The sequence below is a fragment of the Cetorhinus maximus genome, chromosome 31 (genome assembly GCF_964194155.1).
Source record: "Cetorhinus maximus chromosome 31, sCetMax3.hap1.1, whole genome shotgun sequence".
Lineage (NCBI taxonomy): Eukaryota > Metazoa > Chordata > Chondrichthyes > Lamniformes > Cetorhinidae > Cetorhinus > Cetorhinus maximus.
This window is the reverse complement of record NC_135909.1, coordinates 10,716,364-10,779,093: the sequence shown is the minus strand read 5'-3', so window position 1 is coordinate 10,779,093 and position 62,730 is coordinate 10,716,364. Positions and strand designations below refer to the sequence as shown.

Here is a 62,730-nt window from a genome sequence, read left to right as displayed (position 1 = left end):
TTGCTGAGTAAGTGCCACTTCATCGCACTGTCGAAGACATTTTCCCTCACCTTCTTGATAAACTAGAGAAGACTGATGGGGCGGTTTTTGCCGGTTGGATTTTCCTGGGTTTTTTTGTGGACAAGACAGACCTGAGCAATTTCCCACATTGCCGGGTAGATGCCAGTCTTGTGGCTTCACTGGAACAACTTGGCGAGGGGCGAGGCTATTTCTGGAGCACAGGTTTTCAGTACTGCTGCAGGAATGGTGTCAGGGCCCGAAGTTTTTGCAGTTACCCGTGCCTTCAGTCATTTCTTGATTTCACTTGGAGTGAATGGAGCTGGCTGAAGACTGACATCTGTGATGCATTTCCCCAGCTTTGTGCAAAAGCAGAACTGAGGGAATCACATACGTGGCCCTAGGAAACTCATCAGCTAAGTGGTGAAAGGCGACAGTGTTTATCCCAAACGGGTTCCATTCATTCAGACACAGATTTAGTGCAAAAGTAGCCATGATCATGTGCGACACACACACATTTTTCTGATCTGCAGTTAGATGTTGGATATTAGGGTGAAGTGTTGAAGTGATTCACATCAGTCGGTTTACAACAGTCCCTGATCTGACGTGAGGCACATTTATTTTAATGACATAAACTACATTTCCATCTTTACACATCTGGCCGAATATTTAGGGCCTGTACCAAAGAGGATCATTTATTTCAAAGGCTTGCTCATGCAAAAAGTATAACCGAGAGGTTAAGGCGATGGACTGCTAATTCATTGTGCTTTATACGTGTGGGTTCGAATCCCATCTTCGTCGTTACTTTATCAACTGTTTCCCACTTATTGCGGTGATTTTGCAGAAGCTCTGCCTGGAATCACTGATGTGATTCTCCAAACCAAGTTATGAGGCCGTTTTGCTTCGACTTTTCTTGTAAGATCTTGGATTCAATACTTTTGTTCACAATAACATGGGCATCCGACTTAGAGTCCATTCGACATGATATTTCAATCTCTCTCGAAGGAAGTGGAAATATTCCGGGGACATGGTTTCATTTCCCACCATAGTTGCTGATGGAAATTAAACCAACAATTAAAACCTGCAATTTAACGCTAATCTCAGCGCTGGTTCACTGATGTCTTCCCTGGCCTGGCCTACATATAAGGTTGATTCCTAACTGCCCGCTGAGAAAGACACTGAGTTCAAGGACAGTTTGGGATGTGTAACAAAGACTGGCCTTGCGAGCGACGCTCACAGCCCCTGAAATAATGTTTTAAAAGGGTGAATGCGCACCTCACTGATTGGATCTTCCATCAGCCCCTGTAATGGACAGACGTGTTGAATAATAAAGCGCTTTGTGACGTCAAGAAAAAGATCAATTCAGAACATCTCAGTGAAACCGAGGCTCAAACCCGCATCTGCGAACAGAAGGGAATCAGAATGTTGGCAGTTTTTACAGAGCGATATTGTTGAGCTGAATGTTCACACTGGAAAGGCTGTAAAGTTCCTCATTGAAGGATCAGCCGCTGTTTCACTTCCCTCCAGGTTTCCAGTTTTTCTTGATAAAGCCAATTGCTCCCTGACGTCACTATTAAATGGCTTCACTCTAAGCTTAAGGTTTTATACATTTGTTCTGTATTCCCCGACAAGAGGAAATCGTTTCTCTGCATTAAAACCTATTAATCATCTCAATTACCTCAACCAGATAGCGCCTACACCTTCTCAACTCACGAGTATGTAAGCGTCACAGCGGGAGCACATCTAACTGCAGATCAGAAAAATGTGTGTGTGTCGCACTTGGTCATGGCTACTTTTGCACCAAATCTGTGTCTGAATTAATGGAACCCGCTTGTGATAAATACTGTCATCTTTCACCGCTTAGCAGATGAGTTTCATACAGCCACGTATGTGATTTCCTCAGTTTTGCTTTTGCACAAAGTTGGGGAAATGCATCACAGATGCCAGTCTTCAGCCAGCTCCATTCACTCCAAGTGAAATCAACAAATGGCTGAAGACACGGGTAACTGCAAAGGCTTTGGGCCCTGACACCATTCCTGCAGCAGTACTGAAAACCTGTGCTCCAGAAATAGTCTCGCTCCTTGCCAAGTTGTTCCATTACAGCTACAAGACTGGCATCTACCCGGCAATGTGGGAAATTGCTCAGGTCTGTCTTGTCCACGAAAAAAACAGGAAAATCCAGGCAAAAACCGCCCCATCCGTCTTCTCTAGTTTCTCAAGAAGGTGAGGAAAAATGTCTTCGACGGTGCGATGAAGTGGCACTTACTCAGCAATAACCCGCTCACTGAAGCTCAGTTTGTTTCCTGCCAGGGTCACTCAGCTCCTGACCTCATTGCAGCCTTGGTCCAAACCTGAAGAAAACAGCCGAACTCAAGACATGAGGTGCAAGTGACTGCACTTGAGTTCAAAGAAGCATTTGACCCAAAGAACTCCAGCAAAACTGAAGTGAAAGGAAATAAGGCGGGAAACTCTCCACTGGTTGGAGTCGTCCCCGGGGTTTGTAAAACATTGGAAAATATTTCCAGCATGAACTGTAATTCGCTTTTGTTTGATGCACTTTGTGTGACAATGAAAGGATTCCTTATTTGGGTTTGGTTATACAGGTGGCTCGTTGGTCTAGGGGCATGATTCTCGCTTTGGGACTTTCGTTGAGTTAATATGCGAGAGGTCCCGGGTTCAATTCCCGGACGAGCCCATCTTAATGCAGCTTTTTTATTTCGCGCTCGAGGTGGTGGCAGTTCCGGAAATCAGGACCAGGTTTGAACACCCGGGAAGTCATTGCAGGGAATGTATCTCTTCAACACACGCGATTTAAATGAATGCCAAGTTTAAACAACGTTTCTCCGTGCCATGAGACTCTGAATTTATTCTAATGCATCAAATGAGGGAACTGTCTACTTGTGGATTCACGTGGGAGGCTGATAGCACTCGGTTTGAAATGTTGATTGAAATGACAAGCAGATGTGGGAGTCCCGTGTTTCATGTGGCCCAGAGGTTAAGGCGATGAACTGTTTATCGCTTGGTCTTTGTGCGCAGTATTTCGAATCCCACCTTCGTCCTAACTTCATAAACTGTTTCTGCCTTTGTGCGGTGATTTTGCAGAAGCTTTGCCTGGAATCACGAATGTGATACTGCAATCCTAATAATGAGCCCAGGTTGCATAGACTTTTCTTGTAACGTCTCGGGTTCGATCTTTTTGTTAACATTAACATGGCGAACCATTCGACTTGATATTTCCAGCTCTCTCTAAGGGGAGACAGTGGAGCAGTGGAAATATTCCGGGGAATTGGGTTCATTTCCCACCAGAGTTGCTGGTGGAAATTAAACTCAATAATTAAAACCTGCAATTAAACGCTAATCTCAGTGCTGGTTCACTGATGTCTTCCCTGGTCTGGCCTACATATGAGTTTGATTCCTAACTGCCCGCTGAGAAAGACACTGAGTTCAAGGACAGTTTGGGATGTGTAACAAAGACGGGCCTTGCGAGCGACTCTCACATCCCCTGAAATAATGTTTTAAAAGGGTGAATGCGCACCTCACTGATTGGATCTTTCATCAGCCCCTGTAATGGACAGACGTGTTGAATAATAAAGCATTTTGTGACTTAAAGAAAAAGATCAATTCAGAATATCTCAGTGAAACAGAAGGAATTCTCTTTAAGCTGCTCTAGAGACACTTTCACGGTTCAGTGGAAGAATATAATTTCTATGCCTTCACGGAATGAAGCCAGACAGGAGCAGATACATGTGTCTCAATGATCAGACAATGTAGGTCAGGAAGCGTGTGTTTCGATGGTCTATGGATTCCCCTGTGAGGAATCTCCTGGAGGGGTTTTTTTTTTGCTGCGGAATGTTTGTCTGTTTCAGGCTTTCCACAGTAGGTTTTCACACTGTGGAGATACATGCTGGACATGGTGTTGAAATGTTTCGCATCAGTCCATTCACACCAGTCCCTGAACTGATGCGATGGAAATTTCGTCGGCTAACAGAAACTCCATTTCCATTTTGATCATCTGGCTGAATGTTCAGGACCTGTGCCAAAGAGGATCATTTAGTTCAACAGCACATGGATGCCAAAGCTACATGACGTTGTTAGATAAGTGTCATGCATGTGGCGAGGTGGTCCAGAGTTTAAAGCTGTGAATCCATTATGTTTCCCACGCGTGAGTTTGAATCCAGTTTTTGTATGGGACAGCGTTATGCAGAATGGAAATCTGAAATTATCATTGTGATATCAAACCCAAGTTATGAGGGCAGACGGATTGTCTCGACATTTCTTGTAATTCCTTGAATAACTATATTGAAGGTTTGATCTGATGGCGATGCGCACGATGATTAAATGACTCGCTAGCTTCGTTATTTAACCTGGTGGACAGTCTGCAAACCAAGCGGGAATTTACCTTGTTCAGGGGCGTTGACAAGAAGAACGTCTTCACGCGAAGAGTATTGGAAATCAAGAAGTCTCCCCCACAGAAGCTACTGCGGCTGAGAGACAATGGAAACATTACAAAAAGATTATTCATATTGTTTATTATTATTTATTCCTTCACCGGAATTGGCTCTCGCTGACTAAGTCATCAGTTATTGCCCATCCCTGACTATCATCGAGAACTTGAAACCGCTGCAGTCCATGTGGTGTAGGTACACTCACAATGATGTTAGGAACCGAGTTCCACAATGTTGTGCCAGTGACAGTGAAGGAACGGCGATATAGCTCCAAGTCAGGATGGTGTGTGGCTTGAAGAAGAACTTGCAGGTGGTTGTGTTCCCACGCATCTGCTGCCATTGGCCTCCTAGGCGGTAGATTTCACGGGTTTGTAAGTTGTTGTGGACGGAGACTTGGTGAGTTACAGCAGTGCATCTTGTAGATGGTATACACGGCCGCCACTGTGCGTCGATGTTGGAGGGATTGGATGTAAAAGGTGGTGTATTAGGTGCCAAGCAAGCGGGCTGCTTTGTCCCGTATGTTGTCGTGCTTCTTGAGTGCTCTTGGAGTTTCAAGCATTCAAGCAAATGGAAAGTATTCATAAGGCGTCTGACCTGTGCCTTGTGGATGTGAGAAAGGTTTTGGGCTGGGGGGAGCGGAGTCCCTCTCTGCAGAATTCCCAACACCTGAACTGCTTTTGTAAGCACCGTATTTGTATGTCTAGTCCAATATAGTGTCTGCTCAATCATAACACCCAGGATGTGAATGGTGCTTTATTCAGCGATGTTAATTCCATTGAGCTTCAGGGGAGATAATTGGATTCTCTCTGGCTGGAGATGGTCACTGCCTGGCCACTGATGAGGCGCAATTCTTACTTGCCACCTATCAGCCCATGTCTGAATATTGTTCCGGCCTCACTGTTCATGCAACGGACAACTTCAGAACCTCATGACTCGCAAATGGTGCTAAACATTGCGCAAATCATCTGCGAACATCCCGAATTCTGAATCTACTTTGCCGGGAAGGTCATTGATGAAGCAGCTGAAGTTGCATGGACATACATCTGTAACGTAGAGGCTGCAGTGCAGCTTCGCCAGAATGATAGTCGGATGAACTAGACTGGCAGGGGGATGGGGGCCTGAGAGGGGAGACACGAGACAGGGAAACAAAGATAGAAATGAAAGACAGAAAAGCAAAAACATCAGAAGTAGAAGGCAGAGGAAACGGAGGCTGCAGCAAATAGGGCCAGAGTACAAAGAAAGATGTGTAAAAAGAAAAGCCTAAAGACACTGTAGCTGAATGAATGGAGCATTTGCAATAAGGTGGGCGAATTAACAATGCAAATAGATGTCAACGCATAGGATCTGATTGTGATTACACAGACATGGCTGCAGGGTGACCAATGCTGGGAGCTGAATATCCAATGGTGTTCGATATTTAGGAAGAACAGGCAAAAAGGAAAAGTAGGTGGCGTGGCATTTTTAGTTAACGATGACATCAATACAATATTGAGAGAAAATCTAGATGCAGAATCAATCTAGGTGGAGCTGTGACGCAATCAGGTGCGGGAAACATTCGCGGGAGGTGTATACAGGCTTCCAAACAGAAGTGGTAAGGTAGGTGGCGGCATTAGACAGGAAATTAGAAATGCATGTAACAAGTGTGCTACAGTTGTCATGGGTGACTTTAATTTACATATAGAGTGGACAAATCAAATTATCAATAACACTGTGGTAAATGATGGATTGTGCTTGAAATAGCTTTTTTGACAAGTACATCGAAGAACTAACTAGGGAACAGGCTATAATAGATTTGTTTATTTTTTTCAATGAGACGGGGTTAATGAATAATCTTGTTGTGCGAAGTCCGTGAGGGAACAGTGGCCATAATATGAAAGAACTCTTTCTTAGGTTATAAAATGAAGTAATCCAATCCAAAACTATGGTCCAAAATCAAAACAAAGGAAACTGCGGAGGCATGAGGAGTGATTTGGCTAAAATCGATTGGGGAACTTCATTAAAAGGCATGATGGTGGGTAGGCAATGATTACTACTTAAGGAATGAATTCATGCATTGCTACATGTGTATATTCCTTTTTGTCGCAAAAAGACAACAGGAAAAGTGGTCCAGCCATGGTGTACAAAATAAATTAAGGATAGTATTAGTTCCAAAGAGCAGTCATATAAATTTGCTGGAAAAAGTAGCAAGCCTGAGGATTGGAAGCAGTTTAGAATTCAATAAAGGAGAACCAAGAGGTTAATTAAAAGAGGAAAAATAGAGAATGAGAGTAAACTTGAAAGATACATAAAGAGTATTGTAAAAGCTTATATAAGTACGCAGAAGAAAAAGATTAATGAAGACAAATGTAGGGCCCTTACATTTCGAAACAACAAAATTTACAATAGAGAACAAGGATGTAGCAGGGCAATTCAACAACTACTTTAGTTCTATCCTCACGGAGGAAGACACAAGTAGATTCCCATAAATTCCAGCGAACCAAAGGTCAAGTGAGAAGGAGGAATTGAAGAGAATTAGTATTCCTAAAAAAGCAGAGCTGAAGAAATTAATGGCACTGAAAGCCGATAAATCCCAAGGGCCTGAAAATCTACATTCCACGGTACTAAAGAACGTGGTCATGGAAATAATGGATGCGCTGGTTACCATCTTCCAAATTTCTGTAGATTCTGGAATAGTCCCAGCAGACTGTAGGGTGTCAAATGTAACCCCACAACTTAAAAAAGGGGGAGGGGAAAAAACAGGGTATTACAGTTCGGTTAGCCTGACATGAGGGAAAATGCTAGAGTCTTTCATAAAGGATGTGATAACAAGAAACTTAGAAAACATCAACGGGATTAGACAAAATGAACAGGCATTTATGAAAGGGAAATCATGTTTGACAATGCTGCTGGAGTTTATTTGAGGACGAAAGTAACAGAATAAATACGGGAGTGCCAGTGGATGTGGTGTATTTTTTAATTTCAGGAAGCTGTTGATAAAGCCCCATGTAAGAGGTCTGCGTGCAAAATTTAAGCACATGGGATTGGGGGTGATATTTTGGTGTGGATTGAGAATTGGTTGGCAGACAGGAAACAGAGAGTAGCATTAAATGGGTATTTTTCAGAATGGCAGACGGTGACCAGTAGGGTACCACAGGGATCAGTGCTTGGGCCCCAGTTTTTCACAATACATATCATTGACTTGGATGAGGGAATCAAATGTAATATTTCCATGTTATCAGACGACAAGGAACTTCATCGAAGTGTGAATGGTGAGGACAATGTAAAGAGGCTTCAAGGCGATTAAGGGAAGTTGAGTGAGTGACAAAATATATGGTAGATGCAGTTTTAGGTGGATAAGTGTTGAATTTATCCACTTTTGTAGGATAAACACAATGGCAGAATATTATTTCAATGTTGATACATTGGGAAATGTTGATGTTCAAATGGACCTGGGTGTCCTTGTACATCAAACACTGAAAACAAGCACGCAGATGCAGCAAGCAGTTAAGAAGGCAAATGGTTTTTTGGCCTTCATTGCAAGGCCTCTTGAGCACAGCAGAAAGGGTGTCTTGCTGCAGCAGTGCAGGGCCTTGGTGCGGCCACTCCTGGAGTGTTGTGTGCAGTTTTGGTCTCCTTCCCGAGGAAAGGATATACTTGTCAAAGTGGAAGTGCATCGAAAGTTCACCAGAATGATTCCAGGGATGGCAGGATTGTCGTTTGAGGAAAGATTGGGCCGACTAGGCCTGTATTCACTGGAGTTTCGAAGAATAAGAGAGGTTCTCATTGAAACCTATACAATTCCGGCAGGGCTGGACAGACTGGATGTATAGTGGATATTTCTCCTTGCTGGGAGGTCCAGAACAAGGGGTAAGAATCTCATGATTCGGGGTTGGCCATTTAGGACTGAGATGAGGAGAAACGTCTTCACTCAGACGGTGGTAAAGTTGTGGAATTCTCTACCACAGAGGCCACGTCACTGAATATATTCAAGAAAGAAATGGATTTCTGAACTCGAAAGGCATCAAGGGGCATGGGGAAAGAGCGAGAGTGTGGCGTTGAGATAGAGAATCAGCCATGACGATATTGAATGGCGGAGCTGGTTCAAAAGACCGAATGGCCTACTACTTCTTCTATGTTTCTAAAAGGATTAAAGAATGTGGGTAGGTTGGAATCAGAGCATCATAGAATGGTTATAGCACAGGATGAGGCCATTCATCCAACATTGTCCACGTCTGTCGCCTCCAGTTTCTTTCTATTTCAGTGTTTATAAAAATTCTCCATTGCCGCCTTGCTTTTGTACTCGTTTCTTCAATTTTCAAACCCAGGTTCCCGCATGTGTTTTGTTCAGGTTGTCGAATTGAGGCTTATGAGGTGATTAAGGGACTTGATAGTTTAGATAGAGAGAAACAATTTTCCCTGTTTTGGGGAATCCAAAACAAGAGGACATAACATTCAATTTCAGCTAAGCCGTTCAAGGGTGACGTCAGGAAACACTTCTTCACACAAAAGTTCGTAAAAATGTGGAACCTTCTGAAAATTGTTACTGAAGCTTAGGATCAGCTGAAAGTTTTCGATACTGAAACTGGGTACAAGTTTTTATTGTTATTAAGATGTAGGATATTTAAGGATTATGAAACCACAGTGGATAGATGAAGTGAAAATAGGGAACAGTCACGAGTTGAACACGATTGATGTTGACCTGTCTCCTTATATTCCTATATTCCCAAATTCCTCATCCTGCAGCAAATAGGCTTTCAGATGATCACCACTCTGTACATTCCTCTCAGCATCACCTTCTTAAGGGGAACAGCCCCAGCTTCTCCAATGTACCCATCAAACTGAGGTTTCTCAGTGAAATCATTTTCCCACCAATGTTTCCTGTGCACTCCCTAATGTCGCCACATCTTTCTAAAGTGTGCTGATCATTGTTCGACACAAGGTTCTGCTCATGGCCCAACCATTATTTTATAAAACTGTAGCTGCACTGGAACAGTTTGGCGAGGAACAAGACTATTTCTGGAGCACAGGTTTTCAGTACTGCTGCAGGAATGGTGTCAGGGCCCAAAGCCTTTGCAGTTACCCATACCTTCAGCCATTTCTTGATTTCACTTGGAGTGAATGGAGCTAGCTGAAGACTGACATCTGTGATGCCTTTCCCCAGCTTTGTGCAAAAGCGGAACTGAGGGAATCACATACGTGGCTCTATGAAACTCATCTGCTAAACAGTGAAAGGTGACAGTGTTTATCACAAGCGGGTTCCAATAATCCAGATACAGAATTGGTGCAAAAGTAGCCATGACCACGTGCGCTACACACTCAGTTTTCTTATCTGCTGTTAGATGTGCTCGCGCTGTGTTGCATACATAGTCCTGAGTTGAGAAGCTGTAGGCGCTATCTGGTTGAGGTAATTGAGATGATTAATAGGTTTTAATGCAGAGAAACGATTTCCTCTGGTGGGGGAGTGCAGAATAAATAGATGTTACCTTAAACTTAGAGTGAAGCCATTAAATAGTGACCTCAGGGAGCAATTCACTCAAAGGATGAAGAAAGCTGTTTGTAGGACAATCCCTGTGTAGCGATTGGCCGAGTGATTATGGCAATGAACTGATGCTTCATTGGGCTTTGCGCCCCCACTTTATCAAGAAAAACTGGAAACCTGGAGGAAACTGAAACGAGGTGATGGCTGTCCTTTGTCATTATACGATCATGTTCTCTAATATAAGCGGAGGATTGTAGGTGCCTGTAAAACTAACACCCTTAGGTCTCTGGTTCAATTTTGGCTCGAAGAAAGCACTTCTGTCAGCCGAAATAGCTCAGTTGGGGGAACGTTAGACTGAAGCTCTAAAGGTCCCTGGTTCAGTCCTCGGTTTCGGCAAGTCCGCTCCCTTGATCGTCTCCCGTGTCTGCATGTGTTGTCCACTAGTTGATGTTGCGAATAATTTTTGTGGAGACTCAGTCCCGCTTCTGAGGGTAGGGGAGAGTTGCCCTCCTCCAAAGCACGTGTGCAGCTCTGTACCCGCTGGTCCATGTTACTGGAATAGCGATCGGTTCACCTTATTTTTCTTTGAAAAACATGTGAACAAGCGCTGGTCAACTCAGCTCCTATTAAACTATGCTAACAACCATGTAACTCTCATATGTTCCCAGCTTCTGATTCCTCGGTCAGTCATTGAGAATAGAAATCCTGAAAAATCCGTCTGTTGATCCATTTCAGTGGTGCTTTTGGGGAACGGAATTGGAATCCAATTAACCTATTTGTTTATTATTTTTTCTGTGTGTCTGTACCTCTCTGTGATTAGATCGAGAAATGAGCTCGCCTCAGTCATCTGGCGGACGGATCTCATGAATATTACAAATATTTACCCTTTCCTTTTAAATTCAGATCAGAATTTCTCATTGAAACACAGGAAATGCTGCTTAACCTGCTCCAAGGTCACTTCTATGACTCACTGAAACAACATAATTTGACCTTTCAGTAAGCTCTTTGTGTGCAGCCGTTTCTGGGGGTCTTCCTCAGTCACGAATATTGGAATCGGATCTTAGTTTTCTACATGTTTAGTGGGAAGCCCAATATGTCATCTGCTTTACAGAAGGAATCGACAGAGACCTGGAGCTAAGTTTCTGAGTGAGCACACTGTTACGTGCGGGATGGGAGGAGTGCACCGTGGGTCTAGTGCCACTACTCCACAGGTCACAACATTGGATTGAATGTTCAATTCACTCATCAAAATGGCCAATTATTTACCTTCACCACTGTTACCGAAAAGAAAAGGGAATTTAATGTGGATTATTTCGATAAACAACAAATACATTTGTTTATTATAAAAAAGCTCTTCCCGAATAGAAAAGTAAAGCTTATCAACATACAGTATGGAATATGAAATTATGTGAATTAATTTTTCAAGATACCATAAGTCTCACACACATACACACATGCGCTGTCCCTCTCTCACAAACACACACACAGACACACACACACACAGACACACACTCATAATAGAAAACCATGACATAAAAAAGAGAAATAGGGGAAATTAAAGCAAAACACAGCGGATGCTGGAAAACAAACAAAAAGAGGAAATGCTGGAAAAATTCAGCAGGTCTAACAGCATCTGTGGGGAGAAAAAAAAGAGTCAACATTTCGAGTCCTTATGACCCTTCTTCAGAAAGGGGGGAATTTGGCCAATCTTTAAATGTCAATGTATCAAGGCAAAGGACAGGGTGTGGAGTCTTGAGATGGGGTCAGTGTTATACAATCGCTCCCCCAGCACTGATACGTGAAAACATCAATGATTCTGGCACTGCTTTTCAGGCGGTCTCATCGAATAAACAAGAGCACTGTATTCCAGCGTGTAGAGCATCTCAGGAGTAGTTAATTCTAACTTCTAGCTGTGGACTGACTCTGGAGTGCAAAAGGCTCCTGTCTTCCTGCTCAAGCAGTTGGTCCTTCTCTTCTCAAAGGAAAGAAAAAAGCCCACTTTTTAAAACACAGTCTTCGAGGCAAGTTTTCTTTCAGAGCCATAAAAACCATGTGACCCCGTTTGTACACAACCCAATTGGGTCAAAATATTCACAACCTGATTTCAACATGGAGTTGTAATCTTGTCTGAAAGAACATTCAGACTGGCAGAGCTGGTGGGGTGGCCGGGGGCAGTGGGGGGTGGGGGGGGGGGGGGGGGGGTGGCAGTTGTGGGGATGCAGTGAGGGGAGGGGCGCGTTGTGAGGGCAGATGTTGGTGGGTTGGGCAGGAGGGTTACTGCTTCATATTACTTGACCATATTTTAACTGCGTTATAGGAGTTGCAGAAAGTCAACTTTAATTCGACTCAGCAAAGATGCTCAGAGGGAATTAACGGTCAGGGAAGTTAGGCAGCGCTCACTTCAATTGCTGGTCATCACATGTCGAAGTGGCAGTTTCTCAGGGCAGTCAGAGTTGGGATGGGGTTACTTTTGACAAAGTGTTGAAGTGGCATTTTCCTGCGACAGAACTGATAGCCAAGAATGTGCGGGAAATTAACAGAAAGTCCAAACAAGTCATCCACACAGTCAAGCTGGTGAAACGAAATGACTGGCGACCTGGCTCTCACCCTGATCACTCGGTTCTCCGACTCCTGCAATGTTCCGATGAAGCTCAAGGTTCGCTCGAGGAACAGTGGCTCATCCTTCAATTAGGAACTTTACAGCCTTCCAGTGTGAACATTCAGCTCAACAATATCGCTCTGTAAAAACTGCCAACATTCTGATTCCATTCTGTTCGCAGATGTGGGTTTTAGCCTCGGCAGTTGTTAATCACTCCGTGATTTACATCTCCGCCAGATGCATCTTTTTAAATCTTTACTGTTCCCCATATGGAATCGAGTGCCCTCATTCTGTGCTGTTTCAACTCTAATCGGGGAAATTGGGGTTACAATAAACCGTTCAGCTCAGGAGGCCTCTCTGTCCATCGAGCCTGTGTCGGTCTTTGATAGCGCTGTCAATCTGGTCCCAGAATCCAGCTGTTCCCCATCACCCTGTAAATTGGAATCTTCAAGTCCAGATCCAATTGCCTTTTGAAAGTTCCTACAGAATCTCATCGCACCAGCCTTTCAGAGAGTGCATTCCAGATCTTAACAACCCTCTGTCCGAAGACATTTCTCCTCATTAACCCTCTGCTTCTTTGGCCAATTATTTTCAACCAACGATTCTGGCAATCGAGCCACTTGCTCAAGGGACGGTTTCGCTGTTTGTTAATTCATAGCCCCTCATTATTGTACATACTTCTATTAGGTTTGTTCTTGAAGGTGTTTCCATGTATTGTATTCTATGTCTCTACTTATGAAGTTAAACATCCAACACACTTTCTTATCCATCTAATGGACTTACACGACCATCCTCAACATCTCCGTGTGTTTCTCCAAAAGTTCACTTCACAATTATCAAAATTTTTTAAAAATTCAAACTATTTGCCTGTGTCATCATGTTTATGTCCTGCTGAAGGCTGCATTACACTGCTCTCTATTTAATACGTCGCCAAGTTTTTCATCATTGCAAATTTGCCAGCTGTGTCCCCTATATCCAAGGCCAGGTCATGTATATAACAAGAAAAGTAATAGTTCGGATGCCGCCCCTTGGGGAATTCCACTGTTTTCCAATTTCACCTCCGGAAAGCTCAGCATTTTTGACTGGTCCCACTGCCGCCATCTACCCCTCCACCTCCCCCACCCCCTAGTCACCCACCTACCATCCCACACCCGACCGCCACTCAATTCCTGGATTCCCAAACATCGGAAATAGTTCCTCTCTCTAACACGATCATTTTAACATCTCTGAACCTTCGATCGAATTGCTCGTTAAATGGGGAAGAAGGACTTCATTTCGAAGTGGTTTATATGAAGGGGCTGTTCTGTGTTTTAATTTCTGGAATTCAGCAGCGATTGAGGGGAGGTCAGGAGGCAAAGAGTTAGAGAGGACAAAAACATTGCAGGAACATTTTGAGGAGAGGTGCGGGCAATAGGAACTGAGTTCATGATCCAAAACCAAGCTCAGATCCCGAGACCAACCATCTGGGAATCAGCGGATCATTCAAAATATTGTCCGGATAAAGCATTCTTTTAAGAACAGGATTTATTGAACTTAGTGGAATTGATACATTTTTGCAGAACAAATAAGTTACTTTGTGATAAAGAAAGTGGTACAATTAGATTGCAAACAAGAAATTGAGTGACCTGTGAGTTCAAACACAGAGAGAGTGAAATGCAGAGTGAAGACTTGAAAACATGGATTTGTTGAGAGTGGGGATTAGGTGCATCCTATGCTCTGTAAAAATTCCAAAGCAGGCTGATGATAAATGCCAGATTCATAAAACATTAGAGAAACAAGTACAATAAATGAAGTACAGCACAGAACTGATAAAAAGAAAATTAGATCAGCAGAGAGTGAGTGCATGAGGAAGGATTGGAAGGTAACACAAGAGAAAACAACGCAGACCTTTAACAAAAAACGGAGAGTCACTGAAAGGGTCAGCTGGTTAGGAGATCCTGTGGACACATAGGGCTGAGGTACTAAATGAGAACATTACATCTGTCAGCACAAAACAAGAGGATTCTGCTAATGTCACAGTAACGGAGGAGCTGGTGGAGAAACTGGATAGGATGAAAATAGATAAAGAGGCAATTAAAAGGTTGGCAGCACTCACAGCAGAAAAGTCACCCGATCCAGATGCCATACATCCTGGATTACTGAGGGAAAAGTGGAAATAGTGGAGACTTAAGCCACAATCTTTTCATCTTTCCTTGGATATGGGAGTGAAGCCAGAGAACTGAAGGTTGTTAATGTTACATCTGTGTTTAAAACAGAGAGAAATAAACCCAGAAAACACCAGTTAGTCTAATGCTGGTGATGGGGAAATGTTTAGAGACAATAATCCAGTATAAAATTCATTGTCACTTCGTAGAACATGGGTTGATAAATGTCAAGCAGTACAGATTGGTGAACAGAAAATCATGACTGAAATACTTAATGGTGTTTGATGAAGTTTCAGAGAACATTGACCAGGGGAGTGAGTTTGATGATGTGAGCCTGGACTTCCAAAGTGGGATTAAATGGGCAGTGGCAGCATGGATATAAAATTGAATAAGGGGCAGAAAGGATAATGTAGAGGTGAGCGGTTGTTTTCAGAGTGGAGGGATTTAGGCAGAACCAATGCTCTCTCACGTCAGGCGGCTGTTCTATTCCCATTCCCAGAGCTCTTTTAAATTTGAATAAATTCCAGCCTATATCCAAGTTTGCTGATGACGCTAGGTTAGGTGACATGGTTAGTAGTGTAGGTGGGAGCAGCAAGTTTCAAAGGATCATTGACAGATTCAGTGTGAACAAAACTGTGGCTGATGCTGTTCAATATGGGGAGTCCATCTTGGAGTAAAGAAAGATCAAAGAATTTCCTAAACAGTCAGAAACTTGGGACTGTGGAGGAGCTGAGGGTGAGTGAGAGTGAGAGCTGAGTGAGACTGGAGGGTGGATAAAGAGCAGCGGCAGAGCAGCCCGAGAGCAGCAGTGAGAGAGAGGAGAGAAGAGTGAGAGCGGTGGGGGGGATAAAGAGCTGTGAGGGAGGGGTTGGAGCAAACCGGCCATGTTTATAATAAATAGTCAAAGCATGATATCAGGGGAAAGAAGGGAGCTGGTTGGTTTCTGCAGATTTCTCGAAATTAGGCTTTGATTTAAACTAGGAGCTGGAAAATTAAACATTTCAATCAGGGTAAGTGTGACAGTCAGTGTAAGTGTAATAAGAGTATTAGTGCAGAGCAGGTCTAGAGATATTAAATACATTTGAGAGTTTAAACAAGGTACCCATTCGATTCTATAAGAAGGAATAGAGGTTTGTTTTCGATCACGGATGGGCAGCTGAGACCTGTTGCTTGCAGTTCCTGACCCATTTGGGAACCTCAGGCCTTGGGGGCCACATGTGTAGGAAGTCCCTGCAGCTGCTCGAGTTCCAGCTCAGGATTTCCGAAGTTGAGGGGCAGCTGGAGTCACTGAGGAGCATCGGGGAGGATGAGAGTTTCCTGGATCGTACGCTCCAGGTGGTAAACACCCCAAAGGGAGTGTGTTCAGGGTAGTAGATGGGCGGCCATCGCAAGAGTAGGAAGAGGCAGGAAATGCAGGAGACTTTGGGGTCTGTGCCACTCATTGACTCAGAGACGTTTACAGCACAGAAGGACGCCAGTCGGCCTATCGTGTAAGCGCGGGTAAACAAAGATCCGACGACACTAATTTCATTTTCCAGCACTTGGCCCATATCCCTAGAGGCTACGACAACGCAAATGAATATCTAAATACTTCTTAAATTTATGAGAGTTTCTGACTCAACCACCTTTCAGGCAGTGAGTTCCAGACTCCCATCACCCTCTGGGTGAAAAATATTCTCAACTCCCCTCTTAGCCTTCTACCTCTTACCTTAAATCTATGCCACTTGGTTATTGACCCCTCTACTAATGGAAAAAGGGCCTTCCTACCGACCCTATCTATGCCCCTCATAATCTTATTTACCTCTATCAGGTCCCCTCTCAGCTTTTGCTGCTCGAAGGAAAACAACCTCAGCCGATCCAATCTTTCCTCATAGATCAGACCCTCCAGCCCAGGCAGCATCCTGGTAAATCTCCTCTGACCCTCTCCAGTGCAATGACATCCTTCCTATAATGTGGTGACCAGAACTGCATGCAGTTGAGGCCGAAACAGTGTTTTATACAGTTCCAGCATAACCTCTTGTATTCTATGCCTCAGCTAATAATGGCATGTAGGCAGTGGCGCAGTGGTAATGCTTTAGGGACCCGGGTTCGAATCCCATCATGGCAAGTCTAATGATGACCTTGAAACCATTGTCGATCGTCGTAAAAACCCATCTGGTTCACTAATGCCCTTTAGGGAAGGAAACCTGCCATCCTTACCTGGTCCAGACCCACAGCAATGTGGGTGACTCTGAAATGCCCTGTAAGCAAGAGCAATTAGGAATGGGTAATAAATACCCTGCACTGTGACCTTCAGGGATCTGTGGATTTGCACACTAAGGTTCCTCTCATCTTCAGTACTTTCCAAGGTCCAACAGTTCAGTGTCATCCCTTGCCTTGTTAGCCCTCCCCAAGTGCATTACCTCACACTTTTTCAGGTTGAATTCCATTTGGCACTGCTCTGTCCACCTGACCAGTCCATTGATATCCTCCTGCAGATTATGGCTATCCTCCTCACTATTTACCACTAGGCCAATTTTCGTGTCATCAGCTAACTTCTTGATTGTACCCACTACATTTAAGTTCAAATCATTTAAGTACACCACAAACAGAAAGGGCCCCAGCACTGAGCCCTGCGGAACCCCACTGGAAACAAACTTCCAGTCACAGAAACATCCCTCTACCATCACCCTCTGCTGCCTGCCTCTCAGCCAATTTTGGATCCAATGTGTGCCACTCTGCCATGGATCCCATGGGCACTTATCCTCTTGGCCATTCTGTCACGAGGGACCTTAAAAAAAAGCCTAGCTAAAGTCCATGTAGACCACATCAAATGCATAATCCTCATCAGCACTCCTGGTTACCTCCTCAAAAAATTCAATCAAACACGACCTTCCCTTAACAAATCCATGCTGACTATCCCTGATTAATCCGAGTCTCTCTAAGTGCAGATATATTCTGTCCCTCAGAGTTCTTTCTCAGGACTTCCCCACCACCGAGGTTAGACTGACAGGCCTGTAATTTCCTGATCTATCCCTTCCTCCCTTTTTAAATAATGGGACAACGTTACCAATCCCCCAGTCCTCTGGCACCTCCCCTGTGGCCAGGGCAGATTTGAAAATAACTGACAAGGCCCCTGACATCGCTTCCCTCACCTCCTTCCACAGCCTGGTATACATTTCATGTGGGCATGCTGAGTATCCATTTTTAAGGCCATTAAACTCTCGAGTACCTCCTCTCTCTCTGTGCGCTAATTTCCTCCAATATTTCACAGTCCTTCACCCTGATGTCTTTATCTGCGTTGTCCTTTTCCATTGTGAAGATCGATGCAAAGTACTCTTTGAGGACTGTACCCACGTCTTCTGGGTCCACACACAGGTCACCTCTATGGTCCCTAATTGGGCCTATTCTTTCCCTACTTATTCTCTTACTGTTTATGTTTTTAAAAAAACCCTTTGGGTTTTCCTTCATTCTACCCACCAATTTTTCTCATGCACTTTCTTAGCTTTCCTAATTTCCTTATTAAGTTCCCCATGAACTTTTTATACTCCTCTAGGACTCAGCCGTATTGAGCCCTCGGTATCTGTCATAACCTTCTCTTTTTCCCTTAATCCTAACATTTATGTCCCTTAACATCCAGGGTCCTCTGGACTTGGTCCCCCTCTTTGTCTTTACAGGAACATACTTGCCCTGTACTCTCGCTATTTCCTCCTTGAATGCCTCCCACTGCTCTGACACAGTTTTATCTGCAAGTAGCTGCTCCCAGTCCACTTGGGCCAAATCGTATCTCATCTTCGCAAAATTAGCCCTTCCCCAGTTTACAACTTTTATTCTCGGCCCAACCTTATCCTTTTCCATAACTATCCTGAATCTAACTGAGTTATGGTCACTATCTCCAAAATGTTCCCCTACTGATGTGCCTTCCACCAGCCCTGGCGCATTCCAACTATTAGGTCCAGAACTGCCTGCTCCCTTGTTGGGCTTTCTATGCAATGGCTAAAAATGCTCTCCTGGATGCAACATAAGAATTTTGCTCCCTCCCTACCTTGCATATTGAAAATATCCCAGTTATATTTGGGTAGTTAAAATCCCCGACTATTGCTGCCTTATTATTCTTACACATCTCTGAAATTTGATTACATATTTAATCCTCTAACTCTCCCTATCTCACCCAACAGCTTGTTTGCCCTTTCTGTGTTTTTTACTTCTACCCATATGGCTTCATTTGATCCCTCCTCACTGCTATAATTGATTCCTTGATCAATATTGCTACCCCCTTCCTCTTCTATTCACCCGCACCCCGCTATCATGTCTGATTACCCTATAACCAGGAATGTTGAGCTGCCAATCCTGCACATCTTTTAGCTCAGTCTCGGTCATAGCTATATCATACTCTCACATGCCAATTTGTGCCCTCAGCTCGTCTGTCTTATTCCTCAGGTTCCATGCATGAAAATGCATTCCACTTAGCCTTGCTAAACTCACATCTTTCTTAACCAGCCTATGTTTCCTCTGCCTTCCAGACTCACTTACTAGTGTTTTAACTTCTAATTCCATTTCAGCTTCTCTCCCCTCTGAACCACTTTTCAGGATCCCACCCCCTGACAATTTAGTTTAATCCACCCCAACAGCATTAGCAAACCTCCCCGTGAGGATGCTGCTCCTGCTCCTGTTCAGATGTAACCTGTCCAACTTGTACAGGTCCCAACTACCCCAGAAACAGTCCCAATGCCCCAGGAATCTAAAGCCCTCCCACCTGCACCATCTCTCCAGCCACACATTCATCTGCTCTATCCTTCTGCTCCTATACTCACTCCTGTGTGGCACTGGGAGTAATCTGCAGATTACCACCTTTGAAGTCTTGCTTTTCAATTTCCTACCTAATTCCCTAAAGTCTGCTTGAAGGCCCTCATTTCTCTTTCTTCCTATGTTATTGGTCCCAACATGGACCACGACCTCTGGCTGTTAACCCTCCCCCTTCAGAATGCCCTGCAGCTGTTCCGTGACATCCTTAACCCTGTTACCTGGGATGCAACATACCAACCAGGAGTTACGCCTATTGCCACAGAAGCGCCTGTTTATTCCCCTCACTAATGACTCCCTTCCCACTATTGCCTCTGTCCTCCCCCACTGAGCAGCTAGATCACCCACAGTTCCATGGCCTTGGCCCTGGTTGGCCTCCTCAGAGGAACCGTCACTCTCACCGTTTTCCATGACCGAAAAACAGTTTGCAAGTGTGGTGCACTCGGGGATTCCCTCACTACCTGCCTGGTCCCCTTCTTCCGTCTGGTGGTCACCCATTCCCTCTCTGCCTGCACCTCCTTCAGCTGCAGGGTGACCACGTCCTGAAACGTGCTATTCACGAGCCTCTGAGCCTCATGGATGCACCGTAATGCCCCCATCTGCCGCTCAAGCTGCAAAACCAGGAGCTCGAGTTCCTCCAGTCGGAGGCACCTCCTGCACACATGGTCATCCAGACCGCCGGGAGAGTCTAGGATTTCCCACATAGCACAGGATGTGCAAATCACAGCACTGAGCTCCCCAGGCATAACTTAACTAAATAGAATATGGACTCTTGCTTTTATTTTACCCTTAATCCCACTTGAGTCTCGCTGCTTTCACCCTCTCTCTCCCGAAGTCTTGCTTGTTTAACCTCTCCCTCCGGAAGGGTCTGTGTTTTAACCTCTCTGTCCCAAAGTTTGCCATTTTAACCTCTCTGTCCCGAATCCTCACTGTTTTAACCTCTGTCCCGAATCCTCACTGTTTTAACCTCTGTCCCGAATCCTCATTGTTTTAACCTCTCCCTCCCAAAGTCTGTCTGTGTTAAGCTCTCTCTCCCGAAGTCTCGCTGTTTTAACCTCACTCTCCCGTAGTCACTGTTCTCACTGTCAAACCGGTATTCAGCATTGGAGACTGCTGGGAATGGTGACACCCTGAAGGAGTGCAGTCCAGACCATGGCATCAATGGGCAAGAAACTGCACAGGAGGGAACAGCAAAGAGTAGAAATGCAGTCATTATTGGAGATTTCATAGTCAGGGGGACAGACAGACATTTCTGTAACCATCATTGTGAGTCCCGCATGATGTGTTCGCTCCTTGGTGCCAGAGTAAAGGACATCACGGGGAGGGTGCAGATTATTCTGCAGGGGGAAGGGAGTGAGCCAGAGGTTGTTGTACACGTCAGTGTCAATAATACAGGGGGGTCAGGTATTGAGGTCCCTCAGTCAGAATTTCAGCAGCTGGGGAGGGAGTTAAAATGTAGCACTAGAAGGGGGTAATCTCAGGATTACTGCCAGTGCCACGTGATAACGAGAGTAGAAATAAATAGGCAGCATCAATACATGGCTTCAGGCCAGTGCAGGAGGTGGTGGGGGGAGCTTCAGATTCTTGGGACATTGGGACCAGATCTGGGACAGGAAACACCTATTCCAAAGGAACAGGTTGCACCATGACAAGGCTGGGACCAATGCCCTCGTGAGGAGGGTCACTTGTGAGGTTGGGGAGGGTTTGAACTGAACTGGCAGGGGGTGGGCACCACTATAAAGAAGTAGAAAAGAGCAATAACTAGAGAAGGAAGTAGAACCATATAAGATAGGAGTAGATGAAGAAGGAATCTAAGAGGAATACAAGGACAGGTTTACAATGTATATGCGTGATCGCACAAAGTCTGGTGAATAAAGCTGGTGAGCTAGAAGCACAAAGAGCCATGTGGGAAAATGATGTGGGGGCAATGATGAAAACGTGGTTTAAAAATGGTGAGGATCAGGTTCATATTCAAGCCTACAAAGTGCTCAGAAAAGAGAGAGAAGGAAAAAAATGGAGGTGTGGCGAGATAGAGAAGCAAATACGCAGGGAAATCACAGAGATGTATAAGAACTATAGAGCGGTGATATCTGGGGATTTCGGAAATGTGTTTAGGAGAACTTCCTCGACCAGAATGTTCTCAGTCCAGTTAGGAAGGAGGCATTGCTGGATCTGGTGCTGGGGAAGGAGGTGGGCCAAGGTTGGCCGCGTGAACCAAGTGTCTGTGGGTGAACCCTTGGGTAAGAGTGATTGGAAGGGAGCGAATTTCAATGGGAGGAGAGGGGATTTAGCCAGGGTAAAATGGAACCAGAGACTGACAGGAAAAACTGTAACAGAACAATGGGTGATCTTTCAGGAGGAGATGTTTCAGGTACAGACTAGGTACTTTCCAATAGGGGGAAAGGGAGGGGAACCAAAGCCAGGGCTCCTTGGATAATGAGGAAGATAGAAAATATGATGAAATAATGAAGAGGCCGTATGATGCATGTCAGATGAATTCTTCAAGTGTGAACCAGGTCACTGCTATTGAATGAGAGTGTGGAATTAACTCTCTCTCTGACCATCTCTGTTACGTTATGTGAATGTGGAATTAATTAATCCCCAATATCAGTCAATTTGCACAATTAACTCTCTATCTGTCAGTCTCTGTTGCTATGTTTCAGGGCAGAATTATGATAACTTTCTACCTATCATTAAACATTAGTCTGTAAGAGTGTGGAATTAATTCAGTATCTGTCAGCCTCTATTGCTGTATGCCAATGTGGAAGTAACTCTCCCTCATCTCCATTACTGTGTGTGAGTGCACAATTAACTCTCATCTGTCAGTATTTGTTCCTGAGTTTCAGTGTGGAATTACCTCTCTGTCCATCTTCATTAGTGTGAGAGGGCAGAATTAATTCTGTATCTGGTATTCTACATTACTGTATGTAAGTGGGGCATTAATTCTCTGTTCATCTCTGTTATTGCATGTGAGAGTGGAATTAACTGTCAGCAGTTAACTGTATTAACAGAATTAACTGTATGTGAGTGCAGCATTTCTTTCATTCGTTGAGAGTAATTGAATATAGAATTAACTCTCTCTTTGACAGTCTCTGTTACTTTATGTGAGTGTGAATTAATTCTCTATCCTTTAGTCTCCAATACTTTTAGTGTGGCATTAACACACTGTGAATCTCTGTTACTGGCTGAGTGTGGAATTTGCTCTCTGTCAATCTATAATAATGTGAGTGTCATTAACTCTCCGTCCGTCAATCTCTGTTATCCTATGGAAGTGGGTACACTTTCAAGTTAGCAAACTGTAACCAGTAGAGTGTCACAGGAATCAGTGCTGGGTTCTCAGCTATTTACAATTTATATTAATCACTCAGATGAATGGAGAGAGCATCACCACATTTTCAGACAATACAGAGATTGGTGGGAAAGCAGGTTGTGAGGGGTACAGAAAGTGTCTGCAAGAGGATATAGAAAGGTTAAATCAGTGGGCAAACATTTGGCAGATGGAATACAATGTGGGAAAATTTGATGGGAAGAATAGAAAAACAAAACATTATTCAAATGATATATATATTAATGGCCTAGACTGTGGTGTGCAGGGAGATAAGAAATCTCAAAATTTGCAGATGATCGGAAGATTGGAAACATTGTAAACTGTGAATGGGATAGTCTTGAACTTCAAAAGGACATAGACATGTTGCTGGATTGGGCAGGCAAGTGGCAGCTGAAGTTCAATGCAGAGAAGTGTCAGGTGATTAATTTCAGTAGGAAAAATATAGTGAGTCTGTATCAAATAAAGGCAGAGCCTCTAAAGGAGGTGCAGGAACAGAGGGACCGAATTGTATATGTACATAGGTCATTGAAGATGGTGGAGCATGTTGAGGGAGCAGGTAATAAAGCATATAGAATGTTAGGCTTTATTAACAGGGGCACTGAGTACAAGATTCCATCACTGTGAAGAATAAGGAGGTCATGTTGAACTTGTATAGGTCGCTTTTTAGGCTTCATTTGGAGTACTGGGTCCAGTTCTGGGTGGCATACTTAAAGAAGGATGTGAAGGCATTGGAGAGAGTACAGAGGAGATTCACGAGAATGATTCCAAGATAAAGAACTGTAGCTACGAGGATAGATTGGAGAGGTCGGGACTGTTTTCCCTGGAGAAAAGAAGGCTGAAAGGAGACTTAATAGATGTATTCAAGATCTTGAGGGGTATGGACAGAGTAAATAATGAGAAATTGTTCTCACTCAATAAAACATTAAGAACCAGAAGGCACAGACTCAAAATAATTGGCAAAAGGAGTAAATGTGATATGAGATAGACTCATGACGTTTAACTTAAAATGTAAACTTTTTTCACCTAGAGGGTGGCTGGAGTCTGGAACAAACTTCCTCAAAGGGTGGTGGAGGCAGGTTTATTTGAGATATTCAAAAGGGAATTGGACTGCTACCTGAAAGGAAAGAATGTGCAAGGTTACGGGGACAAGGGAGGAGAATGGGATGAGGCAGAATGCTCTTTCAGAGAGCCAGTGCAGACTCGATAGGCTGAATGGCCTCCTTCGATACTGTGGAGAGAGACTGCAGAATGTTGCAGTACAGAGGGATCAAGATCTCCTTGTACATGAATCACAAGAAGTTAATGTGCAGCTGCAGCGAGTAATTAGGAAGGGAAATGGAATGTTGGCCTTTATTCCCGGGGGGGGGGGGGGGGGGGGGGGGGGGGGGAGTATCAAAGTGGGGAAGTCTTGCTACAGCTACACAGCATTGGTGAGACTACACCGAGAGTACTGTGTTATGTCGTAGTCTCTTTATTTAAAGGGGGATATAATTGCATAGGGGGCAGAGAAGTTTGACTAAACTGATTCCAGAGATGAAGGAATTGTCTTATGAGGAATGTTTAAGCAGGTTGGGCTGAACCACATAGGAGTTTCGAAGAATGAGAGGTGATCTCATTCAAACAAATAAGATTCTGAGGGGGTTTGACAGGGTAGATGTTGAGAGGAGTGTTTCCATTTGTGGAGAAACTAGAACCAGGGGCCACAGTTTAAAAATAAACATCTCCCTTTTAAGACAAAGATGAGAAGGAATTTCTTCTCTCAGAACGTCCTTAATCTTTGTAATTCTCCACCTCAGAGAGCAGTGGAGGCTGGGTCATTACATATATTCATGCCGAGTTAGACAGAATTTTTCATCTACAGGAGAGTCAAGGGTTATAGGGCAGGTGGGAAAATGGGTTTGAGGCCACAATCAGATCAGCTATGGTCTTCTGGAATGGTAAAGCTGGCCTGATGGGCTGAATGGCCTCCTGTTTCTCTTTCTTATATTTTTAATTTGTCAGTGTGGAATTAACCCTCTGTCTGTCAGTCTCTTTGGCTGTATTTCAGTGTGGAATTAATTCAGTCTGATCTGCATGTGAGGGTGGAATTGATTCTCTGTCCATCACTCACTGAATGTGAATGTGTAATTTAAATCTCTGTCAGTCTCTTTTACGGTTATGAGAGTGGAACTAACTCTCGAACTGCCTATGAAACTGTATATGAGTGTGGAATTCAATCTTTGTCAGTCTATAGCTGTCTGAGAATATGGAATTAACACGTCAGTCTCTGTTACTGTATGTGAATGTGGAATTACCTCTCTATCGGTCAGTCTCAGTTACTGTGAGTGTGGAATTCTCTTTTCCAGTCTTTGTTATGACATCTGGGAGTCCAGTTAAGAACCTGCCAATTTCCATTAATATTTCAGTGAGGGATTAACTTACAACAACAGAGACTGAGAGAAATTAGTCATATTAGTCTGTCTGTGTTAAAGTGTATGATTGAGGAATAAACAAACAATCTGTTAGCTTCTGTTACTGAGTGTGTGGAATTAACTCTCTATCAGTCAGTCTCTGTTATTGTGAGTGTGAATTCACAGAATCGTTACGCTATAGAAGAGGCCATTTGACCCATCGTGCCTGCACCGGCTCTCTGAGCATTTTAACTTAGTGCCAATCTCCTGCCTTTGCGCCATAACCCTGCCCATTGTTTCTATTCAAATAATCATTCAATGCCCTCTTGAATGACTCAGTTGAACCTGCCTCCACCACAATTCCAGGCAGTGCATTCCAAAACCTAATGGCTCGCTGCTTCTTTTGTAAAACACTTTAAAACCATGCCCTCTGGTTCTCGATCCGTTTACAAGCGAGAACAGTATCTCTATATCTACTCCGTCCACAAACCTCATGACTTTGAAAGCTTTTATCAAGTCTCCTCTTAGCCTTCTCCTCTCCAAGGAATGCAGTCCAAACTTCTCCAATCTTTCCTCATAACTGACGTGTCTCATCCCTGGAACCATTCTCATAAACCTCTTCTGCACTCTCTCCAATGCATTCAGATCCTTCCTATATTGTTAACCTTAACTTTCAATCTCTGTCATGTGTGCAAGTGTGGATTTAGCTTTTTACACAATCATGTCAGTTACTGTACATGAGTGTGAAATTCACTCTTTGGATGATAATCTGTTATTGTAGGTGAATATAGAATTAACTCTGTCAGTTTCTGTCACTGTATCAGAACGTGGAATTGATTCTGTATCTGTCAGTCTCGGTTACTGTATCAGGCCATAGAAATAACTCCTTTTCAGGCTCTGCTACTTCAAAAAAGTAAATTCCACACTCATCATCTGTCAATCTATGTTACTGTATATAAGTACGATATTAACTCTGAGTCTCTGTCATGTGAGTGAAGAATTGAATCTCTATCATTTTGTCTCTGGTACTGTCTGTGGGTTTGGAATTCGTACCTTACATGTCAACCTCTGTTGCTGTACGTGAATGCGGAATTAATTCTGTACCTGTCAGCCTCAATTATGCTGTGAGTGTGGTATTCACTCTCTGCCAGTCTCAGTTACTGTGAGTGAGTGTGAAATTAATTTCTAACAGTCTTGGGTGCTGTGTGTGATTGTGGAATTGCCTTCCTGTCAATGTCTGTTACCGGATCTGAGTGTGAAATTAACTCTCTGTTAGAGTCTATCACTGTAAGTGAGTTTGATATGCATTACTGTATGTATGTGGAATTAATTTTCTGTCATTCTTTGTTGTTACGAGTGTGGCAAAGCAGACAGGGAGACTTCTATTCCCATTGATGGAAATGTAGAGGACCAATGGACGCAGATTTAAGCTAATTGGCAAAATAAGCAATGGCAGCATGAGGAAAAATCTTGTCATGCAGTATGTGGATCAGAGAAGTGCCTGAGAATGTAGTAGAGGCCGGTTCAATCAAGGAATTCAACAGAGAATTGGATTATTATCCAAAAAGGAAAAATGTGCAGGGCTATGTAGAAAAGGCAGTGAAGTGGCATGAGGTGATTTGCTCCTTCAGAAGGCCAGCATAGACATAATGGGCAGAATGGCCTCCTTCTGTGCTGTAATCATTCTATGATAAGATGAATTAACTCTCCGTCAATATCTCTTACAATATGAGTGTGGGTGGAATTAACACTGTCGGTGACTCTCTGCTATTACATGTGAATGTGAAATCAACTCCCTGTCCGTCTCTGTTACTGTACAGGAAACAGTTAATGACCTTATGTCAGAAATGCTTGGGCCCTACTGTTCTCAAAAGTGCTCGCGGTTAAACCCATCACCTTCTCTCTCTACTCTCCAGTTCTAAATCAGCCAACAAGAACATACCTTCAAAGTAAGCGAGGAACGGCTTCCACGTGCAACATCCATTCTGATTCAAAAGCATTCTTCATTTGTCAGTTTGTGTTTCTGACCTTGGTTTTGTGAGCAACACCTGCAACAATTCACTGAAAACATCATGTGGATAGTGGCAACCTGAAATAAAGAGAGAAAATGCTAGAAATACACAGCACATCAGACAGCATCTGTGGAGAAAGAAAAGGAGTTCATATTTCGGGTCACTGACAATCAACCTGCAATAAAACACTTACTAACATCTGCCCATGGTGACTGCAGTTCCCACAATTCCCTGCATCCCAGAAACCGCTCTATTTAATGCACTGACTTCCCCGGCATTGAGAGTGTGCATGCTCCCCAGGGCCGGCCCCGGGTCATTCTGAGGTCGAACTTATCGGCCCATTTCACCAATATGCTTCTGTCCTTTTGAAGTTTAACACTATCCTCCTCACAGTTCACAATACCTCCAAGTTTCATGTCATCCGCAAATTTTGAAATGGTGCCCCATACACCAAGGAGTAGGTCAACAATATATATCAGGAAGAGCAGGGGACCCAGCGGCTCTAATTCGGGCTCTGAGAGCCGCTGAGACTCGGTGTTGGTGACGCTCCGCTCAACCACGCTCGAGCTGAACGGCTCATGCTCGGCGTAGACAGGATTTCCGGTGACAGACATGTTTGCGCCTGCGCACTGCGGTCCTTCTGGGAGAGATAGGCCGTTTAATATCTCCCAGAGCATTCTGGGAAGCGTTATCGGCCATTTCATTATAAACTCTAACGCGGGAGGAAGCTTTTGTGTTAATAGTTTCTGTGCAAGCTCTTTTAAAGAAAATCAGCCCCACTCCCATTCTCCTTTACAATAGCCTTAAAACATTGTCCCTCCTGTGTTTACTCTTGAAAGTTTATTTTTAATCGGCATGCACCACCATTTTCGGCAGAGCATTCAAGACCACAACAACTCGCTGCCTGACAAAGAAATGACAAGGGATGATCCATTCAATGTGGAAGATGTTGGGGAGGAGGGTGAGGACAAAGGAAGCCTAAAAGCGTTCTGGGAGAGAGCAAATTGGTGAGAGCAGAGCTCGCGAAATGGAACAGAAATGCTTGAGGGCCCTGTCAATCACAGATAGGAGAGATAACCAGTTGAGAAAAAAGGAAGGTAAATTAGCAGTGTTGGTATGGAATATTACCTGTCCTTACCAAAACACTCATTCCAGCTGAAACAGTGATTTATGTGTACTTTCTTCAATTTGGCACCCCGTATTCACTGTTCACAATGGTGGTCTGATCGATGTTAGACAGTTTCAGTGATTGCTTTGATGAACATCTGCTCGGTCAGCAAATACGACACTGAGTTTACGATCTCCTGTGATTTTAATTTTACATCTTGTTCTTACACTGACGTTTCTGTCCTTGGTATCCTGCAGTGTTCTAATGAATCTCAGTGTAAACTTGAGGAACCGTGTCTCATCTTTAAATTGAGCACGTTAAAACCTTCCAGTCTCAACATTGAGTCCAACAAGTTGAGAATGTAAACTCAATCCCCATTATGTATCTTTTCCATTGGATATTCACATTTTTATCTTGTTTATGCTTTTGGATGGCAGCTGTTCATCATCCCATCATTCACACCTCCTTTAGACACATCTTTGGTTTTGTTACTTGAACATGTACCTTAACCTTGCACCATCAACTCTTTTGTCTTTTAACCTCTCCTGCCATCCACCCAGATTTGGAAACCACAAGAGAAAAAAATTATATTAGATTTATTAATAACTAACGAGAGAGAGTTAATATTCTGAAAGTAAATGAGCATCTGGCAACGAGTGACCACAATATGTTAGAGGCAGGGAATGGTCACAGAAATGTAATAATTTTCACCTTAAGTAAGGTCGGTAAGGGCAGAATGAGCAGGAAGCTGAACAGATTAAAATGTGAACAGCTACTAAACGGCTAAAGGAAACAATCAGAGGCACTCAAAGGTGATTTCAGTATAATAGGTGTCTGACGCAAGGCCCAAGGAAGGAAACTTCATGGTGAATTTGGAACTGAATTCCACGTTTTAAACCAGTAATTAAGCAGGAACTGTGATATCTGCCCTAATATTGATTAACTGCCTTTGACATGATGCTGTCTTCACTATGATGATTCTCTCGTCCTCGATGGTACATGTCGCAGTGAAGGAAGCTGTTGTCCAAATTAAAATGATGAATTACTGCAGGGTGTCATTTAGATCGGACATACTGCACCTAATAAATATCAACTTCACGATATTTTTCCATCTTAGAAATTTCTTATTCAGGTAATGATGGAGTGATAGTGAACGAGAGAAGAATATTCAGACTGTGCCAGCTCGTTGCGAGAAATGGGCTGGTCTCGGCTGGTGTGTGTTTGCAGCAATTGCAGCTCGTGTCCTCGTGTAAATAAAAACAATTTGGGATATTTGTTGCAAACTGAAGTGTTTACAGGAAGCGAGATTCCAATGTTAAGACCTGCAAACTGTAAAGAAAAATTAGATAAATTTGTGGGAGTATAAATAGCAGAGGATGGTTTCGATCCATCGACCTCTGGGTTATGGGCCCAGCACGCTTCCGCTGCGCCACTCTGCTACACATTGTCAGCTGTGGATGAATGTTACTTTGTGTATTAGGGAGATAAATAGTCACTTGCTTTGTGCTTTTGAGCGATGTGTTGGGAGGATCACCTTGGCTGCACAATTCCACTTTGCAACACCAGAAAAAGACAAAAAAAACACAGAAAAAAAGGCAGCAAGAGGCTGCCAGGATACACAAGATGACAGAGAACGATGCCGAGCAAATTAGCAAGACACTGAGGTGGAGAAACTGATCATTTGTCCAAACCATTCCGTTTGTCAGAGATGTCCCCGGTTTGTAATAATGAGTCCTGCTGTGTAACTGTGCACCCTGTTGTGTCTCTGTGCACCCTGTTGTGTAACGGTGATCTCTGTTGTGGACCTGTGCCCTTTTTTTGTAACTGTGCATTCTGTTTTGTGTATGCGCACCCTGTTGTATAACTGTGCTCTCTGTTGAATAACTTTGCTCTTTGTTGGCGAGACTGTGTTCTCTGTTGTGCAACTGTGCTCTCTGCTGTGTTACTGTGCCCTCTGCTGTGTAAGTCTGCCCTCTGTTGTGCAACTGTGCTCTCTTGTGTAACTGTGCTCTCTGTTCTGTAACTCCGACCTCAATTGTGAAACTGTGCCCACTGTTGTTTATCTGTGCTCTCTGTTGTGTAATTGTGATATCCCTTGTGTAACTGTGCTGTCTGCTGTGTTACTGTGCCCTCTGTTGTTTAACTGTGCCCTCTGTTGTGGAGCTGTGCTCTCTGTTATGTAACTCCGCCCTCTACTGTGTAACTGTGTCCTCTGTTTTTTAACTGTGTTCTCCGTTGTGTGACTGTGCCCCTGTTGCGTAAAGTGTGCTCCCTGTTGTGTAACTGTGCACTCTGCTGTTGAGAGATCTTCACTGTTGTGTAACGTGCCTCCCTGTCGTGCAGACGTGTTGCCAGCTGTGTAAACATGTTCTCTGTTGTCTCAAGATGCTCCTATACTGTAAATATGTTCTCTGTTGCTCAGTGAAGATGTTTTTTGTTGGGAAAATATTTTCTTCCTGGGTCCTCGATGTTCCCTGTTATATTAACGTGTTCCATGTTGTGTTCAGATGTTCCCTCTTCTTGTGTTAAAATCTGGTTAAGCCACAACTGGAAAAAAGTCATCAATTCTTGACTGTATCTGTTACCTTCTAGGAGTGAATGTGATTGTGCGATACATCCTGAGAACTCTGTTAGTAGACGTGAGCAAGATTTGTTCTGTATATGTCCATCACAGATAGTGTTTGTGAGTGTAGGATTCATTCTGCATCTCTGTCTCTGGAACAATTTGTGAGAGTAGGATTTCTTCTTATGGGTCAATGCCTGGTACTATATGTGAGGGTGAGATTAATTCTGTTTCAGGCAGTGTTACTGAATGTCAATGTTGGAATCATTCTGTGTCTATCGGACCCCATTACTGCCAGGGGAAGTGGGGTTAATTCTGTATCTGAATGTCTCCATTATTCTTATTATTATTCAGACCTTCGGGATAGAGGATGATTTGCTTCCACTCTCTCTCTCTCTCTTCCACTCTGAACAGAGTCAGTGTCTGATTCCACGACTGTCCTGCAGCAGCCGGCTACTGCAGACCAAGGATTTGGATTATTTTACAACAATTTCCTGCCATCCATAAACATTCCACTGCTCCATGAATGGGACTGAGTGACAGAGCAGGGAGTTCTGCACAGGTCAAATTACTACTTCCCACTCTCAGGATCTACTTATATTTTTATTTGTTCACGGGATGTAGGAGTCGCTGACAAGGCCAGAATCTGTTGCCTATCCCGAATTGCCCTTCAGACCAGACCCTGCTTGTGTCACTGCTTTTAATTTTCTGTTTTTTTGCAATGACTATTAATTGAAACAAATGCGTTGGTCTATTTTGTATTTGCTACCTCCTCTCTCTTTGGATTATTAAAAATACCTTTTTCTTCCGACAGGCAAACATTTGAAAGCAGCAGAATCAAAGTAGTGATTCGGTGACAAAAGGAGAAGTGCAGCCAGCTCCTTCTCACACAGTAAGTACAGTATCACTCACAGAGAGCAGAGACACCAGTTCCACAAGCACCAACAACACAGTGAGATAAGAGTAAAATAGTGCAGATGCTGGAAATCTGAAAGAAAAATAGAAAATGCTGAAAAAACTCAGCAGGTCTAACCGCATCTATGGAGAGAAAGACAGGGTTAACGTTTAAGAGTCATATAGACATGAAACGTAAACTCTGTCTTTCTCTCCACAGATGCTGTTAGACCTCCTGAGTTTTTCCAGCATTTTCTGTTTTTGTTTGCACTAAGTTAGTCCGGCAGTGAGCCCAAGTCTCAGGAATGTCTATTCGTTCAAACGGAGGAGGAGAGTGCGTGAGCCAGATGGGTTTTTATCAATGTGACTTTCAAGATTTTTTAAAATTATATGTCACCGGCAGCGGTGGTGGGATTTGATCCCGCGCCTCCATAACATTATCTTAAGGGGGTCCTGATGTGTCTTGACACGGCAAATGTGGACAGGATGTTTCCTCTTGGAGGAGAATCTACAACTCACGGTCACAGTTTAAAAATAACGGGTCGTCCATTTAAGACAGAGATGAGGAGACTTTTTATTCTTGCTGAGGTTCTTGAGTCTTTGGAACTCTCTTCCTCAAAAGAGGGTGGAAGCGGAGTCTCTTAATACTTTTAAAGCAGGGGTAGACTCTTGAAAGCAAATGGGTGAGAGGTTACCGAGGGGAGGCAGGAACGTGGAGTTGAGGTTACAATCAGATCAACCATGACCTTACTGAATGGTGGAGCAAATTCGAGGGGCCGAGTGGCCTATTCCTGCTCTTTATTCCTTCTGTTCTTATGTTCATTAACTTGGAACTCTAGATTCCTGCTACGACGCCATCTCCACTAATAAAACTGTCACCGAAACCAAACAGCCACTGTTTAAAACGTGCCTGTCTTCACACCTTGTGCCTACAATAGCTGCTCTTTGTCTGACTCCCCACATCCTGACTGTCCGGCTCTGTTCCCACTCTTCACTGTCCAATATCAACAAACCAGGGGAGTGTGAACTCAACCAGGAATATTCACTGTTGCTTTGCGGAGAGAAAGCAGCAGTGATTTTCAATAACAGCTTCTTGCCATTCTGTCTCCCTCCTCCCAGGAGGCTGCTGTTTGTTCCATTCCCCCAGGACCGGAGTCATTCCATTGGTGGCTCATCCTGTCCCAGATAAAACTGGGGGAGAGCCGCGTGCATGCGCTCTTCTGCTCCCACCCATTGAGCTCTGGTGGGTCGGAATGACGCATGCGCAGAATTCTATAACATTCCATGAAACCATTTTGCAGTGAAACGTTTTCCAATTCACTTTTATCCGAGATCAGCAAATGATCTGGAGCTCATGGGAAAGGGGATGGTGAAAACTGGGACTCGCCCCATTAAGAGACACAACCTGGGATTTTTCTGTTCAGCTTGTTTGATGTTCAGGGACCTGTCTTCACAAAGCAATCCTACAGAAACACTGGAGGAACCCGGGAGTCGGGGTGTTTGCTGGGACCGGGCAGGAGTTAATATCAGACAGGAACTCTCCAGATTAATTCAATCTGAGTGAAACACTCACTCACTGAGAGTGAAACCTAACAGCCCTGAGCTGCAGGGTGTACAACAGGGAACTGAGGTTTAAACATGGGCCACTGTTTCTCACTCACTGAGACTGTCAAAGAGACATACAGTCATAGAGTCATGGAGACATTGCTGCTCAGAAGGAAGCCATTCGGCCCATCCAGTCCATACTGCCTGCCTGTAGAATAATCCAGTCAGTCCCATTCTCCTGCTCTACGCCTGCAACTTTTTTTCCCACAGGCGCCCACCCAATTTCCATTTGAAATCATTCACCATCTCCGTTTCCACGATGCCCATCGGGATCAAGATCCAGGTGATAACCCAGAAAGTAACAATGTTCTTCCAGACTTCCCCCCGGCACATCTTGTCTTAAATTTTAAATCCGTGTCTCCTAATCCTTCTACTCTCAGCTAATGGGAACTGCCTTCCTTTGTCTACCTGATCTAAACAATCTTGTACACCTCTCTCAGACCTCCCCTCAATCTCGGCTGCTTCAAGGAGAACAGCTCTGGATTCCGCAAACAAACTTTGCAGCTATAACCCCTCATGCCTGGAGCTATTCTAGTAAATCTCCTTTGCACCGTCTCAACGACTCTCACATTCTTCCAAAAGTGTGGTGACCAGAAATGGACACAATATTCTAGTTGCTGCCTAACCAGAGCTTTATAGATGTTAAACATAACGTTCCTGCTTGTATGCTCAGTACCTCTGTTGATGAAACCAATGATCCCATCTGCTTTCCAAACTACTCCCTCAAAATCTCGTGTCACCTACAAAGATCTAAAGGTCCCTCTGACCTTTGCACAATTTTTAGAACTGGACCTTATAGTTTATACTGCCTCTCTTCTGTTAAAATACAGCATTTTTCCTGAGTGTGGGATTAATAATATGTCTCTGTTACAATATCATTGCAATCTGAAACTGCAGCTTCTGCCTCTCCACGAGAATCTTTCTGGGTAAAACCAGAGCTTACAAGGATTTCTGCAACTGATGCATTGTCTGTGTCTCACCGCCCTCACTCACTCTGTCTCTATCAATCCCTCCACCCCCTCTCTTTTGAACTCCACATGAAGGCGGGATAGTGTTGTTTAGTGGCTGAGTGCACACAATCTGTGTCTTCAAATGATCAAAAAATAAATCTGCTTCTGAACAAGATCATAATTTAAACCAGTTACGGGTTAACCCAGGCACAGCTGTGATTGGCTGCAGCCTCCTGAATCTGGGGAACAGACACTGTGAGCAGCTCCGGTCTCAGAGGGTTGAACAGTTACTGAGCTGGGAAACTACAACTAATCCCCGTGAATCCACAGCACAGGCCGAGAGGAGAGGAAAGCCTGTCCTGGGAGCTGTAAATCTGAGCCACAGTTTGTCCTGTCAATGTGCAGATGTGAACATTGTATCTGCGAGAGTGTGTTAAAGGGGCGGGCGGGTTAGACTAATGTCTCTGTGTTTGTGTGTTCGGCCTCAGCGACAGATTTCCGAGTCCTTCTTGTGTAAAATCACAAGATTTCCCTGTAATTGGATCGCGATGCTCCCCTGCTCAGCCCTGAAGAGAGAATTTAAGGTAAAGTTTTCGTTAATTTCAAGATTTCAGTGGAAACACAGAGAAGAAGTCAGCGCTCGGCTGAGAGGGCGCGATCAAAGCAGCAAAGAAACGGGTTTAAATCGAAATTTCTGCCTTTAATTCGGATGGAACTTTCTCGACAACAAAGATTCGGATTTTGTTAACAGAAGGAAGCGAGTGTGGGAATCTGAAATGTCCAATTTGAAGTGGAATTGGGGAGTTTATGAGGAGAGAGAAACACAGAGAGGCTGGAGGAGCCGGGAGCTGACAGCAGGTTGTCTCTGCCCCGTCCGCTCTCTGTGTTTAAGTTGCTCTGAGCCGCCACCACTGGTTTCATTTCTGATCCAGTTCTGACTGTCAGAGAGATTTTACACACAGTCTCGGATATGACTGATACTGCAGCCGCCGAAACGGCTCCTCCAGCCGCTGCCGCTCAAGTCAAACCTCCCAAGAAGAAGAAGGCGGCTTCCCGATCGAAGGCAGCCGGTCCCAAGTTAGGCGAACAGATCCTCAAGATTGTGGCGGGTTGCAGCGATCGCAAGGGGATGTCCCTGGCCGCGATAAAGAAAGCTTTGTCTGGCAGCGGTGTCGATGTGGGGAAGCTCGGCTCCCAGATCAGGCTCAGTATCAGGAGGAAGGTGGAGAGCGGCTCCCTGGTGCAGGTAAAGGGACAGGGCGCCTCCGGCTCCTTCAAAATCCCTAAGAAGGAATCCCAGGGGAAAGTGGGAAAGAAGGAGAAGAAACCAACAGCCAAGAAATCTTTAGTGAAGAAACCAGCGGCCAAGAAGGTGAAAACAAAAAAACCAGCAGCTAAGAAATCTCCAGCCAAGAAAGTAACAGCCAAGAAATCCCCAGCGAAGAAAGCAACAGTCAAGAAAACAAGCAGCAAGAAGGCGGCAACTCCAAAAAAGGCGGTGAAGAAAGCAGCGCTGAAGAAAAAATCTCCCGCCAAGAAGGTGACGGGCGGAAAGGTTTTAAAAAAAGTGGATAAATCGTCGAAGGCCAAGCCCAAAGTGAAAGCAGCAAAGGCTAAGAAAGCAGCGCCAGGAAAGAAATGAAACCAGCCGAGCAAATTGTAAACCTCTGAACACAAAGGCTCTTCTCAGAGCCGCCCACGTCTCTCAGGAAAGAGCTGATCCCCGAATCAAATGTCCCTGTCCCGGCGCTGGGAGCAGGTTTCACACTGAAGTGATTTATATTCAATTGAAAATTCCCGGTATCTCACTGACATGCACTATACCCAGCCCCTCCCCCAATCTGCAATAAAACAGCGGGGTCCGTGCACCATTGTAACTGGGGATTTGTTCAGCTGCTCTGTCAGTTTCTGCACGTTCCCTTTTCACAGATTCAAGGTGAGAGTGTGTAAGACAGTTACCCGGGCGGAGTAACCCCGCGTTACAACTCAAAGCCCAACACATGAGTTTGTCTAATTCAGCTTGAGTGAGGTGTCGGTAAACTGCTCAACCCTCCTGGAGGGGAGGTGTGTGGGGATAGAACAGAAGCTGGGAGTGAAGTGGAAACAGGCGGATTTGACGGGGTATAGTGTATGTACTTGGGCTGGAATATTACAGAATTTTATTTGTAAAGGTCTGCAATTAAAAGCTGCGGGTTTCTAGAACCGTTGAACATGAAGCTCCAATCGATAAGTTTTGTGCCGAGCGCTGTGTTAACTTCCATTGTCGACAATTAAATAAAATGTCGTTTCGACAGGCAGGGGGTGGAGCTGGATTATCATAGACATTCCTCTGTTCTGTCTGTCATTTAGTCTCCTCCCCGTCCCGCCTCTCACTCTATGCTCCTTTCTCAGTCAGGTCGGGGCGGGCTCTATAAAGGAGGAACCGAAACAGCTCATCTCTCATATTCAGCAGCGATCTGAGTGAAGAATCATCATGTCTGGCAGAGGGAAAGGAGGCAAAGGACTGGGGAAAGGCGGAGCAAAGCGGCACCGCAAAGTGCTTCGTGATAATATCCAGGGCATCACCAAACCAGCAATCCGCCGCCTGGCTCGCCGTGGCGGTGTCAAGCGGATCTCGGGTTTGATCTATGAGGAGACTCGCGGGGTGCTGAAGGTTTTCCTGGAGAATGTGATCAGGGATGCGGTCACCTACACTGAACACGCCAAGCGCAAGACGGTCACTGCCATGGATGTGGTGTACGCTCTGAAACGCCAGGGCCGCACTCTCTATGGATTCGGCGGCTGAACAACTCGACTCTCTCTACCAAACACAACAACAAAGGCTCTTTTAAGAGCCACCCACCGCCTCACAGAGAGAGCAGAAACCTGGGAACGGGAGCTGGGATGCGCTTTGATCTGGAATGTTAGTGCCTGATTTGTTCTGGACGGGAATGTACTGAGAATCTTTTTAATGGTTTATTTACCCGGATGGCCCATTCTGCACTGACACTGAAAGGCCTCTCCACTGCCTCATATTTTCGATAGGTTTTGTTTTAAATGAATAATTAGTCAGGTAGTAATGACAGGATCTGGCGGTTCCTCTGACACCAGCCGTTCAATCCGTCAGTGGATTTGAGGTTACAATCATATCAGGATCAGGCGAGGCAGGCTTGATGGGCTGAGTGGCCTCCTCCTGCTCCTAATCCAAATATTCGCACGTATGTTCGTGTAGACTTAGACTGGGAATAACGGAAATTCGAGCCGCTCTTTATCGGCATGAACAGCCCAGAATGAGGGCAATGGGAAGGGGTCTGATGCCCCCAGCACCGTTTCTATTTTATTTCCCATTCCATTCCTCGAAGTGAGCGGCGATTTCGAGGGTTAGTTGTGCTGTAGGGAGCAATGGACAGTCCTTCAATTTTTGCCTCGGAAATTCAGCACTGACTTTACACAGTTCAAACAACAGACTGGTGTTTCTGTCTAAAAATGAGCAGATTCACCAGGATGATACCTGGTTTAAAAATTGCCGGGACAGATCACATGAACTGGAATTTCATTGGGGTTAGGAAATAGCGAGTGAGAGTGAAAAATTGTATTTTTAATTTACAAAAAAGGGAAGAACGAAGCATATTCTCGAGACGGGAATCGGCTGCAAAAAATTGGCGGAATTTTTGAAATGGCCAATTAAAAACAACTCGACCAATGGGGACCTGAGGTGCCAGGGATTAATTCATTGGTTAGATTTTGGATAAAACTGCCTGGGCGTATGGCTGCAGCCAATTACTGTTCGGGGCGGTTCCTCACAGAGTTTAAAAAGGCGGATTGTAGAGCGGACTGCATTAATAGTTCTTGTATCTCAGCCTGTGGTGAATCTGTTCAGGAAATGGCCAGGACCAAGCAGACAGCGCGCAAATCGACCGGAGGGAAAGCTCCCCGCAAACAGCTGGCTACCAAAGCGGCCCGGAAGAGCGCTCCAGCAACGGGCGGCGTGAAGAAGCCTCATCGCTACAGACCCGGCACTGTGGCTCTGAGGGAGATCCGCCGCTACCAGAAATCCACCGAGCTGCTCATTCGCAAACTGCCCTTCCAGCGCCTGGTGCGAGAGATCGCTCAGGATTTCAAGACAGACCTGCGCTTCCAGAGCTCGGCCGTCATGGCCCTGCAGGAGGCCAGCGAGGCTTACCTGGTGGGGCTCTTTGAGGACACCAACCTGTGCGCCATCCACGCCAAGCGAGTCACCATCATGCCCAAAGACATCCAGCTGGCCCGCCGCATCCGCGGGGAACGCGCCTAAAACCCGGCTTCAGCACCAAGTACAACAAAGGCTCTTTTAAGAGCCACTAAATCGACAAATGAAAGAGCTGCGATCTCCTGTTAAACACTCCAGCACTTAAACAACTCGAAGATAAAATTTATTCTCCCTTGCACCGGTTTATTTGTCTTGTCGACATAGAGGTTGTAGAATTGAGAGAATACAGATGATGCAGTTATCAATTGCAGCTCAGGTTATGTCTGCGAATATTTTAGGCCACGGATTTTTTTCCAACGAATTGCGGCACAGGGTGAGGTACGGTTTGTAAGTCAATACTCATTGTTATTATAAGGTTACACTATGAACATGAAGCGATTGTCCGATAGTAACCCTCCAGTGCGCAGATATTTTTGATGGTTGTTTTTAGTCAGTTATACAGCAAAGAAACAGGCCGCTCGTGTCCGTGCCGGACTGACTATCCTTGATTAATCCTTGCCTCTCCAAGTGGAAATTAATTGTGTCCCTCAGAATCTTTTTCATAAGTTTCCCTACCACTGATGTTAAGACTGACTGGCCTATAGTTCTTTGGTTTATCCCTAGCCCCCTTTTTGAATAATGGAAACCATTAGCTGTCCTCCAGTCCTTTCACCTCTCCTGTGGTCAACGATTTGAAAATTAATAACAAGGTCCCTGCAATCTCCTCCCTTGCCTTCCACAGCAGCCTGGGAAAAACTCATCTGCCCGTATAGGAAGGATGTTGTTGCACTAGAGAGGTCATAGCGTTATACAGCACAGAAACAGGTCCATCGTAACCGTGCCGATCATCAAGCACCTATCTATTCTAATTCTATTCTCCAGCACTTAGCCCGTAGTACTTTTAGTTATGTCGTTTCGAGGGCTCAACTAAATACTTCTCAAACGTTGTGCGAGTTCTTCCTTCGCCATTATTGGTCCAGAATCACTTACAAATTTGGTCCGGCCGCGGACAGACAATAGTTCACCCTTTCACAGACTCTGTGAGTGGCTCTGAAAAGAGCCTTTGGGTTATTAGATTAAAGAATGGCCGCTTCACTTGGTCTTCGAGCCCGCAGCGGCGCTGGTTTTCTTGGGCAGAAGCACGGCCTGGATGTTAGGTAGCACCCCGCCCTGAGCGATGGTCACCCCTCCCAGCAGCTTGTTGAGCTCCTCGTCGTTGCGGACGGCCAGCTGCAGGTGTCTGGGGATGATGCGGGTCTTCTTGTTGTCCCGGGCCGCGTTACCAGCCAGCTCGAGGATTTCAGCCGTCAGATACTCGAGCACAGCAGCCAGATAGACCGGGGCTCCGGCACCCACACGCTCAGCATAGTTGCCCTTTCTCAGGAGCCTGTGAACACGGCCCACCGGGAACTGCAATCCAGCCCGGGAGGAGCGAGACTTGGCCTTGGAGCGAACTTTACCGCCGGTCTTTCCTCTTCCAGACATTTCCACAACCTCACAAACAATTCGGCAAAAAAATGAACAATTTCTCCAGCGTTTACTGTTCTTATAAACTGAAAACTCGTCTCATTGGTCTCTGTTCAATCCACTTATTTGCCTATATTCTTCACCAATCAGATAAATGGAAGCAGAAAAGGGCGGGATTTGCAAATAACCGTCAGAACCAGAAAAATGTCCATTTTAAAAAGCCCGCCAATTTCACTGCGGGAAAGAAGCGGATTAAAGTAAATGTCGTCTTTGGTCTGAGATTTCAAATCCCTTCTCTTTATTTGGTTTTATTCAGCTCGTGTCATCACCAATCGCAGGCGCGGGTTTTATCATTTTGTTTAAATGTGGTTCATTCTCCTGTCGCTTTCTAACTGTCCCGGGAGGGAATCAATCCCGGGTCACCGCTTTCCCAGGAGTGAAACATTCCGTTCAGACTTCACTCTGAACCGAACACCCTTCGCTGTAAAGAGGGAGCTGATCGAGTCCTCAGACTGTTCTTATTCCGCTCTGTAATAATCCCACTCCGGCTGTTACCCTGCGGAAAATTAATAAAATGACTCAGTAACTGTTTCAGGAATTGGGGGAAGGGACAATTAACGTTGAAAACAGCAGCTAATGAGGTCACTTAAAGGCTGTGATAACAGAATAACCGCTTTCAGCACAAAGCGAAGGCCGATGAGCTAATTAAAGGGTTAGTGTCTGGGTTACAGGACAGGAGACACTAACAGCAGTGGAAGTTATTTTATATTATAATAATCCAGTAGGAAGATGTCGGGTGCAGCTCCTTAGTAGAGATTGTGAGCGGCTCTTAAAAGAGCCTTTGTTTTGTGAATGTGTTTTTCAGTCAGTTCGGGGGTTTTACTTGGAGCTGGTGTACTTGGTCACCGCCTTTGTCCCTTCCGACACGGCGTGCTTGGCCAGTTCCCCGGGCAGCAGCAGGCGCACGGCGGTCTGGATCTCCCGGGAGCTGATGGTGCTGCGCTTGTTGTAATGGGCCAGGCGGGAAGCCTCACCCGCGATGCGCTCGAAAATATCGCTCACGAACGAGTTCATGATGCTCATGGCCTTAGAGGAGATGCCGGTGTCGGGATGAACCTGCTTCATCACTTTGTAGATGTAGATGGAGTAACTCTCCTTCCTCGACTTTCGCCGCTTCTTGCCGCCCTTTCCTGACGGCTTATTCACCGCTTTCTTGGCGCCCTTCTTAGCAACTGGTTTCTTCTTCTCTTCAACCATCGTCAATCTCAATTTCAGCCACAGAAATAAACCAAACCCCTTCCGTCCGCTCATTAAATAGACAGTCTGACAGATATATGCTAATGAGGAATGAGAAAACAACAATTCTTATTGGACATTTTTAAAAGAAAACAAGTTCTTAATTTGTGATTTATTTGATTGGATAGAGAAATCGACCAATCATATTTAGCTTTCTCCACCAATCATAGGCCTCCTTACTGCAATCAGGAAATACTTTTTACAAAGACCCTCTCCAGGCGGAATTTCTCAGTGTGTAAAGATACACTAGGAAATGTCGCCTGGCAGTCGGTGCGAGGGACTGTACGGTAATGTGGGGTTCCCTCAGGAATTGTGAGGCTTTGGTAAAGTCTGTGATTGTTGGATTTATTCACTCCCTGATTCTGTGTGTGAGAGTGGGGTTCCTTCACTGTTTGGAAGGCCGTGGTACAGTGTGCGAGGGCTGGATTTCTTCTGTGTCTGTGACTTGATGGGACCATGTCTCAGTGTTGGATTCACTTGATATCCTGAGGCTCATTGTGCATCTGTCCGTTATTGGTGCATGTAAGTGAAATTATTGGCTCCTTGGGACTATAAGACAGTGCGGAATTAAATCAGCATGTGTTTCTCTCGGCCACGAAAAGTATTGGATTTATTCTGTACATGTCAATCTCTGTAACTGTATGTGAATGAGATTCTTTATTTGTCAGTCCCTGTCATTGTAGGTCAGAGTTGTATTGATTCTATGTCTTTCAGCCTGTGGTACTATCTCTGAGTCTGAACTTCTCATTCACTGTCAATATCTGATACTGTGTGTGAATGTGAGATTAACTCTGCACCTGTCAACATCCTTTGCTGAATGGGAGTGTGAAATTCAGTCTGTATCGGTCAGTCTCTGGTACTGATTCAAAGTGTGTAATTCATTCTCAATAGGTCCATCTCTTGCAATTTTTGACAGAAGTAACCCCACTGTCACATTCGGCACCAAAGACTGACAATGTAGAATTTGCCTCAATGGATAGTATTGGTATGAGTGGGATCAATTCTCTCTCAATCAGTGGTACTTTATGGAAGCTTGCAAATCATTTTGTTTCTGATGGACTCTGGTACCCTGTGTAAGCGTTGAAGCCATTTTCTAACTCAGTGCCTGATGCTTTGCAGAAATGAAGGATTCATTTTGTCCCTATCAGTTTTTGGCTGTAAGATTTTTCTGTGTTTCTTGGTCTGTGGTACTGTGTGAATGTCAGATTCATTCTGTATCTCTACATCTCTGGGACCAGTGATTACTAACTCTCTAGATGTTTGCAGAATTGGGTCTACCTGAAAATTTCTCCACTTCAGCGTTAAGTTCACATTTTCATATCAGATTGACAATCTTTTTTTAAAATTTTTAGCAATCTTTATACACATAAATGTTTAAAAAGTCAGACTTGTCAACTGCTCTTTAGACCTGTAATTATCTCACCTTGTGTTGTGAGTGAGGAGATTCCCCACTGGGTCGTGCAAAACAGGAATCTGGCTGGAAATTAATTTCAATGCCTGGAAATCAGGTAGAATACAAGTCTGAATTTCTGATTTACATCCTTAGTAGATCAGGCTTCTCGCTGGGAGAGTGAATTTGAAAAGTGGTGTTTAAAACCAAACAAACCAAGGTAGATCCTTCCTCATTTGCTGAGGCAAATCCAATGAAAGCAGTTATACTGCAGTAGGAGAATTTTGGGATAGGTACCAGACACAGCTCAGGGCAACTAAACCTGCTATCAGGGAGTGTAAAGGGTAATGGAGAAGGGGATGGCAGATACATGAATCCCAATATAGAGTTATCCATGTTGCAGTTGAAACCTCATCCGTAATCAGCACTGGCTTAGAATAGCTGGGCCTATTAACCTCGGGAAAGGATGGATGTCGAATGGATATGACCGCTGTCCATAAATAGAATCAATTGTGTGCATGTGAATAGATAAGTTGAGCTCACTGCACAAAGAAAAATAGAAAAAGAACAAAAGGAAAATTAAACAGGCCTGCGGGGAAGAATATGTGAGCAGCTGAGCTGCTCTTGCAGAGAGCTGGCACAGATACGATGGGCTGAGTGGCCTCCCTCTGCTGTAACAATTGCGAGATTCTAATCTATGTAGCATGAGTGTAAGCCTGACTTATGTTTAATATAAAATGTGTTTCAACTGGAGTTAATAGCTGTGGGTATTAATCAGTTATTATGTCAGAGTTTTGGATTAAAATTCCATCTCTGTCAACACAACCCTGAATGTCTGTATATCACACAATCTGATACATCATCTAGCTTGTAGACACTCTGAGGTTTGGGGAGTGGTATGTAATGCATAGTTCAGTCTGTAGTATGGGTACAATATTGGGATTCATGCAAGATCTTACAAGTGGGTACTGTTTGTCTGATCTCTTTGTCATTTAATGTGTATTTAAGGTTCTCCTTTTGTTTTGGTAACACAGGGCCTTGCAATCTGAGGGGGGTGTAATTTTGCTCAGCAATTTGCAAAGATCCCACACAGGAGTTTATTACACAAAATTAGAACATGTGATTGGGGATCAAACATTAGCATGGATCAAGGATTAGTAAATGGACAGAAAACAGTGTCGGAATAAACAGGAATTTTCGGATTGGCAGGCTCTAACTTACTCTTGATAAAACACAGCCATCAGTTACTTACAACATATATTGATGATTTAGTTGGGTACTGAATGGAACATATTCAAGTTTGTTGATGATACAAAATTGGTGGAAAATTAATCTGTGAGGACACAAAAAACCTGCTAAGGCATTTAGACAGGTTGTCTGAGTTGGCAAGAACATGGCAGATAGAATACAATATGGTAGTGTGGGTGGGCCCAGTTTTGAAGGGGGAAAAAAGAACATGTTTGAATGTGAGACTGGAACACGTTTGCAGTCAGAGAGAGCTGGGTGTCCTTGTACATGAATTACAGAAAGTAAAACTGCAGGTACAGCAAGCAGATAGGAAGGGAAGTGTTATGTTCACATTTGTTCCAAAGGTTTGAATTACAGGAGTGAAAAATCTTCCATTTATCCAGGGCACAATTAAGGCTACACCTGGAGTACTGTGTGCAGTTTGGTCTCCTTACATAAGGAAGGGCATAGTTGCTTTAGAGGGAGGGCAATAATTGTTCACTAGCTTGGTTTCTGTGACAAGTGGATTTCTTATGAGGGGAGATTGAGGAGACTAGGTCTATATTCCCTGGATTTTAGAAGAATACAGGTTATCTAAATGAAACAAATAAAACTCTTAAGCGGCTTGTCAGGGTAGATGCTAAGAAAATGGTTCTCCTGGCTCCGGAATCTACAACATGTGGTCACCATCTCAGATCACAGCATTGGCCATTTTGGAATGATATGAGGAGAAATGTCTTCACTGAAAGTGTTGAGATTCTTTGGAATTCTCCACCCCAGAGAGATTTGGAAGCTCAGCCATTGAGTATGTTCCAGACAGAGGTCAATTGATTTTGGATACTAGGGATATAAGGAGAGTGCGGCAAAGTGGAGTTGAGGTAGAACATCTGTCTGAATGAATGATGGAGGAGGTCGAATGGCCAAATAGCCAAGTCCAGCTCCTATTTCTGAAGGTTTAATGCATCAGTCCATCTATTCTGCTCGATGTGAGATTCAGGTGTATTCTGCACCAGTCAGTCTCTGGTACTATATATAAAGCTGGGATCAATTGTATGTCTGTTGGCACCTGGCAAGCGATGTGAATGTGTGATTCAATCTTTATCTGTGATTCATGAACCTGAATGTGAGTATGTGATTCATTCTCAAATTTCCATTCTATTAGTATGACATTTGAATGTGAAATTTGCATGTCAGTCTTTGACACTGTACATGTGAGAGTTTCATTCCATATCTGTTGGACTTTGTGATGTGTGACTGTGGAATTGACTCCGTATTTACCACTTCGTGATACTGTGAGTGTTTTCTCCTTAAGTAACTGCCAGTCTTTGGTAATTGATGTCTGACTATGTAGCTGTGAAGCTTTGGCCTGTTTGTAAGGCATTCTTTCTGTATCTATCAGGCTCTGGTACAGATTGAGCTTTTGGGACTCAACCTGAATTGTTCAGTGGTACTGGAAATTCATTTTCTATCTCTTAGTCTCTGGTAGAGTGTCTGTGTGGGGATGTTTTTGTCTTTATTTCTGTGTATATGTGTAATTAATCCTGTATTACTCAGCCTCTGGTACTGAGTTTACGTGTAGGACTCTGGCTGTATTTGTCAGTCACTGGTAACACGTGTGGCTGTGGATGGAAGATTCTTTCTATAACTGTCAGGATATCATACATGGTTTGATTATGGGATTATTTTAATATAGTTCAATGGTCCTGAATGTAAATTTGGGAATCATTCTGAAACTCCCATTCTTTAATAATGTGTGTGCGTGAGTTGAAGAGTCATGACTCTGTTCTGTTGAAGGGTCATGAGGACTCGAAACGTCAACTCTTTTCTTCTCCGCCGATGCTGCCAGACCTGCTGAGTTTTTTCAGGTAATTCTGTTTTTGTTTTGGATTTCCAGCATCCGCAGTAGTTTTTTGTTTTTATGACTGTGTGAGTGTTTGTTACAGCGGACCACAGCCTCAAGAACAAATTTCACTCCCGATACTCCAACCCCCTACCACTCACACACACATACACAATATCCCAGTGAGTAAGTCGCACAAGTTACAAGAGTTCCGGGAGGAATCCCGCGTTTCCGTGCAGTCCCTCTGTGGAGAAAGGCCCCTCGCACCGACAGCCAGACAACAATTCCCGGTGTATCTTCACAAACTGAGAAACTGGGACTAGAGAGAATCCTGATAGAATATATTTCCTGATTGTCGTAAAAGGGCTAATGATTGGTGGAGAAGTCGAAATTTGATTGGCCACTTTAAAAATGCAAACAGAGAAAAGTACAAAATAAGTGGCTGTTGTATTTTATTAAATGTCCAATCAGAATCATCGTTTCCCCATTCCTCATTAGCATTGGTCTGTCAGACTGTCTATTTAATCGGCGCTCGGAAGTGGTTCGTTTTATTCTGTGTCTGAAAGTGACGATGGTTGATGAGAAGAAACCAGCTCCCAAGAAGGGAGGCAAGAAAGCCTTAAAGAAACCGGTAGTGAAGGGCGGCAAGAAGCGGCGAAAGTCGCGGAAGGAGAGTTACGCCATCTACATCTACAAAGTGATGAAGCAGGTTCACCCCGACACCGGCATCTCCTCCAAGGCCATGAGCATCATGAACTCGTTCGTGAGCGATATTTTCGAGCGCATCGCGGGTGAGGCTTCCCGCCTGGCCCATTACAACAAGCGAAGCACCATCAGCTCCCGGGAAATCCAGACCGCCGTGCGCCTGCTGCTGCCCGGGGAACTGGCCAAGCACGCCGTGTCGGAAGGGACAAAGGCGGTGACCAAGTTTTTTTTTGTAAAAATATACTTTATTCATAAAAATCTTCAATCACATTCAAAACCATTTCAAAAACAACATTACAAGGGTACAATCCAGGTTAAACTTTTACAAAATGTATCACCAGGTGCATCAGTACAAACAATATTACAGTCATTTACAGCCTTTCATTTTGATCTGTACAGCCCGAGGGGCTCTAAACAGTTCCCAGTCTCTCGGTGCGCTGTGGTAGAAAGGTCTTAGACAGCGACCCTTCCCCGTTGCGCCTTTGCGGCAGCTGCCCCAAGCTTTAGTGCGTCCCTCAGCACGTAGTCCTGGACTTTGGATTGTGCCAGTCCGCAACAATCGGTCGGGGACAACTCTTTGTGCTGGAAGACCAACAAGTTTCGGGCAGACCAAAGCGCGTCTTTCACCGAGTTGATGATCCTCCAGCTGCAGTTGATGTTTGTCTCGGTGTGTGTCCCTGGGAACAGCCCGTAGAGCACAGAGTCCTGTGTCACAGAACTGCTCGGGATGAACCTCGACAGCAACCACTGCATCTCTCTCCAGACTTTCTTTGCAAAGGCACAATCCACAAGGAGGTGAACAACGGTCTCTTCCCCACCACAGCCACCTCGGGGGCATCGTGCAGAGGGGGTGAGACTCCTGGCGTGTAGGAAGGATCTGACGGGGAGGGCCTTTCTCACCACCAGCCAAGCTACGTCTTGGTGCTTGTTGGAAAGTTCTGGCGATGAGGCATTCTGCCAAATGACTTTGACAGTCTGCTCGGGGAACCATCCCACAGGGTCCACCCTCTCCTTATCCCTCAGGGCCTCTAGGACGTTACGTGCTGACCACTGCCTGATGGACTTGTGGTCAAAGGTGTTTTTCTGCATAAATTTTTCCACCAGGGACAGGTGGTACGGCACGGTCCAACTACTTGGAGCGTTCCGCGGCAGCGTGGCCAGACCCATCCTTCGCAACACCGGGGACAGGTAGAACCTCAGCACGTAGTGACACTTGGTGTTTGCGTACTGAGGGTCTACGCACCGCTTGATGCAGCCGCACACAAAGGTGGCCATCAGTATGAGGGCGATGTTGGGCACGTTTTTTCCCCCTTTATCTAGAGGCTTGTACATCGCGTCCCTGCAGACACGATCCATTTTCGACCTCCAGATAAAGCGGAAGATGGCTCGAGTGATCGCCATCGCGCAGGAGTGTGGAATGGGCCAGACCTGCGCCACGTACAGCAACAGCGAGAGTACCTCACACCTGATGACCAGGTTCTTACCCGCAATGGAGAGGGAGCGTCGCTCCCACATGCCCAGTTTCCTTTTCACCATAGCCACTCGCTCCTTCCAGTTTCTAACGCATGCCCCGGTCCCTCCGAACCATATCCCCAGCACCTTCAGGCCGTCAGCCCTGACAGTGAAGGGGACAAAGGATCGGTCAGCCCAGTTCCCAAAGAACGTGGCCTCGCTCTTCCCACGATTTACCTTGGCTCCCGAGGCCAGTTCGAACTGGTCGCAGACGTGCATCAGTCTGCGCACCGACAGCGGATCCGAGCAGAAGACGGCGACGTCGTCCATGTACAGGGAGGCTTTTACCTGAGTGCCTCCACTGCCTGGGATCGTCACTCCTCTTATGCCCGGATCCTTCCTGATGGACTCGGCAAAGGGTTCTATGCAGCACACGAAAAGGACAGGCGAGAGAGGGCAGCCCTGCCTGACTCCAGATTTAATCGGAAAGCTATCTGTTTCCCACCCATTGATTGAGACTGCACTACTGATGTTAGTGTAGAGCAGTTGGATCCAATTTCGAATTCCCTCCCCAAAGCCCATTTTGGAGAGCACATCCCCCATGTAGGTGTGCGATATTCTGTCAAAGGCCTTCTCCTGATCCAAGCTGATGAGGCAGGTATCCACACCCCTGTCCTGTACATAGGCAATCGTATCCCTGAGCAGCGCCAGGCTGTCAGAGATCTTCCTGCCTGGCACAGAGCAGGTCTGGTCAGGGTGAATCACCAATTCCAGAGCGGATTTGACCCGGTTGGCGATGACCTTGGACAGAATCTTATAGTCCATATTCAACAGTGAAATGGGTCGCCAATTTCTAATTTCCTCCCTTTCCCCCTTGTGCTTGTAGATGAGGGTGATGATGCCTTTCCTCATGGATTCTGACATGCTGCCGGCCAGGAGCATACTCTCGTACACTTCTAGCAGGTCTGGGCCGATCAAGTCCCACAGAGCCGAATACAACTCCGCCGGCAGGCCGTCGCTTCCGGGGGTTTTACTCTTCTCGAAGGACTCGAGGGCCTTAGTCAGTTCGTCAGGAGTTAGCGGTTTGTCTAGGCTCTCCCGCGTACTGTGGTCTAGGACCTCCGTGATAGAGGACAGGAAGGACTGGGAGGCCGTGCTGTCCGTGGGCTTCACGTCATACAGTCCGGCATAAAAGGATTTGCTGATCCTCAGAACGTCGGACCGTGATGACTTTACTGAGCCGTCTTCTTCCTTCAGGCTGCTGATCACAGAGCGCTCTCTGTGTACCTTTTGGAAGAAGAAACGTGAGCACGTCTCATCCTGCTCCACGGAGCGGACTCTGGAACGGAAGATGATCTTGGAGGCCTCCGAGGCAAAGTGCGAGGCTTGCTGGCCCTTCACCTCTTGGAGCTCCTCCTTGACATCGACCCCCATCGACTGCAGCCGGAGCAGATTCTGCATCTTTTCCTGGAGTCGGGACATTTCCCTCTGTTCCTTTCTAGCTTTCTGGGTGCCTTTGAGGATGAAAAACCTCTTGATGCTTCCCTTGATCACTTCCCACCAGTGTGTCAGGGACTCAAAGAGGGGTTTCACGGTTCTCCAACCTTTGTAATCCCTCTTGAGCTCCTCAATGTTCTCTGGGGTCAGCAGTTGCACATTTAGCTTCCATGCCCCCCTGCCCACCCTCAGGTCTTCCTCCAAGTGGCAGTCCGCCAGTAGGAGGCAGTGGTCAGAGAAGAACACCGGCTTGACGTCGGTGGATCTGACTGTGAATGCACGGGACACAAACAGGAAGTCTATCCTGGAACGAATGGACCCGTCTGGCCGCGACCAGGTGTATCTACGCTGCGCTCCGTCTGCAGGGTTGCTGAAGACGTCGTGCAGCTTGGCATCCTTAACTGTTTCCATCAGGGATCTGGACGTAGCGTCCAATCTGCTTCCGGCCCTGCCGGATCGTCCAGCCGCATCGATGATGCAGTTGAAGTCCCCGCCCAGAATGACCGGCCTGGAGGTCGCCAGCAGCAGTGGGAGCTGCTGAAAAACCTCCAGCCGCTCAGCCCCTTGTGCCGGGCCGTACACGTTAATTAACCGGAGTGGAGCGTTCTTGTACATTACGTCTGCTACCAGGAGTCGCCCGCCCACCACCTCCTTGACCTCGGAGACGGTGAAGTTGCCTCCCCGCAGCAGAATACCCAGGCCGGAGGAACGAGAGTCGTTTCCGCCCGACCAGATCGATGGCCCGTGGGACCACCATCGTGACCATTGCCTGTAGGAGCTGAGGTGCGGTATCGCACACTCCTGCAGAAACAACAGGTCAGCTTTGACCTTGGCTAGGTAGTCCAAGGTCGCAACACATCGCGTAGTAGATTTAATGCTACGCACATTTATGGATACAATCTTTAAACCCATTTTAAAGCATTTATTCTCCTACCAAACCCACTGTCTCTGAGAGTCCCAGACCTTTAGTCTGCTCCTTCATACCCGTAGTGAGCTCAAATTCCTTCACTTTGGATGGGCTGAGGTAGATCTCCTTGGCCGTGTTCTGCTCCGGTGGCTTCTGGAGGTTCACGTAGTGAGCGGATTTTGAGATGACCTTTGCTGGAGAAGCTTCTCCAAAACTCACCCCCTCTGGGGGGTTGCTGTTCCCGGCTTCCTGGAGCTGGGGTGCGATGATTGCCTCACTGCTCCCAGATTCCAGGGGCTGTGGTGCACTGGCCTCCTCAGGTTGCAGGCCAAGTTGGGGTGCGCTGGTCTCCTTGTTGTCTCCAATTTTCTGGAGCTCGGGTGTATCGTCCTCCAACGCCCTGGAGCTTTGCCGCCTCTTCTGTCGGTGCCGCTCTGGCACTTCCTCATCCGAAGAGCTGCTGCCCTTGTCATCCGTGTCGGATGGGAGACGCCTCTTGCCGCTTCTCTGGGAAACGCCTTTGCTTCTTCTTCGCTCCCTCTTACTTTTCTTGTTCTTCACCGTCCGCCACTCCCCCTGCTGCTTTTCCACTGCTGCCTCCTCCTCCATTGATTCGCTGTCCTGAGGACTGGAAGGTTCAGGGGGTAGTGCTGTTGATTGGCTCTCTGTTGCCTCAATCTCTTTCTCCACCTTGTCTCTCTCTGTGTCCTCCTTTGTCCCGTTGAGCTCCCTGGGGGCCTTGGTGGTTGGAGTGACACGGAACATTTCTTCTGCTTCCCCGTGGTCGGCTTTGGCTGCCTGTGCGTAAGTACGGCAGCGTTTGGGGCAGGTCCTGTAGAGGTGACTTGCCTCGCCACACAGGTTGCAGCACTTGGCCTGTTTGCAGTCATTTGTCTGGTGCCCTTCCTGTTTGCAGATCTTGCAGAGGGAGGCGCTGCAAAGGCGGTGACCAAGTACACCAGCTCCAAGTAAGACCCCCGAACTGACTGAAAAACACATTCACAACACAACGGCTTTTAAGAGCCACCCACAATCTCTCTGAAAAAGCTATATGATTTCTTTAGTTACAAGTTATGATTTTACTATGGAGCATTTCGAATTTTGAAATTATTATTTTGATCACGTTTCAATCAGATTCTCGGTAACGTAGATTTAACTCGTTCAATTGTTGGGCTTCGTTAATGATGTCCCATAAATTAATGACTTGCCGCTCACGAAGCGATTGTTTTAAGACGCGTCATATTCGACCCCTGTCCCTGGTTTTGGAGAGAGAGCGAATATAACGCAAATGCCTCAGGTTCCAATTCGGTTCAAGTTTCGCCTCAATAATCGATCAGTTGATTTCCTATTAGCACCGGTTGTGCAGCAAACTTCAGTCTCGACGCTGGCAAATTTACTCCAAGCATGTTCAATTTTGGCTGTCCCAAATATCTACAATTTCCCGTCTATCAGCAGAACGATGTAAATGGCACTTTCAGCCGGCTGCTTAGAAGGTTTCATGACGGATCGAGATTATCTAGAATTGATGCCGGATTCTTAAAGCGAATCCGGAATTTAGGATAAAATGTGAAATAGTCCCATTAGGGACGGACATTTTTGAAACTTTGTCGTCAGACCGTGTTCACTATTAACTGGATTTTCTATATGAAATGTATTTCTTGTTTTATAAATATATCGATGTAGAATTAAAAAAATACATTCCGTAAATTTGCGCCGTTATTTTCGACTTGTTTTCAGATACACATAAACCCAGACAGAAAATCAGAAATTGAAATATACAAATAACTGTAATCCAGGGAAAGAGAGAGAGAGATGAAGAGAATGTAACATTCGAATAATAAATACTGAATAACCATTTCCAATTAGGACTCGAAACGTCAACTGTGTTCCTTTCCGTAGATGAATTTTTCCAGGTATTTTTGTTTTTGTTTCAGATTTCCAGCATCGTCTGTATTTTGCTTTTATCCAATTAGTACTATGTTCGATCCGTTCTTTTTTGGCTTTTTTTTTACAAATTTGGCGGGCTTTTAAAATTTGAAAAAAAGATCGGTTGGAATCTCAAAATTTGGCGCCGTTTTTTTCCGCCCTCACTCCGTCAAGTCTCCGGATTGGTGAGTTCAGTAGATATCTGATTGGTGATATGAACAACATTATGAGACGCAGCACAAAGTGACCAATCAAGCAATGCCCGCAGCACCATTCCTCCCGAAGCTATAAGAGAAGCGAATGTGCGAGGATTTCCTCATTCTCTATTAAAGTGTTTGTGAGATTGTGAAATGTCTGGAAGAGGAAAGACCGGCGGTAAAGCTCGGTCCAAGGCCAGATCTCGCTCCTCCCGGGCTGGACTGCAGTTCCCGGTGGGCCGTGTTCACAGGCTCCTGAGAAAGGGCAACTATGCTGAGCGTGTGGGTGCCGGAGCCCCGGTCTATCTGGCTGCTGTGCTCGAGTATCTGACGGCTGAAATCCTCGAGCTGGCCGGTAACGCGGCCCGGGACAACAAGAAGACCCGCATCATCCCCAGACACCTGCAGCTGGCCGTCCGCAACGACGAGGAGCTCAACAAGCTGCTGGGAGGGGTGACCATCGCTCAGGGCGGTGTGCTGCCTAATATCCAGGCCGTGCTTCTGCCCAAGAAAACCAGCGCCTCTGCGGCCTCGAAGACCAAGTGAAGCGGCCATTCTTTTATCTGATAAGCCAAAGGCTCTTTTCAGAGCCACTCACAGAGTCTGTGAAAGGGTGACCTATTGTCTGTCTGCTGCGTGCCGAATTTCAGTAATGGTGAAGCGTTTCTAATGATCCGCAAGGACAACCAACTCGCATCAACAGAGAAATTACATTTCCACCCGAGTGGTTCGGGACTGGAATGCACTCTCTGGAAGTGTAGTGGAGGCAGGTTCAATAGAGGCATTCAAGAGGGTATTAGATGATTATTTGAATAGAAAAAATGTGCAGGAATGGGGGATGGGGGGAAGCATTAGGTCATAACACTCATTTGGAGAGCAGATGCAGACATGCGCAAGGGCCGAATGGCCTCCCGTGCTGTGCAAATTCTTTGATTCTATGTCTGTGCACCGGAGTCATCACCTCTTGTTGCTTGAGGCATTGCCTTTATTGACATCATGAGCACTGACTTGTAACCCGCAGCTCACCCTTTGCTTGGGATTGATGTCTGCTCGCAGTATTTAATACATTTTCACAGCCGCTTTTTATTGGAAGTGACCTACAGCACTAAGGTGACCGCAGTCCCAATTTTCTGCTGAAATTAATATACCATCTGCGCTACAATTTACAACTGCATCGTCTGTGATTATCAATCCCACAAAAGAGGTTTGTAGACAAGAAAAATGAACTGATGCAAGGGAGCAAATTGTATCTTCGCGATGTCTAAGTCCTGGAGTGGACAACAGGAGATTGCAGCTCTTTCATTTGTCGATCTGTTGGCTCTTAAAAGAGCCTTTGTTGTACTTGGTGCTGAAGCCGGGTTTTAGGCGCGTTCCCCGCGGATGCGGCGGGCCAGCTGGATGTCTTTGGGCATGATGGTGACTCGCTTGGCGTGGATGGCGCACAGGTTGGTGTCCTCAAAGAGCCCCACCAGGTAAGCCTCGCTGGCCTCCTGCAGGGCCATGACGGCCGAGCTCTGGAAGCGCAGGTCTGTCTTGAAATCCTGAGCGATCTCTCGCACCAGGCGCTGGAAGGGCAGTTTGCGAATGAGCAGCTCGGTGGATTTCTGGTAGCGGCGGATCTCCCTCAGAGCCACAGTGCCGGGTCTGTAGCGATGAGGCTTCTTCACGCCGCCCGTTGCTGGAGCGCTCTTCCGGGCCGCTTTGGTCGCCAGCTGTTTGCGGGGAGCTTTCCCTCCGGTCGATTTGCGCGCTGTCTGCTTGGTCCTGGCCATTTTCTTTTTTTTTTTTTTTGTAAAAATATACTTTATTCATAAAAAATCTTCAATCACATTCAAAACCATTTCAAAAACAACATTACAAGGGTACAATCCAGGTTAAACTTTTACAAAATGTATCACCAGGTGCATCAGTACAAACAATATTACAATCATTTACAGCCTTTCATTTTGATCTGTACAGCCCGAGGGGCTCTAAACAGTTCCCAGTCTCTCGGTGCGCTGTGGTAGAAAGGTCTTAGACAGCGACCCTTCCCCGTTGCGCCTTTGCGGCAGCTGCCCCAAGCTTTAGTGCGTCCCTCAGCACGTAGTCCTGGACTTTGGATTGTGCCAGTCCGCAACAATCGGTCGGGGACAACTCTTTGTGCTGGAAGACCAACAAGTTTCGGGCAGACCAAAGCGCCTCTTTCACCGAGTTGATGATCCTCCAGCTGCAGTCGATGTTTGTCTCGGTGTGTGTCCCTGGGAACAGCCCGTAGAGCACAGAGTCCTGTGTCACAGAACTGCTCGGGATGAACCTCGACAGCAACCACTGCATCTCTCTCCAGACTTTCTTTGCAAAGGCACAATCCACAAGGAGGTGAACAACGGTCTCTTCCCCACCACAGCCACCTCGAGGGCATCGTGCAGAGGGGGTGAGACTCCTGGCGTGTAGGAAGGATCTGACGGGGAGGGCCTTTCTCACCACCAGCCAAGCTACGTCTTGGTGCTTGTTGGAAAGTTCTGGCGATGAGGCATTCTGCCAAATGACTTTGACAGTCTGCTCGGGGAACCATCCCACAGGGTCCACCCTCTCCTTATCCCTCAGGGCCTCTAGGACGTTACGTGCTGACCACTGCCTGATGGACTTGTGGTCAAAGGTGTTTTTCTGCATAAATTTTTCCACCAGGGACAGGTGGTACGGCACGGTCCAACTACTTGGAGCGTTCCGCGGCAGCGTGGCCAGACCCATCCTTCGCAACACCGGGGACAGGTAGAACCTCAGCACGTAGTGACACTTGGTGTTTGCGTACTGAGGGTCTACGCACCGCTTGATGCAGCCACACACAAAGGTGGCCATCAGTATGAGGGCGATGTTGGGCACGTTTTTTCCCCCTTTATCTAGAGGCTTGTACATCGCGTCCCTGCAGACACGATCCATTTTCGACCTCCAGATAAAGCGGAAGATGGCTCGAGTGATCGCCATCGCGCAGGAGTGTGGAATGGGCCAGACCTGCGCCACGTACAGCAACAGCGAGAGTACCTCACACCTGATGACCAGGTTCTTACCCGCAATGGAGAGGGAGCGTCGCTCCCACATGCCCAGTTTCCTTTTCACCATAGCCACTCGCTCCTTCCAGTTTCTAACGCATGCCCCGGTCCCTCCGAACCATATCCCCAGCACCTTCAGGCCGTCAGCCCTGACAGTGAAGGGGACAAAGGATCGGTCAGCCCAGTTCCCAAAGAACGTGGCCTCTTTTCTGAACAGATTCACCACAACCTGAGATGCAAGAACTATTAAGACAGTCTGCTGCCCAATCCGCCTTTTTAAACTCTGAGAGGAACCGCCCCGAACAGTAATTGGCTGGAGCCTTGCGCCCAGGCAGTTTTATCCAAAATCTAACCAATGAATTAATCCCTGGCACCTCAGGTCCCCATTGGTCGAGTTGTTTTTAATTGCCCATTTCAAAAATTCGGCCTTTATTTCCAGCCGTTGACCGACTCGATATCAGAAGACTTTGTTCCTCAATTTTTAAAAATTAAAAATACCATTTCACTGCAATTCAATATTTCCTTACCCGAATGAAATTCCTGTTCATTTAACCTCTTCCAACAATTTTTAAACCCGGCATCATCCTGATGAACCTGCTTATTTTTGGACAGAAACACCAGTCTGTTGTTTGAACTGTGGAAAGTCAGTGCTGGACTTCGCAGGCAAAAATTGACGGACTGTCCATTGCTCCCTACAGCACAACCAACCCTAAAATTCACCGAAACAAAAATAAAAATGCCTTGAAAAACTCAGCAGCTCTGGCAGCATCTGCGGAGAGGAACACAGTTAACATTTCGAGTCGCTATGACTCTTCAACAGATCCTCTCCGCAGATGCTGCCAGACTTGCTGAGTTCTTCCAGGTATTTTTATTTTTGTTTTGGATTTCCAGCATCCGCAGTTTTTTGTTTTTATCCTAAAAATCGCCGCTCCCTTAGAGGTCTGGAGTGGGTAATAAAATGGAACCGGTGCTGGGGGCTTCAGATCCCTTCCCATTGCCCTCATTCTGGGCTGTTCATGACGATAATGAGCGGAGAAAGTGACCGGCTCGATTCTCCCGCTATTCCCGGCCTGACAGATCCCGGTTCCTGAAAGGAGATGACAAATTCTGAAAATAGCTCCGAAAATAGCGCCAAGATCTTGTGACAGGGAGCGCAGTATAACAGATCATAAAGTGAGAGATTAAAAATTGTTGCCTGAAAATTAAGATTATCTTGCATTTTCCAACACTGGAATTGGCGGGCTTTTCGAATGCAAAAAAAAGTAAATCAATCATAATTTTCGATTTCTTCTCCCTGACTCAGCGATTGGTTAAGAATTAGACTAGGAAGAGGCTGACCAATCAGAGCTAGAGTCCGGCTGCAGTCGCTCAGACTGCGGGAATTCCAGGTCGCCGAGTGGCTGAGCTGAAACTGCTGTTTCCCAAACCCTGTCAGTAACTTCACGAACATCCGTCCGAACATTGGGTTTCGGAGCAGGAGGCCACTCAGCCACGAGCCTGAACCTATTCAGTGAAATCATGGCTGATCTGATTGTAACCTCATACACCACTGACGCATTGAACGGCTGGTGTTACCTAAAATAACACATTTCGAAAATGTGTAGTGGAGCGGCTTTTCAGCGTCAGTGGAGAATGTGCCATCCAGGATAATAAATAACGATTAAATTGAGGGACTTAGTACATCCCCCCGAAACCCGGAACAAATCATGCACTAAAATGAAAGAAAAATACTGCGGATGCTGGAAGTCTGAAATATAAACAGAAAATGCTGGAAACCTCAGTAGGTCTGACAGCATCTGTGGAGAGAAAAGAGTTAAACCCTTCTAGTCTGTATGACTCTTCTTCAGAGATCTTGTTTGTTTCAGACACTAACATTCCCGATCACAGCCCATCCCAGCTCCCGTTCCCAGGTCTCTGCTCTCTCTGTGAGGTGGTGGGTGGCTCTGAAAAGAGCCTTTGTTGCGTGTTTGGTAGAAAGGGTAGAGCTGTTCAGCCGCCAAATCCATAGAGTGTGCGGCCCTGGCGTTTCAGAGCGTACACCACATCCATGGCAGTGACCGTCTTGCGCTTGGCGTGTTCAGTGTAGGTGACCGCATCCCTGATCACATTCTCCAGGAAAACCTTCAGCACCCCGCGAGTCTCCTCATAGATCAAACCCGAGATCCGCTTGACACCGCCACGGCGAGCCAGGCGGCGGATTGCTGGTTTGGTGATGCCCTGGATATTATCACGAAGCACTTTGCGGTGCCGCTTTGCTCCGCCTTTCCCCAGTCCTTTGCCTCCTTTCCCTCTGCCAGACATGATGATTCTTCACTCAGATCGCTGCTAAATATGAGTCACTAGCTGCTTCACGTTCCTCTTTTATACAGCTCGCCCGGACCTGAGTGAAAAAGGCGGTTTGAGAGCAGGGAGGGGAGGAGACAGAATGAAGATTAAACAGAGAGCGGGAGGGGGGAGAGAGCCGGAGTGACAGACAGAGAGAGAACAGCCCCTGATCTTTCAGCTCCTCCTCCAGTTTCTGCAACCGCCAATTTCAACCCGTTTATTACCAATGGAACCGAGACACAAACCCGGACAGACCCGGGCTTCACAGTCAGGAGTTTCCGCAAACCCGGAGCTTTGAAATATGCTCTCGTTATAATTAACACTCAGTAATATTCCGACCTAAACACAGTCTATTCTAAAACAGGAATCATCCTCAGTAACATCACCATCCTCATACACACACGGTTCCAGCATTTTACAAGCTGTTTGGGGGAATCTCCTGTGTTAAAATTGATGTTGTAAAGCGGCCTTTACCCACCAGTGTACCACCGCCACAAGTCCACTCGCACCCAACGCCCCTTGCCCCCCGCGCCGACACAGGTTCGGAGATTTTGTTCTCTCTATGATGAGAGTGAAATGGGGACAATTCCCATTGATTTTAGCAGCTGAATTGTCGCTGCGGACGATCTGCGCATGCGCTGTTTTAACACGTCCGCGGTTCCGTCACAATGAGGATAACAGCGCATGCGCAACCCCTCCCCCAACAATGGCCGAGAGCGTCATTCACTCAGTGAGCGGAATAGGGTTTAATTCAGCAGCGATCGGAGACATCACCGCCCCAGAGGGAAGTGAACAAACAGCATCTGCTTAAAGCAGCGCATCGGTTTGGAGCCGCGTCCGCAGATATGCTCAGAGATTGGCATTGAGTGTCCGGGCAGCTGAGGCGGAGGCGGCGGCTGTTTTTAATGGGCTCCCTGGAACACGAGCTGCTCCCGGAACATGGAGTGAGCGGGGGGAAGGGAGAGGCCATTCTCGAGCAGTGTCTGGACAGAGTGAGAAGAACTCGCCATTGAAGATCATTGCTGCTTTCTCTCCCCAAACCCGAATGAAGCTTCCTGGCTTAGTTCCGGCTCCCACTGTCCCTTGTTATTGGACAGAGAATGGCGGGGGAAATAGCCGCACAGTAACAATGTTTCCAGTTACACCAAGAAGATCAATTTCAGGCACCAGGTGAGAAGTGTGAAAGAGACATTTTAAACTGTACCTGCTTGTTTCCGGGTGTACAGTTAGTTCGAATGGAGCAGCAAATAGGAATCTGACCCTTGCGAAAGTCACTCCTCCATCGGATAGTCTAATTCAAGGACCTGTGCACAGGACGGGTTGTTTCTGAATGTCATAACATTGTTGTAAAACCGCTCAAAATAGCAGATAAGCAGAAACAGATTGCTGCAGTACTGTGGTGGGTTCAGATACTGATATGCTGATAGTTTTGCTTTGTTTATTGTTCATTATAATAACACTTATTTTAAAAAATACCTTGATCACTTTTGTATCTTCTACTTCATCTATTCTTCAGGTGAAGGAGTTATGTTTTCTGCATGCACGGAAAGAATTGAATGAACCAGATGGTTCTTCGAAACATGGAAAAGTGCAGCCTGATGGTTCCAGTAAGTACAATATCACTCACAAAGCATCGAGATACTGCCAGCTCTTTAGGCCAAAATGAAACATATAGAGACCGACACAGATCCCAAGATTGAGAGTCGCCCTTTCAATATAAGAGTCAAACAGAGCATTGCTGGGAGAAGTTGTTTACCTTAAACCAGTACACCTGAGGACTAGATACATCAATCCCAGGGCAAAAGCACAGCCACTATTCGATTTAAATACACGGTGTCACCTCGGCCACAAATTAAATACTAATTATTAACTACGTCAGACAACATTTACCCTATTGTAATATGCAGGATGAATTGCTACTAAGCACCTCAGAATGTAGAGTGAGCTACACATTAAATACCAGTTCCAAAATTTCACTAAGTGTTAGGCTAGAATATTAAAGTATGAATTCCATTTTCTTTCAAACTGCAGGAACTAAATAATGGACCAGGTATGAGATTGATGCATATGTTATCACTCCAATTTGTTCTCACAGATAAAAATTTAATACCAATACACAACTCGCACAGAACTACTGAATGTAGCCTGTCGATCATGCCTGAGATGCAGGTTATGTACCAATACAGAAAACTCCCACAGTTGCATTCGATGGCAGAGACACATAGATCGAGAATGAACCCCAAACTCACATGAAAATCTAGAGACAGACATAAGAACAACAAATTCCAAATACCACATTCAACCCAGGGACTGACTAATACAGAATTAAAGCTACTTTCATATCCATTGCCATTGACTGAAAGATGTAGAATGTAGCCCAGTGTCACATACCCTACCAGAGACTGGCAAAAGTATAATAAATTCCAGAGTCTCTTATTGTACCTGAGACTGACGGCCAAAAATAAACACATTTACGTCGAGGAGTAGAGATTGAAAAATACAGAATGAAGTTCATAATCCCATTCGTTATTGCACAGTGACAGGTACAAATAAACCCCTCACTCATACCCTTTACAAGGTAATGACACAGAATGAGCAGCACATTCACATACAATACCAGAAACTGACAGATATTGAATGATTCCCACCCTCAGGGTCTGCCAGATGCTGATGAAAACTGAATTAATGCACACTCACATTCAGTTTGAGAGAATGACTAACACAGAAGTATGTCCACACTCACCAAAAACTGACATACACTGCATTAATCCCACTTTATACAGGGGACCAAACCCTGACATGCAGAAAAAAAAATCCACAGGCCTACACACAGAAAAAGACAATAAGGCATAGACCAAAAGCAGTCATTTAAAGTGCCACCGACTGACAGGCATAAGACAAATCTCATTCACAGACAGCAACAGATGAAGAAAAAAGTAAAATCAACTTCACTGACACAATTATTTCCAGATATGGACAGCTAAAGAATGAATGCCACACTCACATATGTTTGGGTTAGAATTAATCTCATTCTCATGTAAATTACCTGGGAACCACTGATACAGAAAAAATAACACATCCACGTGTAAGACAAGAGATGGACACATACAGATTGAATGCAACAATATTGCATTTCACAGGTAACTGAAAGGAAGCACTGGTTTTTAATATTTCACAAGTGATATATTGAAGCAGACTGAATCCCACTGATATAGAATCAGAGAATGATATTCATATAGTTCATCCTGCATTCCTACACAATCCCACAACTGACAGATACAAACAAAAATCAACATTTGGATACAGGACCAGAGACTGATACTTGCAGAATGAATAAAGTACACGTGTAGTCAAAGACTGATAACTGCAGAACTAAAGTCAAACTCACACTCACTTCCAGATACTGTCAGCTTCAGAATGAGCCCCACATTCACTTGTAATTCTGGGGACTCTCGATCCCGGCCAAAGAGAACAGTATCATTCCCCTAACTGTACTATCCCCGATTGCAACTACATTTCTCTTTTCTCCCCCCACTTGAATGGCCCCCTGTGCCATGTTGCTATGGTCAGTTTGCTCATCCTCCCTACAGTCCCCACTCTCATCCAGACAGGGAGCAAGAATCTCAAACCTGTTGGTTAAGGACAAGGGTTGAGGCTCCTGCAGTGCTACTTCCTGGATCCCTCTACCTGCCTCACTCATAGTCACACCCTCCTGTCCCTGACTACTGGCCGAATTTATGGTAGTTAATCTAAGGGGTATGACTGTCTCCTGAAACAGAGCGTCCAGGTAACTCTCCCCCTCCCTGATGTGTCGCAGTTTCTGAGGCCCAGACTTTAGCTTATCAACTCTGAGCCGGAGTTTCTCGAGCAACCAACATTTGCTACAGATGTGGTCATGAGGAACCACAATGGGGTCCAACAGCAACCACACCACACAGCTGCAACACATCGCCTGGCACTGCATCTCTATTTTATTTTATTTAATTAGTTTTTCAATTTGTTGTTAAATTTCCTACTGGTCTTTAACTTATCAATCTGTAAAATATTTCTGCTATTTACCTTTCACCTGAAAGCAAATTAGAATAGAGAATCAAAATACACTTTTTAAATCAACTGGAACTCACTCTCTCTGCTGAGTTGAAGCTGAAGTGTTAGACCTCCGATCCTGGGCCCCAATAGTCACCTTTGATCTGAAATCAACTTAGAATAGGTAGTTCAAACTAGCAGTTACTCACCAACCAATGAACTTATGATCTTCCTGTGATGTCACTCATTGTGTTTTTTCACTCGACGACAGTGATTGCAGAGGACACTCTTCCCAGACTGCTTCCTGGCGATGGTGACTGCAGAGGATGCTCTTCCCAGACTGCTTCCCGGCCATTGGGACTGCAGAGGGCACTCTTCCCAGACTTCCCAGATCATTCATAATGATTATTAATAGAGAGATTAAACTAATAGAATCAGTATCTTCTACCTCACCTGTACATGAATTCAAAAATATACTTTTTACCAACAGGCAAATAATTGAAGGAACCAGAATAAATGTGATGTTTCCTCCAGCCAAATTAGAATGAAGATTCCCACCAGCTCCTTCTCACACACAGTATGTACATTATCACTGACAGAGCACAGAGACACTGACAAGTCATCAGTTTCACAGTCTCAGACAGCATAAATAGTTCCAAAGTAATTTTCCATCCATGAATCAAACAGAGCAGGAGAGATAGACATTGTATCCAAGTCACCCAAACTCAGTCCTGCAGATGGGAGTGTCCATAAATCCCAGTCCAAATTCTCACCCGCTATTAAATTCTCACTGAGTCAATCCTGCAGTCGTGCTGCCTTCGCTACAAATTAAACATCTGATAAAACTGACACATTTCCAGTTACAAGCTTACAGGCTTAACCTTAATGATGTACACTGAGGTTCATGTTAATTGCCAGCCCAATATTCACACACATCATGGACTTACAAATTGCACCATTAATTCCC

General features: G+C 45.4%; 2 protein-coding genes and 2 non-coding genes across 4 annotated transcripts; 2 read left to right on the top strand and 2 right to left on the bottom strand.

Moving 5' to 3' along the window:
- Nucleotides 1-2,602: 2,602 nt before the first annotated feature.
- On the top strand, nucleotides 2,603-2,692 carry trnap-ugg (transfer RNA proline (anticodon UGG)). The gene is given in 2 exon segments: nucleotides 2,603-2,638; nucleotides 2,657-2,692. It is a non-coding gene; the product is annotated as a tRNA-Pro (tRNA).
- A 26,938-nt stretch (nucleotides 2,693-29,630) lies between these two features.
- trnam-cau (transfer RNA methionine (anticodon CAU)) lies at nucleotides 29,631-29,702 on the bottom strand. Its single transcript has one exon. It is a non-coding gene; the product is annotated as a tRNA-Met (tRNA).
- Nucleotides 29,703-35,245: 5,543 nt separating this feature from the next.
- On the top strand, nucleotides 35,246-35,917 carry LOC144670260 (histone H1.5-like). Its single transcript, XM_078532747.1, has one exon. It carries the CDS (start codon nucleotides 35,246-35,248, stop codon nucleotides 35,915-35,917), a length of 672 nt encoding a protein of 223 aa, XP_078388873.1.
- A 4,888-nt stretch (nucleotides 35,918-40,805) lies between these two features.
- On the bottom strand, nucleotides 40,806-41,206 carry LOC144670259 (histone H2B type 1-M-like). The gene has a single exon (XM_078532746.1). The coding sequence runs from the start codon at nucleotides 41,204-41,206 to the stop codon at nucleotides 40,829-40,831; it is 378 nt and encodes a 125-aa protein (XP_078388872.1). The 3' UTR covers nucleotides 40,806-40,828.
- Nucleotides 41,207-62,730: the final 21,524 nt, after the last annotated feature.

Coding starts and splice junctions, on each gene's coding strand:
- LOC144670259 (XM_078532746.1), bottom strand. CDS start 41,206: ATGGTTGAAGAGAAGAAGAAACCAGTTGCTAAGAAGGGCGCCAAGAAA.
- LOC144670260 (XM_078532747.1), top strand. CDS start 35,246: ATGACTGATACTGCAGCCGCCGAAACGGCTCCTCCAGCCGCTGCCGCT.